The 72,089-nt window shown below is 41.5% G+C and overlaps 8 protein-coding genes across 8 annotated transcripts; 3 read left to right on the forward strand and 5 right to left on the reverse strand.

The window, feature by feature from the left end:
* Positions 1-4,846: 4,846 nt before the first annotated feature.
* On the reverse strand, positions 4,847-5,337 carry LOC135704580 (cuticle protein CP14.6-like). Its single transcript, XM_065226041.1, has 2 exons — positions 5,326-5,337; positions 4,847-5,260 (listed from the first exon to the last, which is right to left on the reverse strand). Exons 1-2 carry the CDS (start codon positions 5,335-5,337, stop codon positions 4,847-4,849), a joined length of 426 nt encoding a protein of 141 aa, XP_065082113.1.
* Positions 5,338-15,000: 9,663 nt separating this feature from the next.
* LOC135704581 (putative nuclease HARBI1) lies at positions 15,001-15,997 on the reverse strand. The gene is made up of 2 exons (XM_065226042.1): positions 15,379-15,997; positions 15,001-15,313 (listed from the first exon to the last, which is right to left on the reverse strand). Exons 1-2 carry the CDS (start codon positions 15,712-15,714, stop codon positions 15,101-15,103), a joined length of 549 nt encoding a protein of 182 aa, XP_065082114.1. The 5' UTR covers positions 15,715-15,997; the 3' UTR covers positions 15,001-15,100.
* A 990-nt stretch (positions 15,998-16,987) lies between these two features.
* Positions 16,988-17,491, reverse strand: LOC135704599 (uncharacterized). The gene has a single exon (XM_065226053.1). The coding sequence runs from the start codon at positions 17,489-17,491 to the stop codon at positions 16,988-16,990; it is 504 nt and encodes a 167-aa protein (XP_065082125.1).
* A 3,554-nt stretch (positions 17,492-21,045) lies between these two features.
* On the reverse strand, positions 21,046-21,559 carry LOC135704583 (cuticle protein CP14.6-like). Its single transcript, XM_065226043.1, has 2 exons — positions 21,515-21,559; positions 21,046-21,447 (listed from the first exon to the last, which is right to left on the reverse strand). Exons 1-2 carry the CDS (start codon positions 21,524-21,526, stop codon positions 21,046-21,048), a joined length of 414 nt encoding a protein of 137 aa, XP_065082115.1. The 5' UTR covers positions 21,527-21,559.
* Positions 21,560-21,984: 425 nt separating this feature from the next.
* Positions 21,985-22,547, forward strand: LOC135704584 (cuticle protein CP14.6-like). The gene is made up of 2 exons (XM_065226044.1): positions 21,985-21,996; positions 22,064-22,547. The coding sequence occupies exons 1-2, from the start codon at positions 21,985-21,987 to the stop codon at positions 22,463-22,465; spliced, it is 414 nt and encodes a 137-aa protein (XP_065082116.1). The 3' UTR covers positions 22,466-22,547.
* Positions 22,548-28,868: 6,321 nt separating this feature from the next.
* LOC135704600 (cuticle protein CP14.6-like) lies at positions 28,869-29,349 on the reverse strand. Its single transcript, XM_065226054.1, has 2 exons — positions 29,338-29,349; positions 28,869-29,270 (listed from the first exon to the last, which is right to left on the reverse strand). The coding sequence occupies exons 1-2, from the start codon at positions 29,347-29,349 to the stop codon at positions 28,869-28,871; spliced, it is 414 nt and encodes a 137-aa protein (XP_065082126.1).
* Positions 29,350-29,764: 415 nt separating this feature from the next.
* Positions 29,765-30,282, forward strand: LOC135704654 (cuticle protein CP14.6-like). The gene is made up of 2 exons (XM_065226139.1): positions 29,765-29,815; positions 29,881-30,282. The coding sequence occupies exons 1-2, from the start codon at positions 29,804-29,806 to the stop codon at positions 30,280-30,282; spliced, it is 414 nt and encodes a 137-aa protein (XP_065082211.1). The 5' UTR covers positions 29,765-29,803.
* A 29,390-nt stretch (positions 30,283-59,672) lies between these two features.
* Positions 59,673-60,294, forward strand: LOC135704656 (cuticle protein CP14.6-like). Its single transcript, XM_065226140.1, has 2 exons — positions 59,673-59,750; positions 59,818-60,294. Exons 1-2 carry the CDS (start codon positions 59,739-59,741, stop codon positions 60,217-60,219), a joined length of 414 nt encoding a protein of 137 aa, XP_065082212.1. The 5' UTR covers positions 59,673-59,738; the 3' UTR covers positions 60,220-60,294.
* The last annotated feature ends 11,795 nt before the right edge of the window (positions 60,295-72,089 follow it).

Here is a 72,089-nt window from a genome sequence, read left to right on the forward strand (position 1 = left end):
GCAGTCTCATGCGCAAGAGATTTGTAGCACTCTGTTTCTCTCTCTTCAGTTTTGTCGCATCTCACATTCTCATAATGTCAGTGTGTCGCACTGTTTTGTAAAGTGGACCCTACACGATTGATTTTATTGACAATAATCGTATTGTCAATACATTCAATATTTACGTCAATACATGGGTATTGACAATATTCCTGCACTCACATCATCAATATTATTGTCAATAATTCCCCTTCGCGTCAATATATTGATACGTGTGGGGTTCGCTTAAGCACAGCACATTTCCGGATGTATGCGTTTCATGAGAACGAGTATCATGCGACGTCATGTGAGCCGAAGCTCATGCGCTTTTCGTAATGAGACGTCGCTAAGCGACGTTTCAATGCGACATCGGAATAACAAACTCAACTGGAAGACCAACTCGTGTTCTTGATGTGGGAAAAGTGTTGTTTTGTTTTGAAAACGATGGAAAGCGACCTAGCTACTACACTCTTATCGAACATGGAGAAGAGGTGTCGGATGGTTATGACCAACAAAGTTTTCCTAGCGGCAATTTTTGTTGATTAAAGGATTAACTTGAAAAATAGCCCATTCATAACGAACGAAGGAAGAGATGTGGCCTTGGTAAGCGAAATGTACAATCAAGTTGTGGTTTATTTGCTCGTTAAAACATATGCTTTTTTTAATTTCACCGAGGGTCCACGGTACTAACACTAGGACTATTTAGAAATCTGTCGTCGCAAATTGATTTCAGATTCACAGCCTCTCTACACGTCATCCCTATTTCGCAGTCTTCAAGGTGCAGCATACCACTGATGTGCATGCAGGCTTTTGCACTTACCTAAGCATTCACTCTATGTTCACGCATGCACACAGGAAAATGATCTTGCTTCAGCGTTTGACAAACATCGTTCGTACTCAAGCGCAGCAACTCAATTGCTATTAAAAAGAATTATTAAGTGTTCAAGTTCAAGTTCAAGTTCGAACCATGAACTTTGAGTGTATCAGACTAGCATGTTCACCGCTCGTCTGTTATTACTCTGAAAGATGTGTATAAGAAGCGTTCATCGATTTCGTCTGCCCTTTATTTATTAGAGAAAATTTTAGAACTTGTTGTTACAGGCCAGCTGTTGGAGTATTTAAATAGTAATAGTTTGTTGATACCAGAACAATCGGGATATCGGGAAGGTCTTTTTTTGTGAAACCGCGTTGAATTTGGTATTAGCGAAGTGGAAAAATAACTTGTAGTGTAAAGATACGATTATTGCTGTTTTTTTTTTGGATCTTAAACGCGCTTTTGAAACAATTTCTAGGCCCTTATTGTTGAGATCAATCAAGCGCTTTGGAATTACGAGTACTGCATATAAATGGTTTGAAAGCTATTTTTCTGACAGAACTCAACGGACTGTTTTTAATGATTATGTTTCCAGTCCCGTGGGGAATAACCTTAGAGTGCCCCAGGGAAGTGTATTAGGGCCCCTGTTATTTATTATGTATATTAATGACTTGCGACGTGTTTTACGATTTTGCGACATTAACCTTTTTGCAGATGATACTGTGTTATTCATTGCAACTAAGGATTTAGATGATGCCGTTTTACACTTGAATGAAGATTTGCGTTCTCTAAGTAGATAGTTGATGTATAAGCAGTTAAAATTGAATACAAGTAAAACTAAATTTATGGTAATTTCGCGGAATCGAGTAAATGAGATCGTCTCTGTTGTAATTGATGATGAGACTATTGATCGCGTTCACGAGATTAAATATCTTGGTGTGATTATTGTTGACACACTTAAGTTCAACTCTCACATTGACAATGTCATCAAGAAAATTGCCAAGAAGTATGGAATTCTATGTCGACTGAAAAACGATTTAACTATTGCCAGTAAAATACAGCTATACAAATCAATCATCTATCCTCATCTAGACTTTTGCCCATCCGTTTTATTTCTGTCCAATGCATCACAAATATCGAGATTACAGCGCTTGCAGAATAAAATAATGCGTTTGATTTTGAGATGTAATAGATTCACTTCCTCAACTTTGATGCTAGACGCCTTATAATGGTTGTCGGTGAAGCAAAGAATTGTATTTTTGACTATGGTGTTCATTTTTAAAGTAGTTAACGGATTGCTGCCTCGATATTTGTGTGATCGAATTGAAAGAGGAAGTGACTTTCATAGATATAATACTAGAAGCGCGACTGAAATAAGAACACCACATTTCTTGACTTGTGCATCACAAAATTCATTATATTATAAAGGAATAAATGGTTTCAATTCGATGCCTAGACATATCAAACGTTCAGCAACACTTACAGAATTTAAAAGACACTGCATTTCACATGTTAAAGCTGTCTTTGGAACAGTTATCCAGTGATTTTTTTTATGAATTGACAAATTATGTATCTTGACGAAGTTATTTTTAACGGATTATTTTATATGGATAGCTGTCATAACGACTTTTTAATAATTATTGTAGCATTGCAAAAACTATTTCTGTTCGCCACGATGGTGATGATGGATTTTTAATATTTGATTTAATAGTAGATTAATTAAAAAAAAAAGTAGTCTACAAAGGTTTCAGCCTCGCGCGCGTATTACGGATATAGAGGACTGAATTTAACATTTGATAAAAAAAAAAATGCAATTTTGAAGCTTATTTGGAAGATACCTAGAATTAGTAGTAAGTTTTCTGGCAAATGCTGAAAATTATGATAACATCAGATTGCGGGGTTACTAGTGTAATAGGATGCTTTGTTGATTGTTAATTAACTCTTAATTGCATGCAATACTTATGAATATTTTAGGTGGACAAAAAGGCGAGCTTAGAGGTGGGCGCCTGAGCTTTTTCACATTCATATCGCTGTGAAGCAACTGTAAACTCTAGAGGGAATTTATATCTGTAACTGAAACCAGTTCGAATTTGTTTTGCAAACCTGGTTAAATTGTCATATTTAATTATCTTAAAGATAAATCGTCCAGCTCAAACCTTTGTAGGGGTAAGAGGTGGGACCATCATCATCATCATCTTTCTGTTGCAACATAGCATGCCTCAATGTTCACACTTGCATGCAGGTACGAAGTATCACGTTCGATATGCAGAGTACACCTGAGTTCGAAAGGTAACACGCGCCTTCAATGAACGTGCACTGAAGAAATTGAAACTCAAGCTCAACGCCGGCTATGTTTCGTGAAGACTGCTATTTCGTCTCGTGTCCTCACAGTAACATCTTATGTGGACAAGCTTTCCAGACATAACAAATTATGAAAGTTCATGTGCACACTACCGCCGCGTAGTGAGGGAGTTCTTAAATAATATGACCACCATCCGAAAGGACTTGGTCACCTGAACAGCTTTGCTGAATACAACAACGTTCTAAATGTCCAGGTTCCCGAGATACAGTTTATATAGGAAGTTCACATGCACACTAGTGCTGCGTAGTGAGAGAGTTTTGAACTAATATGAACACCATACAAAAGTACATGATCACCTGAACAACTTTGCCCAAGACAGTAACCTCCTATATCGCCAAGATTTTGAGATACAGCTTCTATAGCAAGCTCATATGCACCACACTAGCGCTGCGTAGTGAGAGAGTTCTAATATGGCCACCATCCGAAAGAACTTGGTCACTTGAACAACTTCGCTGAAGACAGTTACTTTCTATATGGCCAGGATCACGAAATATTCTATGTATGACCTATGATCCATATATTATAGCGCCCGTCATAAGTAATATAAAAGTGAAGCGCCTCTAGCGGCGTTGTTCCCAACTAAACCTGAATGCAATGACACAGGCTATGCCAGTAGAACAACTTTGTCGAAGACAGTATAGCTCTCTATATTGAAACAAATGAGATAATCCACCACAGCCCCTATTAGTGAAAATCCCATAAGCTGTGGGTATCCTTATTCGCGGATAGCCGGCAATAAAGATTCCTGACTCTATTTTTTTAAACACTATCCACTAACCCCCACACCAAGGAGCATGCACAGAGAGCCCCCTGATAATGCACACTTGCTAAGATCTAATTTTTAATTCTTCTTCATTCCCATCCCCAGATCACCGTCGCCTTGCTGGTAACGGCAGCTGTGGCAGCACCCCAGCGAAGACCCAACAGCTTCGGCCGCAGCAATAACAACAACAACAACCAAGACCAATCAGCCACGATCCAAGTCGACGAGTACGTCCTCAACGCGGATGGTTCCTACGTGTACAAGTACGAAACCAGCAATGGCATCAGTGCGTCGCAAACCGGCGGCGAAAATGGCCTCTTTGCCAATGGGTACTTCAGCTACATGGATCCGGACAACAACCGAGTGGAGGTGACCTACCTGGCCGACGAGTACGGATTCCAACCGCAGGGATCGCATTTGCCAGTGGAGCCACCGGCGCCGGATCACGTGATCAAGTCCCTGGAGGAAATCCGGGCGGCAGCGGGTCCCGATTCGGAGCTGGACATTCCCATGCTGGAGGCGACCATCGCCCGGCTGAAAGCTACTCAGGGTTAGATTGGGTTTCATACAGGGGTGATGCTATGAGAGGCGTGTGTGCGTGTTTAGTAATAAGCTGATGTTCGAATAAAATAGTTAAACTGTTTACACAGATTATGTTTTTTTTTTTATAGAAAAACTTCGGTTTATTACAAACAATTGTCTACTTATCACTAAATTTCGGTGCTATTTACAAAAGGTTTTTTTTTTCAGAACAAACATTCCAGACGGTTAACTGAAACGAGATTCTAGCTAGAATTCTCACCAGTTCGAAAGGTGCTTAAGAACAAGAACATCAGGTCAACAATGTCACGGTGACGAGTAACAATTTAACAATCGAAGCCAGGTCAGCTTAGTGCTTCAGTCGGGCGATGGTGGCATCCAGCGCTGCCAGGCTGAAGTCCTTCTGGTCCTTTGGTGGGTTGGCACGGATCTCCTCCAGAGACTTCAGCACATGGTCTGGGGTTGGTGGAGGAGTTGGCAGATGGGCACCTTCCGGGCGGAATCCATTCTCATCGGCGACGTACACCACACGGTACTGGACACCATCGGGACCAGTGTAGGAGAACGCTCCGTTGGCACCGTGTCCACCGAGGCCTTCCTCATTGGCGGCGATTCCGTTGCTGGTCTGGTAAGCCCAATTGTAGTGGCCATCGTCATGCAGAACATTCTCGTACGACAGGATCTGGGCATGGGCCTCTGGGTGCTGATGGACCTGAGCAACTGGAACGGCCAGACCCATGGCGATCAGCGACGATGCAATCAACTGTAATAAGAACCAATCACATTAAATCACTGTCACTAAATCACTCAACAAGATCGAAAACACACCAATCGGAACATTGTTAGTTTTGATTTATGGCACTGGGAAAGAACGCTAAAAGCTGCAACTATTTGCCTTGCTAGAGCACTACTCGGTAACTGATATCAACCTTTGACGAAATGCTCTAATTTATATCTAATCGGTCGTGTCCAAACCCAACCCGACCTGATCCGAGAGCGTCTCCTTGGGCGTAGGCCCAAGCACGTTTACATTTCTCTCGTTCGTTCTGTCTGTGAATGGGGTTCAAATTTTTGCAGGAGGACATTCGCGGGGGTCACAGAGTGAGGCGTGAAGTGCGTGTGTGTGTGGCACCTGTGTCTATGAATCGATCCTAAAAAAAAAACGAGAGCAAGAGTGCAGTCCAAGAATGACACGCTAGCACAAGACGAACGACCGAACGAACGAACGAAAAAAAAAAAAATACAACGATTTCGGCCCTCCAAAAAAAAACTAGTCCCCCTGGCCTGACCACAAAAGGTGGACACGAATGGAGCACAATTTAGTAGGTGCAGCAGCAGCAGCAGTAGCAGCAAAAGCAGCGTGTGAATGAAAATGATCTAATGGGTCCGGTATTGTTGGTGGGTCCGTGTGATTAGTGCACTCGAAGATATGTGACAATGAATCGGTTTAGGGAGATATATTGATCGCAGCGGGAGTTCCACCATTGCATCGTTTATTGGGGTGTTTGTGGATGTTAAGGGCTGATAAAATGCTGCACTCAACGAGGTAGTATTAGGGTGACAGATAATCAATCAAGAGCACCGGTTTGTTCTTCTGTTGACTTGGGTCAATATTTCTGGTTCGTTGCAGCAGAAAGAAGATTAAGGTTAGTGGACGATTGGAATGATAGTAGAGGTAATCAAAATGCAGGTGATGGTGAGGTCTATGTTTTGATGGGTTATATAAGGAAATCAAAGGCCAACATTGCTGGATATAGTTTCATGTGGCACCGATGTGGTCTTTTAGAAGTTGTTGAAGCAAAGAGATGTAAAACAGTAGCTGAAAAAGCTCATTTCAAGCAGAATTCTAGTTCGAATTATGAAAGTATTTCTGCTTATTCGGTAAGTTTGCACGGATTTTCTTCTTATCGATTAACAACCCCAACCAGCACATAGTCTGAGGTTGGAGGTATAGTTGTCAGAGATCTTCCTCATGGGCGAAACGGTTAAAGATCGATTGGAAAGAAACAGACGATGGAAGACTATTGAAACGGCATATCGCAGTACATTGGAAAAATATTAAAATTATTCTCAGTATGGTTCCATTTTGTTAAGACATGGCATTTCCAGGTTGAAAAGCTTTGCCACACAAAATAAGAATTCAAAAATTTTGTGAAGGCTTAGAAAGTACCCATTTGACAACTGTTGAAATACTGAAAGCACTATTTTAAAAGCAGACATTAAGTAAGTTCCAGTTGAAATGTATTAACCTTAAAATTAGGAAAGTTCCTATTGTAAATATCGAATCATTGAACATCGACTTGAGTTCCATAAGACAGTGATGGTTTAGCTATAAACAAAATGATTTATTACATTCTGTTGTCTGAGGTAGTTGTGGATAAAAAGCAACTATCGGTTTTTTTGTAGTGCCGTATGCGTGATGATGTTTGCACCATTGAGCAATGCCAAAATTAAAAAAAAAATCAAAAATTTCGTTTTCGAGTTTTTTTTATTTATTCAAAGGGGGATGTTTCTCAGAGTCTTAAACTATGTTAATCATCGATCGAGTTTTCACTTGCTACAATTACGGCCTCCACACGCTTCCGGAATGCACGGCTGGTTCTAATAATGAAGTCTGGATCCAATTCTCTCCAGGTACGGGTCAATGTTTATCTGAGGCTTGCTGTACTCGGGTGGCGTTTAGAACAGGCCTTAGCCTTCATGACGCGCCATATTGAGTAATCCAGCGCATTAAGAGGGGCTGGATGGCGGCTACATATCCTTCGCCCAGAACGGAAGATATTCCTGCAACCACTTCGAAGTGTGTTCGAGGTGTGGCACGGAGCCCCATGTTGTTGAAATACAACATTTGGCTTCGGACCGCACTGTTCTCTGATGCACGGAAGAACATACTTACTCAAAATCCCGATGTAGACTTCCGTGTTGACCTTTTCGCCTTCTGGAATGAACACCGGGTTCATTTTTTGCCATCGGAAGCCACCAATACAAACACCATAACGCTAGCAGGATGGTTGGTCAGATACACGTTCTTGTGCTCGTCGGCCACGTCTTTTACAGGAAGAGGACTAATAAACCGGTCGGTTCTGGAATTTGATACGGGATCGACGGTAAACATGCTCTGGTAGGTGAACAGGATTACCGGATTTTTTCGCTTAAGGAAGTTCAGGATTTTCTTGCATCGTTCGACTCGTAGCTCCCGGGTGCGGTTGGTATTCATATGAGTTTTTTTTTCGTGCCCTTGACTTGCCCCGCAATCTTCCTTTACGATCTTCCGTGTCGTAAAGTCACTGATCCCGTGTTCCTTTGCCATTTTCCTTATTGAGCGCACTGGATTCACCAGAATCGTCCTTTTGATAGCAGCGATAACCCTCGGAACCCGAGCTGACCTCGGACGACCTGTGGCCACCTTCGCGGATAGTTGTCCTTTCTTTTCTCGGTCTAAAACCCTTTTGACGGTCCACCGGGACACTCCCACGGCGATTGAAATGTCTTTTTCCGACATTTGCGCGTGGGACAAATCACGAATACGCTGCCACTTCGTCATGGTGCAACTGTCAAACTAAGTAAATCATTTTCATTTATACACAGCCTACTACGGTATGAGCTATAGGCTACGTGCATGCAAAGAAAATCAAGGCATTATATGCACAGGTGAAACGGGAACCTTATTTGTACGATGGTGCAAACATTATCACGCATACGGTAAAATCATTACTTTGACTTGTAATAAAGGTTGACTTGCAATATGGACACACTAGAAACGCTGCCATTAACAAGGGGTAATGAACTCTACACACTGTGCCGAAACACATCACGGCACACTGCTCGGCACGCACAAAGAATGACAAGAATGACACAGAATATGTTATAAAGCGGCATCACTGTTCTTTGCTAACGATTTTCCAATAGTTGTTAAGGTTTCGCACTTTGTTGATAGTCGCTGATCTTCGCTTTAGCATGAATTTAATTAATCCGTCGGACTAACGGGTATTCAATAGCGATGCCGGTGGTGTAGTGGTTAAGCGTGATTACCTCTCACCCCAGCAAGCCTGGGTTCAATCCCAGTCGGTGCCACCGGGATGTTCTGAGGCATATAACATCTCTGATCACGCCTTCCTTCGGATGGGAAGTAAAGATGTTGGTCCCAATTTCATGAGTTTGATGGGTCGATAGGTAGGGTCCAAGTGTCGGAACTGCCTCCCTGGCGTCGGTAGCATTGGTGAACATTTGTGGAAAACAAGATCGCCGGAAAACAAACTAAGGAAAAAAAACGGGTGTTCAATAAAAAATGAAAATGATTTCAGTGCCGTTCAGCACTCTTGTGAGAGCATCGCGACTAAGTAATCATCGCGTCGTACGGCTGACCAGGGCCCTTTCTCCAATATTCATTGACGTTTTTTTTGAAGAATAAACATTATGTTGTTTATAAAAAATACTGAATTCGATGAAAAAAAAAATTTTGCTATATGGCTGAAAAAAATCTTATTTTTTATTGAACACCCGTTCGACGATTTTATCCCGGATTACTAATCCTTCTCTCTCTCATTATACAGGTATTCCACTAAGACGCCCGTATTCCACTAAGACGCCCACATTCATCAGGATTCCGGATTAGAAGTCAACCCTACTGGACTTTTCTCGGATATCTCCTGCAGCCAGTACTTCGTCTAATTTCTTGCAAGAGTTGTTAAAGTGTGCTGATAAATAGCAGCGCTGAGATCATAACCAGCGACAGTAAAAACTAGATCACCCTCAGGGTCATCCACTTTTGAAATCAACTTGATTGCAACAATTGCTTGTCATTTCCGGTAGCTACAATATCGGAAATCACGGTTTACATGGGTCCATTCCACTGGCCCGGTGGCCAAATAAGGCCTGTACTCGAAAAAAAAAATGCACCAGACAAAAGTGTTCGCCAAAAATTTATTTTAAGTCGGATTTTCTTGACACTTTCAGAGAATGAACTAATGCATATGGATTATGTTTCGGCATAATTACTTTATTCAATTTTCTTTCCATCGCTGTAAGCCCGCACATTTCCCTTAAGACCCCTCATTACATTTTGTGCAATGGTTGAGCCGACCTTTTTGGTCACTTTCATCCATTCTTTCTTCAACTCCAGCTCGTTCTTAAACACCTTGGATGATTTTCGAGCTTTGGCCTTCATTATGGCCCAAAATCTTTCCACCGGACAAATCTCTAGTGAATTTGGGGGGTTGGCGGTTTTTGGTACAAAAACAACGTTATTGTCTCTGTACCAATCCAACGTCGATCGCGGGTAATGGCATGATGCCAGGTCCGGCCAAAATAATGTCTCGCCTCCGTGGGACCGCAGGAAGGGCAACAGACGCTTCTGGAGGCACTCGGTGACTGTAAATATCGCTGTTGATATTACCCATTGTGATGTACGGTTTACTCAGTTTACCGCATTGGCATATGGCCTGCCAGAGCAATTATTTTTTGGCGAATTTGTCCACTTTCTTTTTCCGTATGTCTTTCGGAACATCAAACCATGATTTGGCAACGTAGAACTCCAGCTCCGGTATCTGCTTTGCGTCTGCCTTGATGTAGGTTTCGTCATCCATAACCACACACATCAGCTTCGTTAACCACTCTCGATACAGCTTCCTTGCGCGGGATTTGGCCGCCGTGTTTTGTTGATCACGCCGGTTCGGTGCCTTCCGGACCTTGACTTCACGAAGCCCAGCTCGTTTCATGGTTTTCTGAACGAACCAGGCGGAACACTTTGCCTTCAGAGCCGCGTCGCGAATCGAAAGGTTCGGATTACGCTTGAAATAATCCAACACCTTCCGGGCCTTCACAGGGTCAGCTGTCTTCGATTTTCTTCCACTTCCAGCCCGCCGCTCGGTCGTCTGGGACTCCTTAAACGATTTTACCATCCGAGACACAGTTGTATGGGTGTTTCCCAGTTGTCTTCCGATCCATCTAATGGTCGCAGTCGAATTTTCCATGACGGCGCGCAAAATTCTCCGGCGATTTTCTTCTTGTTTCGATGACATCTCAATTACCACTGAACCGATTGTTATGAAATTTTGCACATGTAAACAATTCACTCCAAACTAGTTATACCCAGATTTTCATTAATTTTTACCCACGGTTTAAAAAGTTACACTCGGATAAAAAAGGTGCATTTTTTCGAGTACAAGCCTTACATAGCGTCATACAATTCATCTTCCTCGGATGAGCGATCTTCATAGCCACCTTTAGTTCACCCTGTTTATGATAACCCTATTGTGCAGTCTTCGACATATTAGATAGGCTTTCTTTAAACATAAATGAATGCAAATGATTTCCCATCCCTGAATACAGGTATACCTCAACATAAAGTAACTGTTACTTTTGACTTCCATCGCCGATATCTCACAAATAACAGTTCAATTATTCAAATTGGAATTGTTAGCTAGAAATCAGTGATGAAAGTCAAAAGTGACAGTTACGTTACGTCAAGGTATACCTGAATACATTTCAACAACCTAAACCCGATCCTTAACCCAAAAGCTTCTTCTTGGCAGGAACCACTTGGACAGCTCAAAGTTGTTCACGTCGAGGAAATCGATTTCCTTTTTTTCAAAATCACCGGTAATCTTTATGTAGCCGTCCTCCGCTTGCAACTGATTGAACAGTTTCACCTCCACCTCGCCGTTGTTATTGTTGTTGTTGTACTGTTCTATAGTCAACGCCACGGATGAAGAACATCCAGCTTTCCGGAATCCATGCGACTGAGTATAGCTAACGAACCGGTATGCACCTACAGGGCTACAATCAGTCTTCTTGCACAATCACAAATAAACAATCCCAAAAGCCATCTAATCTTCAGGGTTGTCAAACTCATGGGATACTTGATTGACACGCTTCGGTACAGCGAAAACTAACGGCACAGATTGAGGTGTGCAGAGTTGATTCCCCCTTGGCCATTAAAGCATTTTTCGAGTATATTTTTTTCCAAAATTTCACTAAATCAAGCTAAGACTGTATAGAACCACAGTAGCGGTGCCGGTGGTGTTGTGGTAAGCGTGATCACCTCTCACTTCAGCAGGCCTGAGTTCAATCCCAGTCGGCGCTGCCAGGATGTTCTGAGTCATTACATCTCTGGTCCCCGGTTCAAGAGTTGATGGGTCGATAGGTAGGGTCCAGGTGTGGGAGCTGCCTCCCTGGCGTCGGTAGCATTAGTGCTCAGCACGGAAAACAAGATCGACGTATAATTAATCAAGGAAAAAAAATCACAGTAGGCATTGGTTGTCAGGATAAGTTCATTTGTTTACATCATAGCTTCACCGGAACAAGCTCGTCGCGATTCGATCCTGCACGCTTGGAACGAAAATCCTGGTCGGTCTGCTCCTGGCAGTTTTCGATCAAATTCCTGGGCAGGAATTTTATATCTCGGTTGACCGCAAGAATGTAAAATCAAAAAGAAGTTGAAATCCCCCAAAAAGTTCTTTTTGGCAAGCAATCAGCAGTTGTGGGCTGTAAAGCGAAACTTCCGTCTCTTCTGGGACCATGAACCAGCAAAATTACCAAGAGCAGCATGAGGTGGATTGTCTAGTCTGGCCGGACTTAGCTACTGCCACTACTCAAATTCCCCCAAACAGTGGTACAACAAAAAATAGCGTCAAAGCGGTTCCCAAAGAGATGAATCCGTCCAATACTACTGAAACAGGCCAATTGAGGAATACTGGTCAATTGTGAAGCACATACTGAAGAAAAAGGTTGGTACTGCATTTTACCTGAAGGACTTCAAGCGGAACTGGATTTTGGCAGCCGACCCAGTGGGAACAGGGATCGTGTAAAAGATGATAGCAAGAGCCACATGTGAAAAGAGCATACAAGCTTTTTGTAAACAAACCTTTGTAGGCCCGTTTCTCGCCAACCGATTGTCGCCCACGCAAACCAACAACATCATCGGGAAGGGTAAAGTTTCTCCTACCCGATGATGATGATGGTTTGCGTTGGTGTCATATGGGTGGCGAGAAAATGGCATAAGATGGTTTGTTTACAAAAAGCTTGTATGCCCTTTTCACATGTTGTTCTTGATGGGTCGTTTACGAAGAAAAGTTCGAGCAATGGCGTATGCAAATAAGAAAGACTGAAGCAATGGTCTTAAAATATGCATAATACCTACTAGCTGTTTAATTTAACTATGAAACATAAAACGCATTTTTAAACCCCAACAAGATTTTCGTGTCCGGACATTTTCGTGTTCCCCTTTAATAAATAATCATGCGACACCATAGCATCATCATAGTCTATAGATTTGAATACTATGGCCCTTATTATGGGTGTCACTTCACGGTGAAAACAAAGTGAAGTGAACACAACCCTATTACGGGAGTCACCCTAGTGACAGAATGTGAAAGAGTTCATCCGAAGTGACAACTTGGATGAACTCGGTGTTATTATGGTTGCCACGTCACCGAGATTTCGGTGAAAAAAGTGACGCTTCCCGTGGATTTTTTTCACCATAGTTTTCAAAGGTGAAGAGCAGTCACGCAAGATGGAGTAAGTTCAAGTTTTGAATATGTTTACTTATTTTATTAATGTTTTGAATCTTTCTATACATTTTAGGAAGAAAAAGACAAACACGTGACAATTCGCTTGCATTGTGGCCTTTATGGAGGAAAATCCCGACATTGCGAAAGGAAATAAGGTGACAAGTTCACGGGAATCGGTTACTTCCTTATGGTGGACGCTTACGTATTCACTGAACAGTTTGGGTTCTGTTGCAGCCTGGCAAAAGGTAAGTTGAATCGTGTGTTTTAAACGACAAGAAATATTTTCTATGCAAAACCTCTCTGCTTTCTGCTTCATTTTTGGACCGACAAAAAGCTGCAGATAAAGCACAAGCTGCAGCATAATAAGAAAAAGTTGAGGGCCACAGGAGGTGGGCCAAATACTCTGAAGTCGTTCAACGATCTGGAAGGAACCATCATTCGCCTTTTTTCATTGGAAACAGCGGTCAATCACAATGGTAAAATGGTAATCTACTGGAAAATTTGCTAGCATTATCAACATCCTCCTTTCGTGAATTCAGGTTCTGTTTTTGGAACGCCATCCTCGTCTAGTGCAGCCGCAACTGAAGAACACCAAGCAACAGTCCCCTGCGTCGAGGAACCGAGAGTCACGGAAAACGAACCTATGCATGATGATGCAGCTCGTGCGGATGAAACTGAAGGAGGTCAACCAGCAGTGCGTCTCCGTGGACGAGCGACCAAGCGAAATTACCGTAAAGTCCTCCTCGAGAAGCAGACTGATGATCTCAGTAAGATGAACCAACATGAATCGGATTGTGCCCGATATTCGCGTAAATCATACGCGCTTCACGAAAAGCGGCTGGCGATTGAAACCAAGCTTTTCCATCTGGAAGAGGAGAAATTCCGCTTCAAAGAGGAAATGCTGCTGGAAAAGCAGAAACAACAAAGTCAGCAATTGGAATTTCAATTGCAGCTGCTTCAATACAAGAAGCAGAAGCTAGATTTTGAGATGAGACGGACAACAGCTGGTAGTACTGATGCGCAAGATGATCACGGAGAGACGGACCTGGACGAAAGTGACGAGTAATTCATCACTATTCTTTTTCATTCCTCATCAATAATTTAAATAACGTCATTGTTTTGAAGAGACAGAAGACTAGAATGAAAAGGTTAGCTTTTCATGTAAGTTGGGAAACAATTTCCATTGTTCTGAATAAATTAATTAAAGTTGAAGTTTTATATTTTTATTGCAACGATACATAAAAGAACTTCGCTTTTCAAAAAATATGCGCATGATTTCTTCCCTGATTTTAATTTTATCAGCTTGATTGTCCTCAACACCACGCAACTCTGCATATCCTTCTCCGTCGGGTAATTCCGGTGAACTGTGAACTTTGATGCATTTCAAAATCCAATAAGTTATAAGAATTTTCAGAATGGGCTATCTGGTGATTACGGAACAGGATCTGAAACCTGTTCCAGATGTTTCGGAGAGACCGTATCAGTTTGTACGGTAATCAGTTTATGTGTAATGGCTTGATCTTTCAAAATCATGAAGTTTGATATGTCGCATGGTATATTTTGATGATAAAAAATTGCCCCAAAGAGGCCCTGACGGAATCTGTTCTAGATGTTCCGGAGTGGCCACATAAGTTTGTACGGTGTTCAGTCTATGTCTGCTGGCTTGCTCTTTGAATATCATGTAGTTTGATATATCGCACGGCATATTTTGGCCTGTATTTTGGTGATAAAAATGAATTGTCTTGCAAGAGGCCCTGCCGGAACCTGTTCCGGGTGTTCCGAAATAACCAGCACTACCCGGACTCGGCACGAATCTGATATGAAACTTGCACCAAATTGTGATATTTTGGAAGTTATTTCGAAAAAAAATTAATGTAAGGTGATGAAATGGTAGAAATTTGAATTTGGGGAGTCGAGGGTCGGAAACGTAAAGGTTAATAACCGTACTGAATTCTTGACATTGGTCCCCCAATAACTCAGTCAGGAAATAGGAAGCGACGAATCCATACCATGTTGGAAGTGGAAGTTCAGATTGTCAGATTCAGGCTATTTTCGAGTTGGAAGTTTGCTCGACACGCCATAGAGTATCACTGTTATACTGGTAATGCTTTAAGAAGGAATATTGACTGCATTTCAATACGTCCAATAACTTTATTCTTACCGAGTAACCAGGAGTTCCTCTCCCCGTTGTCGTATCTTTGTGTTAATAATTGATTCAGCGAACTGCCGTTCCACACAAAAGAGTCGTGGGAGGCGCCCGGGTGATTGGCATCAAGATATCGAATCATTAAATCATGATCACAAACCTATAATTGTAATAAATTTGCTTGAGTAAAATAAAAGAGAAGACCTCTTACCTTATCAACTTTACCAACATAACATTTAGGCTGTAAAAGCCTTTACGGTTGTAGTACAAGTGCTTAGCGTGTGCCGGAGGGATGATGCTTATGTGGGTTCCATCTACGCATCCGATTACTCCCGGAAATCCCGTTTTTGCGTAGAAACCCAGTTTGATCGCGTTATTTTCTCCTTCCTCGGTTGGAAACTGGATTACGGCTAGATAGACTTCAGTTTCGATTATGTCCAAAACTATTTGCAGCACTTTTGACATCGTTGGTTGAGCCAATCCGATAAAACGGTCGTTTCCTACGCCCTTCTGGTAGTTACCTTCCGCAAAAAATCTTAAGGATGCTGCTAGCATGATCATGGGAGGAACCGATGTGGAGAGCTGCACTGGGTTGATTTTCGCATTTATTATATCCAGCAGGTACTTGAAGATCTCCTTGGATACCTGGAAGAATCGAATGAAGCTGAAAATTGTGTATGAAGGATATTTGATTTGATCTTAGCATTTACAAATTTTAGCAAGGAATTTATCGCCAAATACTTACGATTTTTCTGTTTGATCCAGTGGATTAGAGGTGTCCCTTATCCGCCTACGTTCTACAGCAAGATTTGCATATTCCTCCTCGTCTTCGCTGTCGGTATCAAACCACAATTCCACACTCATTTTGGAAAAAAAAAATCTTTCAACTCCGTCGATTTTCCTCGCCATTTTCAAAACAAAAACAAAAACAAAACAGCAAAGATGAGAGTGACAGTTCTCGTCACGCAAAATGAACAGGACTATAGAGCTTTTTGACGTTTAATCGGCGCACACTACTGTACCATTTAAAACGAACGAGTGTGAGCAAGAGGGAAACAGATTAGTGGGAAAACAAACCGTCAATTCACCCATGTGTGCTAGATAGAGACAGATGATTAAACGTTAAAAAGGTCTATACTGAACATAACTTCACTGTCACTGTCACTTAACCGAGTTCATTTTGATCACTTCACTGTACGTGACACCGGTAATAGGTAAAAAAAAGTGAAGTGATGTGTAAGTGAGGTGAAAGTGAACGTGAATGTGCGAACCGTAATAAGGGCCTATAAGTTTGTCAGTTTTCTTCAATGTCAGAATTAACTTCCATAATTACGATTTATGTTATCAATTAACCCCCGAATTACGGCATTCAATTTAGAGCTGCATCTATTCTCTTTGTCTTCGATGTTCAGCAAACAAAGAGAACTCAGTCATTCATTAGTTATTGATGTCCTCAATGACCTTAATTTGCAATTAATCAACATCCAACTTCTTAGAGGAGGGAGTTAATACGACCGGTTGGGTTGAAACATGAGACTAAACTAGACTCTATTGATGCAGTACTGACATTTATAGCATACTAGGATTATTATAATTTCACCGAGTTGCTTCGATCTCCTTCACTTCTCCTCAAGCTCGGTGAGTTGCTTCAAGATGAACGTGAAGATCCGGGCTGTAGACAAATTTTCAGGCGCATCTTCTCCATCTTGACGCGAGCCAATGGATTTGTTAGACCATCGGCAACCATTTGTTCACTGGGGCAATAGCGAACGTCCATCACAGTATTGTTGACCAACTCTTTCACAAAATTATAGCGAGTGTTGATGTGCTTTGTTCAGTTGCTACCGTCGGCAGATTTCAGCATCGCAATACAGCTTTGGTTGTCTTCGTGTACAACTACAGGAGCCAGAATTGGTTCTCCGACGTCCTTCAGTAGCTTCATCAGCCACAACAGCTCGCGGCTGGGTTCGGAAAGCGCCACGTACTTCGCTTCGGTAGACGAAAGAGTTACGCATGGTTGTTTTCGGGCTGCCCAACTGATTGGTCCTCCAAGACAGAAGACGAAACCGGTGTTTGATTTCCGGTCTGTCTTGTCACCAGCCCAGTCTGTATCGACGTATGCTTCCAGCGGTCCGGATGAACCTAGACGTAGGCTCCGATCCACTGTTGACTGGAGATACCGGAGCGTCCGTTTTGCTTCGGTCCAGTCTGCTTCCGTTGGTCGACTCACCTTGCGGCCCAGAATTGAGGCGCTTATGGCGATGTCCGGTCTCGTGTTGACCGCGATGTATAGAAGAGCACCCACCAGGCTCTGGAACTCGTCGTTTCTGCTGTACATTCGGGTACCCGGGATCCATCGGTATCGGCGAGCGCTTCGCTTTTGATTGTCCGAAGCGTTCGGCTACCTTCTGGATGTAGGTTTGTTGGTTCAGGAAAAACTGTCCGCCGGATCTTGTCACTCCGGATTCCCAAATAGTGTCGCACGTGCCCAAGGCACGTAATGGTAAAGTGGTCCGCTAAATGCTTCTGGACGGCTTTGTATTCCGCTTCTGTGTTAGTGACAATCAGCATGTCGTCCACATATAGTAATATGAACTTCTTCTTCTTCTTCCAGGTTTTTACGAACAGGCATGGGTCTGCTTCAGATGGCTCGTAGCCCAGCTGCTTCAAGACTTCGGTGATTTTTTTCATTCCACACCCTTCCAGCCTGCTTCAGACCGTAGAGACTTTTTCGTAGATGCAGTACGTTGTTCTTGACCCCGTTATGAAATCCTAACGGCTGCTTCATGAAAATGGTCTCCTCCAGCTCTCCGTGTAGGTACGCCGTCTTCACGTCGACGTGCTTCACCAGCATTCCTCGTCTGGCGACGACACTCAGCAGGGTCCGAAAAGTGGTTTGCTTGGCGACTGGCTCAAAGACCTCAAGGTAGTCGGTTCCGTATTTTTGATTGAATCCTTGCGCTACCTGGCCTTATAGCGGATCAAGTTTCCGCCCTCGTCCATCTTCTTCGTGAATACTCATTTTCTGCCAATAGCCTTCTTGTTTGGCGGCAAACGGACGACATCCCATGTGGAATTCTGTTCATGCGCCTTCATCTCTTCCTCCATGGCTGCCTCCCACATGATGCGCTCGGGGCTAGCCATTGCTTCTTCGAATGTGCGTGGCTCGTCGACATATTGCGCTGCTATGCGCACGGTGTCTTGGTACCGTTCTGGCGGGATGCCCTTTGTGGTACGCTCCGATCGTCGGACTACTGGTACATCAACTTCGCCGACGACGTCAGCGCAGTGGAAGCGTGCTGGGCCCATAACCTCTTAGAGGAGGGAGTTAATACAACCGGTTGGGTTGAGACTAAACTAGACTTTATTGATGCAGTACTGAACACCAAGACCAGCTTCAGCGTCGTCTGAAATCAAATCCAAAGAGCTTTTGGCGCCATGTGAATGCCCAAAGAAACGAAAGCGGACTACCCTCAAGTATGATGAACGGCGTAGTGGAAGTGGACTCTATCGTTGGTATTGCCGACCTGTTTCGCACACAATTCAGCAGTGTTGTCAACATCGAATGGCTCAGCATTTAGGATGTTATTGCTCCCTCAACCTTCTCCAGCCATCCATTTCTATCACCAGCAAAATTGATATTTCAGTTGGGAGGCAGCTAAAAACCTCAACGGGTTCCGGTCCAGATGGCGTTAGTCCTCAAACGCTGGCTGACTGCTCTCGCGACACCTCTAGCCAACGTTTTCAATCTCTCCTTGATGTCTGGGGTTTTCATAGCTTGCTGGAAAGAGTCTTTCGTGTTCCCAATCCACAAGAAAGGCTGCAAAAGGACTGTTTGAAACTACCGTGAAATAGCTTTGTTAAGTGCAACCTCCAAACTTTTTGAGTTGATTATACTCGAAAAATTGGTTCAAAGTTTCGCACACTGTATCTCGACGGATCAGCATGGCTTCATGCCTAAGCGTTCCACGGTGAGCAATTTAGTTACGTTCACTTCGTTCATCATTCGTGAAGTAGAACGTGGCCATCAAGTAGATGTCATCTACACAGACCTCTCAGCAGCATTTGACAAAATAAACCATGACATTGCGTTGGCTAAATACAACAGAATAGGTCTTCACGATGGCCTGCTTACTTGGCTCTACTCTTACCTGACTGGTCGAAATATGTCTGTCAAGATTGGAGAAATTTCTTTGTCCTATCGTATGCGGACGACCTGAAACTCTACTTCGTGATTAAAGAACCTAGTGATGCAATTTTCTAGCAGCATCAATTGGAAGTCTTCACTGAGTGGTGTCGTATTAATCGCATGTAACTGAATGTCTCTAAATGTTCTGTAATTTCCTTTGGCCGCAAGCGCTCGCTTCTTCACCATGACTACACCCTGACGGGCATAACTTTGAAACGTGAACCGACTATCAAGGATCTGGGAATACTGATCGACTCCAAGCTCAGATTCAAGGATCATGTTGCATATGTAGTATCCAAAGCTTCCTCACAACTTGGATATTCGACGGTCGTGTGGTCTCCATACTACCAAAAATCGTATTCGTAATCGTATTGAAGCTATTCAACGGAAGTTCATCCGATATGCTTTAAGGCATTTTCGCTGGAATGACCCTACAATTCTGCCTAGCTACGAAAGCCGCTGTATGCTTATCAACAAGCTTATGGATGCGAGTCGTAAGGTAACAATGGCGAGCTTCGTCGGTGATCTTCTTCAGGGAAACATTGACTGTTATACACTGCTGAGTAGTCATCAATACCCGCCGCCGTAATCTAAGATCGCATGCTTTTCTGAACAACCGCCTCCCACAAACCAACTACGGATGGAATGAGCCCATGCGGAGGATGTGTCGCCTCTTTAACAGATGCTATAATTTATTTGACTTCAATGTTTCCCGTTTTGAAAATAAGTGCAATTTCAATAGTATTTTATGTTAATTTGTTTAGAATAAGTATACTGTCATTGGGGTGAATATTTTACCTGTACACCATAGCATAAATATATAAATAAATACACACTAATTTGCTGAGAGAAACTTTACCTCTACTCAACAATTGGTGACGAACAAGCTCAGCTATATTAGCAGACCAACATGAGCGGAACTGCAATCATTCCTTTTGAAAATCGTGGCGAGGGGAAACACTCCTCACAGCCTATCATCAACGAATGAGATTAGCAAATGGGAAAGCTCGATCCGATTCGTACCTTCCTCAAAATTGTCCCATTCTCGTTTTTTACTTTGTATATGCAATTTTCCCACAGCCGTACTATAAATTCGTACCGGATCTATTATATACTCTACTTTCACATCCTTAGCTGTTGTGTAAAATGTTATTGATGTTAAGCATTTCCAACTATTTATTTCACTGTTTTCGATCGATGCTGGAGATGGCTGGGTTCGATTCCCGGTTCAGTCGAGGAAGTTTTCGGGTTGGAATATTTCTCGACTTCCCTGGGATTTTAGAGTATGATTGTACTTACCACACAATTATACTAATGCAAAAATGGTACAGGCATTAAATGCTCTCAATTTTACAACTGTGCTAATATGCGATAAGCAATAAGCTTGAAATGCCAAGTAAGAACGACGAAAAAAAACCAAAATGACACCAAAACAAGCGTTGCATCAAACTGGGCTATGAATATCGATAACTAGGTTATCAAGGAAATTATGGTTATAAAAATGTAACGGGATGATTTTTTCTCTGTATGGAAAGTAACGGATTCAAGATAGAGAAATTGAAGGAATAGTTCACTCTTAAATTTGAAGGCTTTCAAGTTTATTTTTTTTTATTAATCATTTCCAAACGATCATTTCAACAACTAACAGTAAATAACAATTGCACTAGTTACATATAATTCAACGGTGAAATATGAAAGACGACTTAATGTCTCAGTCGGGCAATGGTGGCATCCAGGGCTTCCATGCTGAAGTCCTTCTGGTCCTTTGGTGGGTTGGCACGGATCTCCTCCAGGGACTTCAGCACATGTTCTGGGGTTGGTGGTGGAGTTGGCAGATGAGCTCCCTCAGGGCGGAATCCATTCTCATCGGCGACGTACACCACACGGTACTGGACGCCATCGGGACCGGTGTAGGAGTATCCACCGTTCGCTTGATGAGCACCGAGTCCTTCTTCATGGAACGCGATCCCATTGCTTGTTTCGTATGCCCAGTTGTAGTGACCATCGTCCTGGAGAACGTTGTTGTAGGACAGAATGCTGACAGTGGCTTCCGATTCCGAGAGGCTGCGAGCGAAGCTCGTGGCGATCAAGGCGGTGATGATCAACTGAAATCAAATTAGAACTAATTATAGAAGAGATCTATTTTTGATAATGTTTCGAGAATTGACATACAAGTCGGAACATCCTTCTAGATTTGTTTGGTGCTTGAAGTGAACTACACAAATGTTGTGTTTCAAATGATATCCTACAGTCCCATTTTGCATGTTTATATAATCCAATTGAATAACTTTCAGAACGCGCAATAGCGATTAATATTTAACAGAGTAAAGGCAATTTCAAAAAAACCTTCAATCCTTTCCGCGTGGTAACGAATCGATTTGTCAAAAAAAAAAAAAAAATACTGCCGAAGCTTTTCTCCTTCCCACTCCATATCGCAACAGGTATGCATGCGTGTCTCCAAGCGAGAGAATGTGAAATATTTTTGAGCAGGGTGTCGAACCACCTTGACTAATAGAGTCATTAGCTGGATTGAAAGGATATATCCGTTTCGATTATATAAACTAGTGAAATGGGGCAGTAGGTCATCAATTCAAGCAAAGCATTTGAATAGTTCACTTCAAGCCTCAACCAAAACCAGCGCAATGTTCCGACTTGTACGTTGATTCTTTAGACGTTATCGTCAATATAACTCATCTAAAATGTGTTCTAATCTACTTTCAGTTGATCGTCTCCGCCTTGATCGCCACGAGCATCGCTCGCAGCCTCTCGGAATCTGAAGCCACTGCCAGCATTCTGTCCTACAACAACGTTCTCCAGGACGATGGTCACTACAACTGGGCATACGAAACCAGCAACGGAATCGCGTTCCATGAAGAAGGGCTCGGTGCTCATCAAGCTAACGGTGGATACTCCTACACCGGTCCCGATGGAGTCCAATACCGTGTAGTGTACGTCGCCGATGAGAATGGATTCCGCCCTGAGGGAGCTCATCTGCCAACTCCACCACCAACCCCAGAACATGTGCTGAAGTCCCTGGAGGAGATCCGTGCCAACCCACCAAAGGACCAGAAGGACTTCAGCATGGAAGCCCTGGATGCCACCATTGCCCGACTGAGACATTAAGTCGTCTTTCATATTTCACTGTTGAATTAACTGTTACTAGTGCAATTGTTATTTACTGTTAGTCGTAGAAATAATCGTTTGGAAATGATTTATGACAAAAAATTAAACAATTTGAGTCTTAAAATATCAGCCCAAGAATGTATTTTTTTTCACCACATTTGCCGTCCTGAAACTACTATCATAAATTTTAATGCGAATTTTCCAAATCGGGAACTTCAACTAAATGTGGATGGTTCGCTTCAAACTTTGACCCATATAAGAACATCATTAGTGTGCAATTAGTACCGCAAATTAGTACGAAAACAAAAAATCCTTTAGACTGATTCTTTCTTTTTTCAAGGAGATCAAATGGTCAAAACCAAAGTCCGATTGCTTTTTGTTCTGCATAAGGCCTTCGATAATTAAGTCCTAATTGACTTGCTCCTTTTTGAGACATAAACTTATTTTAAATAGCTTATTTTACAACATAAAACAGTGGTATAGTGGTGATTACCTCTCACCACAGCAGGCCTGGGTTCAATCCCAGTCAGCGCCATCGGGATGTTCTGAGGCATAACATCTCTTATCACGCCTTCCTTCGGAAGGGAAGTAAAGCCGTTGGTCCCGGGTTCATGAGTTGATGGGTCGATAGGTAGGGTCCAGGTGTGGGAGCTGCCTTCCTGGCACGTCGGTAGCATTGGTGCTCAGCACGGAAAACAAATCAAAGAAGAAAAAAAACAGTTGTAACTCTCCAGTTAAAAGAGATTAAATATTTCAGCAAAATCATGTGCCATAAATAGTTCTAAAAATGTGTGGGACAATCCATTTGCGAAAATTCAATATATAAAAACTAATGTTTCAAGGGTCACTTTAAGATACCTCTTAAAAATAAGTATACAACAAGAACCATCAGAGACAGAAATGGTTTGTTCTACAACTTTGAAATGAATTGTTCTTAAAGTTTGTAGAACATTGCGCAGGTCTCTCTTAAAAAAAAACAAATAAAAATAGATTTTTAATATTAACTTATAACGTACCGGGTCATTTCGGCAAGCTTAATCAATTTTACCTAGTTGAACGCGTCATTGGGACAGTACTTATGGATATTTTTGGTCGCTATTGAAAATTTAGTCTATTGCTGAATTTATGTATGGGCCCAAATTAGGGGCATTTATGCCTAAATTACATCCATTTTCCCTATTTCTTGTATGAATAGGGAAGTGGCACGTTGCTCAAACAACAGGTAATCTAACATAAGGTAATACCTTGCACCAGCTCAGTAAGCAAAAACGGTCTCCCTAAGGCCGCCGAGCTCCTCATATCGCATCACACCACTTATGGTCGAGTTGTTGTAGCCATTCAATTCTGGCATCGACGAAAACGATGACAATTTTCACAAAACATGGTGAGCAAGCAATGTGTCTATGCAACTCTTTAATATTATGGGTCCTGGGATAGATCACACGATTTTCTGATTTGTTAGAAAAAAAAAACGGATGTCTGAGGCAGCCGAGCCCTTCATATCACAACGGAGGGAGTTAATGCTATAACCGTTCAAACCCGACGGCGGTGTCTCTTCCCGAGCAGGAACGAATATCTCGATAACTTAAATTGGTATGGATGAGCCTGACAAAAGAGGTAAAATACCAAAAAATTATACCAAAAAAATATTCCCACAATACCATTCCAATACCAAATTATGATAATGCAATACCAAAAGAATTCCACCCAGATATTCTTCTGGTGTCCAAATATCAATTTTTGGTATTTATAAAGTATTTTCCATGTAATTTTTTGGTATTATTCTTTGGTATTTTACCTCTTATGTCATGCTGATCAATACCAAATTTTGGTATCAGATCAGAATTGGGTATTCATTAGTTATTTTCTCCTGCTCGGGTTACCACGGCGATCGACGATCTTTCAAACCGGGAACGTGAAGCTACGAAAAAGCACTTATGCCTTTACTTATTTCTGCTTTTATGCTATGTTCATTATTTCGGTTAGGCTTGCATTCACTCATAGTGAGCGCTCAAGAATCATAAAATCGCAGATTGTGATACTCTGAAAGTTAAATTGAACGTTATTATATGCAGTTTATAACTGATGTAAGATCTCAGCACTCACCAACTACCTACTCGGAGATCAAACATACAGCACCCGGTCGACTCAGGCGACAAGAGCAAGATCCGGAACACCCAGGGTCGGCTAGCTACCGGGTAATCAGAGGGTTTCGCGATACAAAAACGAAGAACTTTCACTTTTCTTTAAACGCATTTATTTGTCATATTCTGTATTATGTGCGTGTTGTTCTGTGTTCAAAATTTCGTGTAATATGTGTCGTGTAGCTTAATCGCGTTGTTTACTGTACCAGTACATACCGCTGCTGCCGTTGATGGTGAATCGGGATGGCCGACACAGTGACTCCTGTCCTACTGTGCGGCCGGAACTCTCGCCACATTGGCGAAGCGAGCGGATGACAGGCCAGTGGGCGTTGCTGGACGGTGGGGTGGCAGGCGTCGTCCTTCGTTGAGACGATCGACCGACCGTGGCAAGGCCACCTTGGTCAAGCCGAGAAGGGAAAACTCCTTTGTGATTATGGCCTACGTTTGGCCAGATAATAGTGTTTGGCCCATGACAATTGGGCTCGGAAACTGTTTCCAATTTCACGAGCCGGCCGTGTGCTGACGGATGACCTTTTTAAGGTCCAACATAAAAGAGGTCCTGAACGTTGAATTTCCCTAGCGCACACTAGCTGCTGCTAGGGAGGGGGTTCTGGTTCGCGTTAAATAAACAGCAACCACTACACTTAGGTAATTAAAATGCGTCTTAGCACACGGACGCCTGATATTAAAAGAGGCCGGTTTTGGACAATGGCCGTTCTTTTCCCCAATTTTCTTTCATTCCGTCATCCTAGTTTTGTATGGTTGTTTGTAGTTCTATTGTGGACATAGCGTAACGGCGCAACATTTTCACAGCGGTACAGAACCCTATCACTTCTGTGGTATATTGCCCGAGTAGCACCCTTTCATCACAATGAGTTACAGCTACTTGTTTATGACTGAAATAAGTCGTATATAAGTTTCTACAACTGATTTGTGACAAGCGTGCTGCTAGGGTGCTGTTCTTGCACAAGAAACGTGAAGGTTCTGAATATATAACATAAATGACAAAAACCTATGAATTTGTGACCAAACGGTTACAAGTTTATTTAAATTATCTGAGAGGTTTGGGCCGAAGGGTGTCAGAGCTTAATACAAATGTTCCTCAGGGATAGAGTTTATGATTATATGAACGAAAACAAAATTTAAAAAAAATCGGAGTGGTTACTACTTTCGGGCAAACTCCACTTGAGTGGGCTTTCACAAATTTTGAACAACTTTTTAAGCAATCTGTAGTCTGAGAAATAAATTTGTTTCTCTCGTGGAAACAGGACAACTGCATGAATTAATTACATGGACCTCCCCCAGTGCTTACGTTTAAGCCCCATTCCACAATGATCCCATAGCCGAATTGAAAAAAAATAATTAAGGTGAAGTTAACCGTTTCGAAAAAATAACTACGTTTTGATTTCTCTAGATATATTGAAAAAAAAAATATCAAAAATCTAAAAAAACACATTATTTCTAATTTAAAAAAAAAATCACGTGCAAAAATATGGCACAGAGATGGACTCAAAAAACCACAAATCATCGAACTTTCGGTTTTGCTGAGAATCCAATTTTTTTTTTCATTATGAGAAAGAAGAAATGTTTTTACATATAAATTTTCTCAGGAATCTAAGAAAAAAACTGATTTTCTGGGTTTTTTGATATAATTTCCCAAATTTTTTAGAAAAATTAGCCCGCCTAGATTTTTTTTAATTTAAGGGACGGTAAACTTCTTCTTAAGTTTAAGCTTAAGCCGTTAGTTTTAAGTGTATGGTGTCTTCGGAAAAAAATCTAAATATTGTTTAGCCATTTTTTTATTCAAAAGTGAATTTGGATGGTCCCTATGGTTTAAGAGCTCAAAATATAAACTTTTCAGTTTGTTTTTTCAATAGGCCTCCGCATTAATTTTTAGTAAAATAATGTTTCCAATGAACATCTTTGCTGAATATACTAATTGTATAGCTCTTATGGTTCACGTTTTATACTGATTTAAAAATGGTACTTAGAGGGACCTCTGAAACATCAGATTTTAAATCAGTTTTTGAAATATAATTCTCAAAATTTCGTTGTTACTATCCTCCGATTTCAATTTTCTTTGAATTTTCTTGGGAATTTTCTTGAAACTCTCCTCAGTAGGAAACCGTTTGGAAAGGTTGACAGAATTTTCAGTGAATTTATTTCAGATTTCAATTTCACCTTTGGCCTACTCTCTTGGAAATCTTTTCAGAATTCCTTTGCAGATCTCCTGAAGCTATTCTCAGATTTAATTGAAACCCTCTGTTCACGCTGAACGTGAACTGCTTAAGATTATACTTATTTTGACCACCATGGGCACCCACCATAGCCCATAGTGCAGAAAGGCAGATTCTCTCCTTGCTACCTTACTTGAGATTCCACTGTTATCGTATCATCTCTATCTAAACAGCTGATAGCAGTCGATGCTGAAAAACAATAGTTTTTTTTTTTGACTATTTTGAGCTTCTCCACTATTCTTCACAGATCTCATATGATCATACGGGGCAGACTGGAGGCTATTGTCCTATCTATAATCACAGGATCGATGGAAATATATACAGCTGGTCAATCGTATACAAGGACTTCAGGAGATAGTGTAAACTTCCAACCGCTCTCCACAACCCCTCCCCCCCTTCCTGAACAGCAACAGAAGCAGGTCAGTAGTAGTAAAATCAAACCAGCAGTTAGTTTGTTGACCGCCGAAGCAAACGGTCCTCTTCTGCACGGACAAACTACGTGCATCGCGCGCACTCGCTCGACCTGTCGCATCTCTCGCTCACATACTGGGAAAGGGTGTAGTAAGAATTTTATACACGTTTAAATAAAGTGGACAATTTTACTTTAAAGTGTTTTCATGCGTAAGATTACTGCACCCCCGGCCCTGAGTATCGGCCAGTTTATCCCGGCGTCAACACCCTCCTTGGGGATGCTATCCCATGTATTCTCCAAAAAGGTCCGTTTTCTCCCACAAACTTCATGAAATTATTCTCAAAATACCCTTGGAATTTCCTTTCAGGGTTGAAATTCCACTCATATGAAATCTAAAAAAAAATTCAGAACTACCTTGAATGCAGATTGCACTTGATGTTTTTATCAAAGATTTTTTCCCAGACCTCCCTTGGAATGATGTTCTTTTGCTTCTTCTTCTTCCTCATATTTCAAGCTTATTGCTTATCGTGTATTTGCTTATTGCGTGCTCGCAGCTTTGTGTTCTAGATGAACTTCCACAGTTATTAATTAGAGCTTTTGATGCCTGTACTACTTTTCCATTAACCTTGCCACACATGTACAATCATATTCTTATGCCCAGGGAAGTCGCGGAATGTTCCAACCCGGAAAATTCCTAGACCGCGCCGATAATCGAACCCTGCCTCCTCCAGCAAGGTCTTGCAGTGCAGCTGCGTCTTTACCGACTGAGCTATGGAAATGAGTTCATAAGAAATTATATTCAAAATTCATGAGCCTTTAAAACTGTGCATTTTATCTTTTAAGGGGAAGCTCACCGGCCCAAAAATAAAAAAAATATTTTCGGTACGTTTTTATTTTTCTAAAAATATTGGGAAAAATTATCAAAAATCCAAGAAAATCAGTTTCTTCCTTAGATTTTTGTCAAAAATTACATGCAAAAAAATTTTTTCTATCCCATCATGAAAAAAAATTGGACTCTCAGAAAAATCGAAAAGTTGATGTTTTGTGGTTTTTTGAGTCCAACTTTATGCCATAATGACTTATAAAAAATGTTTTTGCACGTGAATTTTCTTTGAAAAATTAAAAAATATGTGATTTTCTTAGAATTTTGATATCTTTTTCCAATATTTTTAGAAAAATCATAACGTAATTATTTTTTTCGGAGCGGTGAGCTTCCCCTTAAGTCAAGAATTTCAAAAACTTGTTCAAATTTAAATTTGTGGTAAGCGGTTAACGGTTTGACGATCAATCTAAAGGATTTTTTGTTTTCGTAGGAGTGTAATGCGGTGCTAATTGCACAATCATGTTGTCCTGATATGGGTCAAAGTTTGAAGCGAACCATCCACAGTTAGTTGAAGTTCCCGATATGGAAAGTTCTCATTGAAATTTATGATAGTAGTTTCGGGACGGTGAAAGTGGTGACAAAAATACATTCTTGGGCTGATATTTTAAGACTCAAATGGTTTAATTTTTCATTTTAGATCATTTCCAAACGATCATTTCAAACGACTAACAGTATATAACAATTGCACTAGTAACAGATAATTCAACGATTAAATAAGAAGAACGACTCAATGTCTCAGTCGGGCAATGGTGGCATCCAGGGCTTCCATGCTGAAGTCCTTCTGGTCCTTTGGTGGGTTGGCACGGATCTCCTCCAGGGACTTCAGCACATGCTCAGGGGTTGGTGGCGGAGTTGGCAGATGAGCTCCCTCAGGGCGGAATCCATTCTCATCGGCGACGTACACCACACGGTACTGGACACCATCGGGACCGGTGTAGGAGTATCCACCGTTTGCTTGATGAGCACCGAGTCCTTCTTCATGGAACGCGATTCCGTTGCTGGTTTCGTATGCCCAGTTGTAGTGACCATCGTCCTGGAGAACGTTGTTGTAGGACAGAATGCTGGCAGTGGCTTCCGATTCCGGGAGGCTGCGAGCGAAGCTCGTGGCGATCAAGGCGGAGACGATCAACTGAAAGTAGATTAGAACACATTTTAGGGGAGTTCTATTGACGATAACGTCTAAAGAATCAACGTACAAGTCGGAACATTGCGCTGGATTTGGTTGAGGCTTGAAGTGAACTATTCAAATGCTTTGCTTGAATTGATGACCTACTGCCCCATTTCACTAGTTTATATAATCGAAACGGATATATCCTTTCAATCCAGCTAATGACTCTATTAGTCAAGGTGGTTCGACACCCTACTCAAAAATATTTCACATTCTCTCGCTTGGAGACACGCATGCATACCTGTTGCTATATGGAGTGGGAAGGAGAAAAGCTTCGGCAGGTTTTTTTTTTTTTTACAAATCGATTCGTTACCACGCGGAAAGGATTGAAGGTTTTTTTGAAATTGCCTTTACTCTGTTAAATATTAATCGCTATTGCGCGTTCTGAAAGTTATTCAATTGGATTATATAAACATGCAAAATGGGACTGTAGGATATCATTTGAAACACAACATTTGCGTAGTTCACTTCAAGCACCAAACAAATCTAGAAGGATGTTCCGACTTGTATGTCAATTCTCAAAACATTTTCTTAAATAGAACTCTTTTATAATAAGTTCTAATTTTTTCAGTTGATCGTCACCGCCTTGATCGCCACGAGCTTCGCTCGCAGCCTCTCGGAATCGGAAGCCACTGCCAGCATTCTGTCCTACAACAACGTTCTCCAGGACGATGGTCACTACAACTGGGCATACGAAACCAGCAACGGAATCGCGTTCCATGAAGAAGGACTCGGTGCTCATCAAGCCAACGGTGGATACTCCTACACCGGTCCCGATGGCGTCCAGTACCGTGTGGTGTACGTCGCCGATGAGAATGGATTCCGCCCTGAGGGAGCTCATCTGCCAACTCCGCCACCAACCCCAGAACATGTGCTGAAGTCTCTGGAGGAGATCCGTGCCAACCCACCAAAGGACCAGAAGGACTTCAGCATGGAAGCCCTGGATGCCACCATTGCCCGACTGAGACATTAAGTCGTCCTTCATAGTTCATCGTTGAATTATCTGTTACTAGTGCAATTGTTATTTACTGTTAGCCGTTGAATAAATCGTTTAGAAATTATTTATGACAAATACAGAGTGAAACCAAATACTCTACAACTTGAACTACAACTTTTGTTATGCAAAGTATATTGTATTTTAATTTAATTTTTTAGGTTAATCGCGTCTAATTAAATACCTCATATGGTAAGTACTACTATGGTACCGTTTCAGTGAAGGAAAGAATAACTTTCTAACTCCAACACGAATGGTGGCAACCATGCGCATCAGAACTGACAATCAATCAATAAGTCTGTTCCCGTACTTGCTTTTCTGCAAGATTCTGTACAGCAAAATGCAAAAGTATGTGCCTGTACTTTCTGTACCATATTATTTTCTTAAGCAATTACAGCAAGCGCAAAAAAGGGGAACAATTATTCATAAAATGTATAAGTCAACCAATAAGCAGACGCCTTGCAAAAAGTTAATGAAAATCATGTGTCCAATGAAATGTGTAAATGGTCACACAAACCGTTTATGCATTCTTATAGGACCTATGCAGTTTGTCTCATGGAATGTATAAAGCTTATGTTTTGGCGAAAATGCATAAAATAAAAATAATTAATTTTCGTTTCATGTAGAGTAAATGACGGCTTCGGCAATACCTTAGGGGGTAAACAACGTCCTTGAGAGCTTAATTTTGACATGTAAATACATTGTGTTTCAGAACATCTATTGTTCAAATTTGAGTGCTCTAGGTTTTTGTCTACCCCCTGACGATAATACGTTGAGGCATTGCCGAAGCCAACATTTCCCCTACTTTGCAAAGAGTGTGTCCCGTTGTCTCACCGTCAACCTGTCAGAACACATTAGGAAGAGAATGTTAAGAGATAAATTCAGAGTGGAGGAAGGTGGGACAATACGTGCCACGAGGTAATATAGCCTAAAGCGTTTATAATGCGTTTGCCGTCTATAATTACAAAATAAACTTAAATCAATTTGTCTAAGTATTGCACAAGAAAACATGTCGTCGAGAATATTACCCTGAATCGCGTATTGCTTCCAGTTCCCCTGAAAACTCTCACAGTCAATGGGCGGTGTGTTGACCGCTTCACGGTTCCGTAGTTATTAAATTACTAATCGAGCAGTATGACAAGAGCTCGAAATTTTACTCGAATTTACAAATTCGAGTAAATTGCAGATAGTCCACTGCTAAGGAGAAGACACATTTGGGTGAACACGTGTTTCGTACCAAATTGGACAAATAAGTGCAAATTGAGGTTCATTTTGACTTAGGGTAGAGAACTATTTCGGTCTAATCGCCCATTTTGGGCCTATCGAACAGAAAACTTCAAATAAATCCATGATTTCTGAGTTAACAAGTCAATTATGCGTTTGGTACGATACTTAAATTAATAAGCTACGAAACGAAGTCAATGAGAACGCATGATATGAAGATTTGCACCCATTATTCCCAAAAACAAAAGAAGCGCTCCGACCGAATCATGTTTTATCATCATCCGATAGGCCGAAGTGAATTCAGTGGCGTTTCAATGGCGTTTCAATGCGTTAGGCTGAGTTTAGAATCCGTAGGCCGAGTTTGGCGTCAAGAAGCAGTGTTAGACTTTTGACAATATCTCAACGATTGGTTTTTCTTTATCAAATCTTACGGTACGTACGGAAAGGTAAATAAATTTGGAAGTCATCAGTGATAATAACATTCCGTTTGATGCTAAACTGCACTAGATTAGGAAAGACTAAGTGCGGGTTGTGCTTAATAGGCCGTAAATGGGGTAGTTAAACCTATACATGTTTCAATCTGAAACGGAAAAGCTGGGTGATTTCTGAAAGAAATTAAATTAAGATTCAATTTTCAAAATAAGAAAAGTAGCATATCAAATTCCCAATCGAATCGATCAAACTCCATATAGGGGAAAGTAAGGCAGTTTGGTCAGCTTAAGAAAATCATCACTAATCATACAAAGTTCAGTGGAAAATTCGAATGATTTTAACCAAACGGATAGTTTTAAGCCCTATTTACATCATAAATCCATATTGAATATTAAAAGTAAACTTTTGAATCTTATTTATTTATTTATTTATTTATTTATTTATTTTTATTTAATACATCCATCTGACAATAAGTCTTAATGAACCAGAAGCCATAACAAATACTAAATGTATCTGGAGTTAATAATACGTCTCTGGAATTGAGCAGCAGGTTCCCCAAACTCGAACAACTCTTCAACTGTAGAAAACGTGCGAATCATACTCGTAACAGGTTCATGTTGTCCAAAAGAAGAGCGGTGTGAGTCTTGACGCAATAGGAACGTTGAGCGTAGAAATCTGCTTGGCGCACGAAAGTTCAAGCAAGAGAGTAAGTGGGTAGAGTCAATTTCACCACTTAATAACTTCGCGACGAATGTAGCCTGTTGAATTTGTCGCCGTCGTTGTAACGTGTCCATGCTAAGCAAGCGACATCTCTCAGCATACGGTGGATCTCTCCAAGGAAGTTGTCTTAATGCTCGACGAATGAATGTTTTTTGGATACGTTCTATTCTGATGTTCCAGGAAAGTTGGTAGGGAGTCCAAACAACAGATGCAGTCTCGATAATCGGACGAACGAGTGAACAGTACAGTGCTTTTAAACAGTACGGATCCGAAAAATCTCTTGAGATTCTTGATATAAAACCAAGCTGACGATTAGCCTTAGTGATTACCATTGAACGGTGTAAGTCAAACGTAAGTTTAGGATCCAGCATTACACCTAGGTCGCTTACTTGTTCTACTCTTTCTAGTACAAATCCATCAATTGAGTAATCGAATACGATTGGCGTTCTTGTGCGATTAAATGTCATGACCACACATTTTGATATACTGACGGAAAGCTTGTTTAAGCGGCACCAATCAACAAATTGGTCTAACATTGCTTGGAGCTGACGGCAATCCTCGACGTTCTTGACAACAATGTATAGTTTGAGATCATCGGCGTATATGAGCACACAACCACTCGGCAAGAGGAGCGTCACATCGTTGAAGAAGATTGTGAACAGCAATGGTCCTAAATTGCTGCCCTGGGGAACACCGGAGGTTGCAGCAAATGGTGATGAAGTGCACGAACCCAGCTTGACACGAAGTGTTCTGTTGGAAAGATATGATTTCAGCCAATCAACCAAACCATCCAAAATTCCCAGGCGAGACATTTTCCGAAGAATAATACCATGATCTATGCAATCGAATGCCGCTTTCAGATCGGTATAAACGGTATCTACTTGAGCCCTATTTTCCAAGTGATTTATACATGTTGAGGTGAACTCCAGCAAATTTGATGTAACTGAGCGTCCTGACATAAATCCGTGTTGCGTTGCTGAAATGTAGCTCTTGACATGAAAGAAGATAGCATCGTTCACAATGATCTCGAATAATTTTGAAGCTGCAGATAGACTTGTTATGCCACGATAATTTGTCACGTCACGTTTGTCGCCCTTCTTATGGACAGGGAACATAAAGGAATGTCTCCATATTTCGGGGAGAACTCCTTGGTGCAACGAAGCGGTAAAGATGCGAGCTAGGGGATCAGCTAAAACAGCAACACAGCGGCAAAAAATGATTGCAGGTACACCATCAGGACCCGGTGAAACAGATTTCTTCAACTTCCTAACAGCTTTAACGACATACATATTGCTAACCACAAATGTACGCAAATCGATGAGACCCTCAGGAACATTGCAAGCCGCTCTTTCTACTTCATCTGCGTTGGCGGCTGAATCCGAAAAAACAGAACTGAAGTGGCGGGAAAATAGATCACACGATTCGAGCATAGAAGTAGACTCCAAATCGCCAAAAAATACGGATGAAGGAATATTCGATGATTTTCGCTTGGAGTTCACAAACTTCCAGAAGCTCTTGGGATTTCTACGTAAATTGGTCTGGACACGCAAGACATATGACTTGTATAGGGTTGAATTAAGCTTACGATAGGCGTTGCAAGCGCGATGAAAGTTGCGTTTCATTTCAGAAGTACGATGTCGGCGAAGTTTACGCTGCCAGGAATTTTTATCGCGTTTCAAAAGCCGCAGGAGAGGAGAACTCCAAGCAGGAGCTATAGGAGGTTTTCGTCTTGGAGTGTTATCGGTGAGCCAATTGCAAATTATGTTGCAAAATTGTGCTGCCATATCGTTGACGTCATTTGTTGCCAGAATACTGCTCCAATCACAGCTCATCAGGAACTCGTTGAGCATGACGAAGTCGATTTTTGAGTAGTCGAGCGTATGTTCACCAGCATCAAGGGATTCCACACGGTCAACACAATCGGATTGAGTTGGTAAGGAGAATAAAATCGGTGGATGAGGCAAATCAATAGCCAGCAATGGGGACACCGCCTCGTTAACTACAATGTTGCAATCGGAATCACAGAAAACCAAATCTAGGATGCGCCCCAGGTGATTGCGAATAGAGTTGTATTGCCGGATATGCAGGAAGCTCGTTCCATCCATCAGAGCAGCACTGGCAGCAGACGTCGTGGAAGGATCAAGGTTTAAGATTCCATCATCAAGACAATCCCATGCTATGTGTGGTTGATTGTAGTCACCACAAGCAAGCAAAAGGTCACCATCTGGAGTTGCATCACCTAATTCACGAAGAGTAGCTAAATGGGCATCGATAACACCTACGTCCCGACTACGATCTGGAGGAATATATACAGCGCAAAGCACGAACCGCTTTCCGCGAATACAGGCAGACACACTTACTTGTTCCAGGTTACTACCATTAATAGTCTTTATCTCAACAGACTTGTAAACGCTGGCCACGGCAATAAGCACTCCTCCAAACTTCGCTTTTCGCTTATGAAAGAAGGTTAAAACAATGTTCGTTGTGTAACCGAAATTAAACCGTTGGGGTAAAATGAGCACCCTCTCGGGGTGGTATGAGCAACCTTGTAAACAACGAGTCAACAATAAACAGTTTAAGCATAAAAAAATAACAGGATCAATTATGTTCTGTATAATAAATCAAATTTCAGAAGTAAAGCCTATTTAGGACTATATGTATATATATATATATTTTTTTTTCAATATAAATAGTGAATGATTTTTACTAATGCAGCTGCTTCGAAACGTGATTTCATATGATACAGTCATATTTACGAAAGGAATAATTCAAAATTGAAGAATTTAGTTGAAATATCAGTGGTGCTCATATTGCTCCGAATGGACTTATGGACATGCTTCAACTTGAAAAAAAAAATCATAATGGATTATTCGTAGAAACCTAACCGTAAAAACTCAAGGAACATGCTTCATGCGATCTAGGTCATCCCTCTGACAAATGGGAACGATGAAAATAAATCTCTATTACTCCCCCGAAGAGACGCATCCGCTCCCTCAAACAATGCATCCGATCCCCAATCTGGCGAAACCGGCATCCCGCCCACGCATGTCAACACCACCATGAGATAGGGGGAATTTTCCCCTACCTGATAGCGGCGCAGCACCCTTGGGCAAGCTACCAGCCACACCAGACCGACCATCAAACGCACCGTCCTCAAAAGCAGACACGTCCCCTCGAAAATGCAATCGAGAAATGTATAAGGACAATCTTCAACTGGAACGTACTCACCAAATCAATATATCCGGGAGCGCATTCTCGATGCTTATTTTTGTCTAATCATTTTTAAACAATTCCTCCTCCAGCAATTCCAAACGCACAATAACCAAATAGGGGAATTTACGTATTCTCGGCAACCTAAGCAGCGACCTTCTTTCTATAGCCTTTTTCTCTAAGGAACGCACACATATGCAGTATTGGTTTGTTTACAATCTTTTGCTGCCAGCTGCTCTAACAATTTCAGTCGAAAGAATCGTCAAAAACTGTTTTGAAACGCATTTACAAAGCTCCAATCTTCTCTAGTGAGAGCGAGTATTGTCGGCAACCAGTTTTTCTTCGGCAACCGTTCCATTTGAACTGCATGTAAATCTGCTGTTCTATTATCGGCAACTCGAAATCAGCTACAGTTTGTAGTGCGTGTGTTGCATTTCAAGAAAACCTTGCTAGATTGCTTTTTCTCAGTGGTAAAAATATAGTCAAATTGAAGCTGAAAGCATAAAGAATCGTTTGCATGCATTCAGCGAAGTGTTTTCGTAAGAAAATCCAGTGAAAATAGTGTTTCAATTTGGATTGCCGAAAATAGTCTGTCATGCCGAAGCCGTCATTTCCCCTACCTATGACTTTTCTTTTTCAAGTCACTCTGTGCACAAAAGCAATGCACATCGCAAAAACCCAATCCAGAACCGACCATTAGGAGCGCTGTATAGAATCAAATGACACTAGCGCTGCATGGTTTGTGAATTCTGAACTGAGAGGCAAATCATGCGATAGGTCTTGTCCATCCGAATATCTTCACTGAAGGCAGAAACCTAATTTCTGGTCGTGCTGTCAAGTTAAAAGATGGAATTTGATTGCAAATTGCACACTGAGCTTGTCCATCCAATATGCCTTGAATCAATTATCTCTAGCCGAGATGTCAAGTAAGGCAAACTATGAAGAGCTTTGAGTGTGTTGGTTTACTTCCTTTTAATTCCGTTGTAATTGCCTATCTTTTGACAGATACACGTATTTCGTCTACTACTTGCAGACTTCAGCGGTGCCAAGTACTCAATACCACCATTTTGTTGTGCCTAAATGTTCCTAATGGAAATACAAAACTTTTGTCAAAATGAATTCCCGATCCTTTTTCTCCAAGAACTAAAAACTTTGAGAAAAAGATCTAAAGTCACTGAAATGTGGTGCCAGAAATGGTGACAGTATTTTTTTTTTAATTTGGAAACATCCAGGGCTTGGACCATTTCACAGAATATTCTATGGCATAATTAGAAAACTTTGCATGTTGGATTTTTCGAACATTTATACCATATTCGAGATAATTGTTACACAAGTTTTTCAATGAATTATCAAAAACTGTCGGACACTTAACCTCAGACCTTAAAAAGAATTTCCTTTACTATTTAGGAAAGTTACCTTGCGTATACACTTATAAAACTACGGTATTTCCTTAAATACTTTTGGTGTCTCCTTCTCCATCTTTTTCTTCGCATTCCAAGATGATTGCTTATCGCATAAAAGCTTATTGCGTGCTCTCAACTTAGTGTTCTAAGAGCACCCGCACCAATGCGTTGCTAGACCTATTTTAGCAACCTCCACCATAACGCAGTAACCGCACTGGGGGTTGCTATTCAAGTGCGGGAAATAACAATCTGCCTCTCGGTGAACAGCGGGTTGACAAATATAGCAGCGCGATAGCAACCGGCCCAAGCGTTGCTATATAGGAAATGTTTGTTTTGTTTTTCATTTGAACATTGTGATATATGAATAAATTTGGATTCGGGACAAAAATGTGGACCCAAGTGGCAGCAAAGCAAGACCCGGAACATCCATAGATGTGGTAAATTGGTAAAAAAGGATCTAGATTTTTTTAATCAACTTGTTGTTATGCTGCATGCATGAATTTGGATTTGAAACCAGTATGTGCACTCTGGTGGCCATGGAATGGTTCTTCAAAAGATCCGGAACATCCGTAACGGGGGCTAGCATATGCAATCAGGTAGCGGTGTGGTTCTCTGGAAGATTTAAAACATCCACAAAAGTAGTCAAATCCTAGTTTTATTTGGGCTTCCCTGAGGTTTTTGAATCTTTTCTGAAGTTGATTAATTTTTCTATTGTTCCGGAAATTTTAATAATATATATAAAATTTTCTGAAGACCTCGCATTGTTTCTGACGCATCGCAAATTTATGAAATATTTTAAATATCCCCTTTGAATTCCTTGACATATCCTGCAATTTTTTTTAAATAAATTAAACTGATATGAAGATCTCTAATCATCTAGGAAGTTCCGGGAACTTCCCAAAAAATAATGAAACTACCAAAAAATCTATATACTTCTCTGAAGGTCACTAGTCGTTCTTGAAGATTGAAACTCTTTTATTGGTGGACCCCGGGAGATTCTGCGCCGTCCCAGAAGGGGACGTGCCTAGACCCCTAGCTGCTGGTCTAAGCCTGTCGGCAGCCACTGAGCTGGGCACCAAAGGCCTCTTTTGTTCCCGGGTCCCAGGATTTGTCGGCGAGGGGGAATTTTCGGTGTAAGCTGTCCTAAATATCGCAATGAATTAATTTACCTTGTTGATGTTTATTGTGCGAGTCGGCGTAGGCTGTCCCGACGGCGGAATGGAATAGCCAGAGAGCAGGGGCCGGATTACGGTTGCCGGATTGTGGTGACCGGATTGCGACGGCCAGATTGCGACAGCCGCATTGCGAGGGCCAGATTGCGGCGGCCGTATTGCGGTTGCCGGATGGCGGTTGCCGGATTGTAGTGACAGTATTTCGGCGGCCGGATTTTGGCGGCCGGATTTTGGCGGCTGGATTGCGGTGGCTGGATTGCAGCGGCCGGATTGCAGCGGCCGGATTGCAGCGGCCGGATTGTAGCGGCCGGATTGCCGCGGCCGGATTGCAGCGGCCGGATTGCAGCGGCCGGATTGCCGCGGCCGGATTGCAGCGGCCGGATTGCCGCGGCCGGATTGCCGCGGCCGGATTGCAGCGGCCGGATTGCAGCGGCCGGATTGCAGCGGCCGGATTGCAGCGGCCGGATTGCAGCGGCCGGATTGCAGCGGCCGGATTGCTGCGGCCAGATTGCAGCGGCCGGATTGCCGCGACCGGATTGCAGCGGCCGGATTGCAGCGGCCGGATTGCAGCGGCCGGATTGCAGCGGCCGGATTGCAGCGGCCGGATTGCAGCGGCCGGATTGCAGCGGCCGGATTGCAGCGGCCGGATTGCAGCAGCCGGATTGCAGCGGCCGGATTGCAGCGGCCGGATTGCAGTGGCTGGGCGGATTGTGGTGGCCGGATTGCGGTTGCCGGATTGTAGTGACAGGATTTCGGCGGCCAGATTTCGGCGGCCAGATTTTGGCGGCCACATTGCAGCGGCCGGATTGCGGTTTCCAGAAGGCGGTGGCTGGATTGCAGCGGCCGGATTGCAGCGGCCGGATTGCAGCGGCCAGATTGCAGCGGCCAGATTGCAGCGGCCGGATTGCTGCGGCCGGATTGCTGCAGCCGGATTGCTGCGGCCGGATTGCTGCGGCCGGATTGCAGCGGCTGGGCGGATTGTGGAGGCCGGATTGCGGTTGCCGGATTGTAGTGACAGGATTTCGGCGGCCGGGTTTCGGCGGCCGGGTTTCGGTGGCTGGATTTCGACGGCCAGATTGCAGCGGCCGGATTGCGGTTTCCGGATGGTGGTGGCCGGATTGCAGCGGCTGGATTGCAGCGGCCGGATTGTAGTGGCCTGCAGCGGCCGGATTGCAGCGGCCAGATTGCAGCGGCCAGATTGCAGCGGCCGGATTGCTGCGGCCGGATTGCTGCAGCCGGATTGCTGCAGCCGGATTGCTGCAGCCGGATTGCTGCGGCCGGATTGCAGCGGTGAGATTGCGACGGCGTGATTTCGACACGAGGCCAACAATGGAGCACCGTGATCGACGTACTATCGACGCGATGGCCGAATGGTGATAGCCGAAGCGCGATGGCCGAATCTCGATGGCCGGATAGGGTTAGCTGGATGGCGTCGGCCAGATGATGACGGCCGGATCCTGATCGGTTGAGTCATCTACAGTGGACAGTGGTCGCTTCGTCCATGCAGCAAAACACCTCCATCATCGCCCTACCTTATCGGTCACTTTAGAAGTGACGTTATGGAGCTATCTTTCTTAACAACACTGACCCTACTCTTACACCAATTGAATCAAATGGTACCAACCGGTAACAAGATTGCTGAACATTTTAAAAGATCTAGCGATTTTCTTGAACATAATCTGATCGTCGCTGAAGTTCCTGCATTTTTTTGCAGTTCTTTAAACTGCATTGAATACCACGGAACTTCCTTAAAATAATCTTGCATTTTCCTGATGCTCATGTAAGATCTCTTACGTTTCTTAAATTTAAATAAAGGTCTTGGTACTTTGATGAAGTTTCGGAAATTCCCTGAGTTTCTTGGAACTTCTTAAACATTCTTCAATTTCCACGAAATTAGTTTATTTATTTATTTAATTTTCCATTCCTGAAGCACTCTCAATTCTATTAAAGTTCTTGGGACTACCCTGAACTAAATAGAACTGTCAAAACAATTCTCGAAGTTTATTGAATTGACCGGAATTTATCGGAGCTTACGCATATAAATCTTCGAACTTCCCTGAAAGTCTGGAATATCTTGAATTTCTCGAAGTTATGAAGTTATTGGAAGCGCCGTTAATACCTCCGAAATTCCCTAAAGCTCTCTAGTTTAACTTCTTTGAGGTACTTGGAAGTTCTTTAACATGTCAATTTCCCTCAAGTTATCTCCACATCTCTAAAATTATTTTGACTTCCCTAAAGTTCTCTGGATATCTCTGAATCTCTCAAATTTTCATAAAAGTTCCTACAGTTTCCTGAAGCTTGCATATTTTTTTACGAATTGACCACTTTTATGGATGTTCCGGATCTCCCAGAGGACAGTTTCGTGACCACCAGTGTGCGCATTCTGGTCCCAGGTTCAAATTAATTCATGTAGCATCACAACATGAGATTAAAAAAAAATCACTTGCCTATTCGGAAATTCCGGTGGACCGTTTCTTGAGTACCTGGGTCAGTAGTTGGATTTTAACCTTCAATCTTTAGTCTTCGTAGTTAGGTATTGTCGAAAAAAAAACAATCGCGAAACTCTGTGATCAATTTCAGTTCGAAGTTCGACCATAACTTTAGCAACTATCGATGCGAAAGCCGAAAACGTAAATTCACAATCGTGATAGCAACGACCGGTGCGTGAACAAGTTGCTAACTAAAATAGCAATGGGTAAAGATGTCAAACTAGCAGCCCGAATAGCAACGCATTGGTGCGGGTGCTCTAAGATGCACTTCCACAGTTATTAATTGAGAACTTCTGCTGCATGTACCATTTTTGCATTAGTATAATTGTGTGACAAGTACAATCATACTATATGCCCAGGAAAGTCGAGAAATTTACCAACACAAAAAATGCCTAGACCGGACCGGGATTCTAACCCAGCCACCTCCAGCATGGTCTTGCTTTGTAGCTGCTCCTTTACTGACTGAGCTAAGGGAGGCAACTGGTGTCTTCCGGTCTTTTATTCTTTGGCTCATAAGAAATAAGCGCAATGTAGAATGTAGAACCGTAGGTTTATAAGCGTTTGCACACAACTAATACATACAAAAGTTCTTGCAATGCGCAAAGCAACAACTGTCAAAAACAGACAAACAATGATGCAAAGAATCATGCAAATCAGAGAAGGTCGTATCAGATCTATTCGTCATTTGGCGTGGAACTGCTGAAATGGTGCAGACTTAGAATGCTCTTAATTAGCAAATGAGGAAGTGCTCTGAGGGACTGTTTATAAACTACATAAACAGCTAAGCGTGTGTCTTCGTTTAAAAAAAAATGTGTCTGCGTAGAAGAAGAGAGGAGTAAAAATCGCTGATAAACTGTCTACGTAGCTTATGGACAGCCCCTAAGAACATAAAGTTGAGAAAAGGCACTATTTGTTATTGTCATGGTCTGTTTTACACTCTTGGGTCATTCGGGACTTTTCCGGGGATGAGGCGCTAAATTAGGTTGGGGCCTAATGACCATGAAGTATTATTCAAATGCACTTTGATTCGCTATATGTCTTTCAATATCTTGGGGTGATCATAAGTTTTATTAACATGATTTTATTTCAACCTGATATCTTCAAACGTTTGCTAACTGTGCCACGAACGATCTTGCACGCCGTCGTTACGATACACATCTTCATTTGAGAGGGTCTAGTATAAGAGAGAAACGGATTCAAAACAAACTGCCTTGGCAACCTATGCCTACATGGTTTCTAGCAACACTGCTAATTAAATCAAGATAGGCGTTGTTCGATTGCCTCAAAAGCAGCCAGTCCGCTCTTCTCTAAAACTAGACCCTCTGTAATCTGCATCGTTGCGAAATTTGAGTCCGAACCAACTTTCCTCGATACAAGTTTCGTGGCATTTTTAAATCACGAATTTATCTAAATCAAACCCTCGAAAGGACGGATGATGACCAGAACGAACAAGTTTGCATTGACAGCAGGTTTTTGGGCAATTACTGCTAAACTGGTTTTCGGATAGTCTTCGTTTAAATCAACGAGATGTGATATCATGGTTATCTAACAAGCAACAGGGCAAGTTCTGACACACGTGTGCTTTTTCGATGCGTGACTTTATTACATTCCGACAATTTTATTTACAACCAAGAAAAGCAGCTCCTTCTCGATTTCACCACCAGACCCGTTGATTTTGCTGATCTGATTTCGCGAAGAAGCCAGTCGCATTTTCTGTACACCTAACAACACATCAGTGATAGAAGAAAAATGCGAATTACTTCATCAAAAAATCAGTCCTCTTGTGGGGGGTAATGGATGTGGACTTCTCCAGCAACGAAAAACCGGAAATGCATCCAGCAAGAACAGACGCACGCACGCACACACACACACAGCCCGCACAAATACAGCCACTCTGGGAAAGCACGTGCTTTCCCAACGAAGCAATCACCGAAACTGTCCAAATCATCTTCACAAAATTTTGCGTTCCAACAACTTAGGAAACATGCACACGCTCCCCATCTTCGACTTCAAAGCCAAACCTAATGAATTCCGATTGGATATCAAAATCTTAAATGGCATCACGCCTGCTAGCGAGAGATATTCAGAGAGCCGATCCGGCTTTCGTAATGGTGACCATCAAAAACTGGTTCATCCTCAGAAGCAGCAAAATAAAAAAAAAAAGTCAAACTCTCGTGGATTCCATCGGAAAGGATTCGAGAAATATGTTGAAAAACAACGAAATGAAATCCCCTCAAAGTGTGGTGACAGGGGATTTACGCAAAACTTTGCTAGTCACATCTGGCACACACACATATACACACACACACGATTTCGGCTAGAGTTCAAAGATGCAAATTGCGAGATTTTTCTTACCTGTTGGAAATGGTCGTGATTCGAAGTCGCAGCTTTGGCCTGCAGTAGATTGCGTCATGTCAGTAGACATATGAATAATTTGATGTTAGATACAATCTCGAGAAAAGAGAGTGATTGATTGAGCATTGGACCACGATTGTCATGCAAAAGATTGACTGCAATGTGCAACTAGAAAGCTAGGAATCTGATTAATTGATTCTGGAAAGTGAGTAAGTCAAAGGAAGGTGTTTGCGTGCTTGCTTCTTACATTTATGTGTGCAAACAAAAATGTTAATGTTACTAAGGACGCTATGAGCTCAGCAATAATTTGTATTACAGTAGTGACCCGAACGAGTTCCGGATGTATGGCTTGGGCCCTAACAGCCTCGCGGAAAGCAGTAGTTGATAGTTGATCTAGAATGGCGTTTTTGAATTGCCCCGAGGCCGTTTTGGCATCCACAATAGAATTTGTTTAGACTGTCTGAAAATGACGTTTTCCTTCCTCCCTCAGAGACAGAAACCCGCACCGTCTAGGTCAAGTGCACCCTTTCACGATCGAGGCGGCCTTCGTTCTTTTACAGTTGGTAGTCATATTATGACTACCAAATTAGAAATCAATCAACCTTCTCCGCTGTCCAAGCAAAATCTTGCTTCCACGCCCAATACTATATCGGCTTCCTTCGTGCTCTCAGTATAATACGTCGACACGGATAAACATGTTTTCGTCACTCTTTAATATTTCAATCGAATGTACAATCAATAGGCATGTTATAAAAAAAAGCTTCACATAATTTCAATAAACGCAGCCCAATAGCGTTCGAAGTTGTCTTGTGGACTCCGCAGACGCCAGCTCCCGAAGAGAGACCTACTGAACTCGAACCGAACAAGATGAGGAAAGAGCTTAATGAATGTGGTTTTTGCTGCTCACCTCACTGCCATCCAGCAGGCCAAGTCGCGCAGCAGGAGATCGAAAACTGCTTTCGTATTAATCAGGATTAACCACGACCTACACCGGCGACCATCGTCGTCTGAAGCAATGCACTTTGCGTTTGGATTTTGGGGTAGGTACTAGTACTAGAACCAGGGGAGCTTTAAACCGGCCGCCGAATTGCTGCTAATTTTCATGGGCCCGAAAGAGCAGTGCGTGATGTTCTTGACACATCGTCGCCACCGCCTTCAGCTTGTCAATAAAGTGGTAGCGGAGCAGTTTTGAGTGGCCAGGAATGTAATCAGACTTGCGTGGTAAATAGTTGATCCCCTGATGTGCTGTGGGTTGCGATCTGAAGTGAAATTGGCGAATCGGTTTCACTGAATGGAAGCAATGAGCTGATTGTGCTTAATCTGAGGAGGGGAAACACGAAAAACACACGTCGATCGTTTTCAATTTTATTTAATTACTTTTATTTATTTATTGATTTATTCATCTGACTTTTTGTCGCCTTAATGAATGTGATGGGAAAAGCCAATCTAACTGGCGTAAAAACCCCATATCTGCTCACAATACAGTTCAAACATTACAAAACAATCACATCCGTGAACATAACATAAAGTAATCATAGCTTCAAATATAAACTGTAGAGAAAACATAAAACTTATAATTCATTCAGCATTCAGCATCATCCTCGTCGGCAGTGGTGAATCGAGAAATAAAAGATACAGCTAGCATAATCGTTACAATTTCACAGTAACGAATCTCACTCGATCAATTAATGCAATTCAGTCAGTCTACTCTTAAATGTTGCCACAGTAAAATTGAAGTCGAAGAGGATGTAGACCTCGTTGAACCTAGCCGATATAAAGCGGGCAGGATCATGAAGACCGTGCAAGGAGTTCCGGGGCTCAAGAGGCAAAAAGTTTCGTTGGCGAAGCAATCGTTCTGGAACGTAGTATCTCCGGTGCGTCCGTTTCTCCTGTGAGAATTTTAGCAACCTAGTATCTCCGGTGCGTCCGTTTCTCCTGTGAGAATTTTAGCAACAAACGCCTCTTGGGCATAATTCCGTCTCTGCTCAAGCGTCTGCAGTCCCAATAATCTGCATCTCCATATTGTGGTAAGTTCAACGGATCTCGCCACGGAAGACGTCGTAGGGCATATCTCACAAATTGTCTCTGAATTGCTTCGATCCTACCAGTTCAGGTTGATTGGTACGGGCACCATACTACAGAGTTGGATTCCAGAATCGATCGCACCAGAGCGCAGTATAGAGATCGGAGACAGAGAGGATCGGTAAATTCACAGGATATTTTAAACATAAATCCCAGCTGGCGGTTGGCTCTAGAAATAATATCGTTGTAGTGCGATCGGAAGGTCGGCGCTGAATCTAGGATGACGTCAAGATCACAAACTTGAAGAACACGCTCAAGGGACTGACCCTGAATAATCGTACTAATCGGGTTGAGCTTGCGATGAAACGATATAATGTTACATTTGTGGATGCTCAACGTCAGCGGGTGCACCAATCAGCAAAACTATTCAGCAGCGGTTGAAGAGCACAGCAGTCCTCGATACCTTTAATGATCAAGTATATTTTGACGTCATCAGCGTAAAACACACGCCAGCCAGATGGTAGTACGAGGGAAAGCTCGTTGATGAAGAGCGAGAATGACAAAGGACCCAGGTTGCTACCTTGTGGAGCGCCAGATAAGTTTGAAAATTGTTCCGAAGATTCAAATCCAATATTAACTGTGAGGTTCCGATCCGTAAGCTATGATCCAAACCTGCTAACAAGATCCACAGAGACTCCAGTTCTTCCTAGACGTTTCAGTAATATTCCGTGGTCAACTATATCGAAAGCGGATTTCAAATAAGTGTATGCCGTATCGTTCTGAGAACCAGCATCAATGTTGCGTAACGAAGCAAACTGGACGAGATTTGTAGATGCACAGCAAAAAAAATATTTTGATATCACATCAAAGTGGATGCACTTCAATCGTGTCGAAAATATGGTGTAATATTACTTGCCAAAAAGGACAAAATTATCCATAGTACAGTGCATGAACTGACATTACGCTACTTTTACTGCATTTGTTTATTTTTGTGACCAGTAAAATTACATTATATTTTCGACATGATTGAAGTGCACCCTCTTGGATGTAATATTAAAATTTATTTTTTGCAGTGTGTTGATCTTTTGAAGTGCCGATTTGAAGAAATGTAATTCTTGCAGGAGTTGAAAAGTGCATCATTTATTACGATTTCGAAAACCTTTGAACAAGCACACTACGAAGTTATTCCTCTGCAATTCTCGATGCTCTGGCGATCCCCTTTTTTAAACACGGGGAACATGACTGACGTTTTCCAGCTTGTGGGAAAACTACGCTTTCGTAATGAGATGTTAAAAAGTTTCATAAGATAGAAAATAAACTCTTCGACGCATTTTTTTCAGGATGCAGGACGGTATGGCATCCGAACTGGACACAGAGTTTATTGTTTATTGCAGAGTCCACCTGATTCGACGTGATCAGAAAGCTTCTCAAAGAACAGTCACCACTGGGTGTATCTCTACAAGCTTCTGTGATTTGACGTGCAGATGACGTAGAATCATTGAATGCCATTCTAAAGTGAGTGGCAAACAAACGGCACTTTTCCGAAGCGGAAATGGTGACTTAATTGCCCAAAAACAACTCAACGGGTAACCCACTCTTCTTCCGCTTAGAGTTGACAAATTTCCAAAAATATCGTCGATGTTGTAGCACGACAAAAATCGTCCAGTGACGATTGGCGTACTACTTCCAAAATGAACAGATTAATCCACAAAGAAACCATCAGGGACGTGTTTTGATTCGCTATGAAAGTTTGACAGATAAAATGAGGGGATCGTCGATTTTTCTTTGTTTCGAGGGGTGCATCGATTAACTTGGGACCGAAGAGAGTACCAGAGCTGAGTCAAAAAGCACGTTTATTCGGGACCTTCTAGTCTTAGAGTTACCTCTATGGTAGTACTAGAATTTCGACTAGAATGGGATACGTTAATCGTTTGCTTGGGACCAATAGGCTAGTCAAGTAGTGAGCCAATTTAAAATCGTTAGTTTCATATTGATTGTTGGTGCTACCGTTTCGCATCCGATTTTGTTAAACGGACGGCTTATACGCCACCTCTAATAAGGACCGATCGTCAATGTTTAGTTTATATGAGATCTACTACAGGTAGGCTCAGTTTGTTCCTTGAAAATGGTCAGAAAATGGTCCGGCTGTCCCCAACTTCACCCGCTCTAGTCTCATAGATCTCATCACACCCGAACGAACAACATCTCAAACTCTACCCTAAGCATACGGCAAGAAAAGTTCTCCTTCAAAGCTTTCAGCTATCATCATTGGAAGTTTCCGCTATTCATGCTAGAAAGCGACACCGTCACGAAAGGGGACTTTGCCCACCGACGAACTTTGCCTTCATACAGAAATGCACAAGACTGCATCGAAGCTAATTTTAAAACAGCGCGCGCAAAGGGAAATCTTTCAGGGAACTAATTACCATGAATCATTATCTGTGAATAGGGAAACTAATCAGGGATATAGGGGGAATGCCGGCTTCGGCAATACCTTAACCTATTATCGTCATTACCCCCTGATCCTAGAGCACTCCAATTTGGCTAATAGATGCTATGAAACATAATGTATTCACATGCCAAAATTGTTCTCTCAAGTACGTTAATAGGTTAGGGTATTGCCGAAGCCGTCATTTACCCAATTCAAATTTCAAAAAGGGTTTCCTTTATACAACTTCATTTTAATTATTCTAAATTCTATTTGGTTTTTCATATCTACTGTGCGTGTCTAACTCTGTTCGGTCCGGACCATTCTCAGCGAAAAACAAAAGCGCTTGCAAATAGCCCGCAGGCAAGTCGATGACACCAACTTTAATACACGGCGAATGAGAACGACTCAAATTTGAGTTTAGTTCACTCATAATCGCCAAAAGTGCAGGAACTCAGCGATGAGTAAAATTTGTTTCATGGTTTCCTGTGGAAAACCTAAAAAATCCGCCGGAAAATGAGGAAATTGACGAAAATTTTATTCAGTCTCGGAGTAGTACCAATAGACCGAGTGAATCCAATCTTTACTTTTCTCAAATTCGAGAATTTTTCCCTGGAAAATCCTGGAAAAACCTGGGAAAACATGAGGCAAATTTACTCATCGCTGAGTTCCTGCACTTATGGCGATTATGAGTGAACTAAACTCAAATTTGAGTCGTTCTCATTCGCCGTGTAGGGGCGATCATCGAGGACGACAATTCGACAGTGAGCATGCATAAGGGCGTAAACGCGATGATCGATTCTCTTCGTCGTTTTTCTCTTTTGTTAATAACTCGCTTAGATTAACGTTTCTTGGTGCGTTTGCTGTTGCATTTGGTCCACCGTTGTATAATTGGCAATGCACCCGTGTACTGAATGGGAATTGTGGGTTCGAATCCCACCGGTGCCCTTAGATTTTTTTCGCAAATTTTCTCACACACACGTCTCTTACCGATGATATGTGCTTACCTTTCAGTATGTTCAAACTTTCCTATAAACAATTAAATTGACTGCAAAGTCGCTAAACCGTAAATCAAAAAGTTGCATTTGATAGCCAATACAACCTGTTACTACTCTGCATTGAACAAATTCAAGAAAATTGTTTCGCTTAGCTGTAGCAATGCAAAGATAAAATTGATGAAGAAAATCGACAATCGCGTATACACTCTTATGCATGCTCACTGTCGAATTATCGGCCGACGATCACAGTACATAACGCACCCCCGGGGTAAGACGCACTTTTTCATTTTATTTTGAGTTTTTCTTGGAATTTTTAATACAATTCAAGCATTTATCATGCAAGATTTTGAGTTCAGATGCTCTGCTAGAAGTGCTGCTTGATAAGACAATAAAAAAGTTACGTAAAAGCCATGAAAAACACAAATGAAAGTCAGCTGGTACGTTCTGCCCAGGGGGTGCGTTGTATACCATCCTCCCCTACGAAAGGACAAAAGGAAAATAGCTCTTTGGTATTTACAGCGCAGACAAACAGACGTAACTCTTTGAAAACATAGTATCTCAAAACATAGGACCTCAGTAACGACATCCCTCGGGCTTCTCGCGGAAAACAAGCTTGTTCGCTAACTCGCAAACAATATTGCATCAAAGTTCTATAGAATGTATAGAAACGTCAAAGTGATCCGATGCCAGCGCTGCGGCGAGTAGTTCGCGGAACTCATAATATTCAAATCAACCGTTAAATGCGTGAACGAAGCTACACAATGAAGATTTACGTCTGTTTGTCTGTGCTTACAGGCCTGGTTTTTGCTTACGGTGACTCAACGTGATAAACTTCGGTAATCCGAGGTGGTGAGGTGATGAGGTGGTGAAGTGGTGAAGTGGTGAAGTGATGATGTCGAGTTTGCTACTCACTACTGCGCGCGTTGCCACTGCTAGTGCTGTACTAAGTCACCTAGCACGGCAAAGACCATCCTGGGGACGGTGAAATTACTTGCTGCACCTTCTATTTCGACTAATTCGACTAATGGTTTCTTTTGGCCGCGATGTTGGCGGTGCGCTCTCTGATGGCCGGTTTGACGGTTGGCCAACGAATTTGCCAAACGGATAACCCAAAGGAAAAATGCGGCGACGGCTGATCGAATGGCTGTGGCGAAAAACCGGGAATAGAAAGCCGTCGAACGGCTGTTCGACTACGGACAGTTAGACAACACACCTCACGTGCAATCTAATCTTTTACCTTTCATTTATGCCTTTCTCACTCACTACCGCAACAACACTAGCCCTGAATGTACTGTTTTCAGATCACTGCAATTAAACACAACTAATTAGCACATGAAAGATTTTTGATGATTCAACTTCGTACTTCGATTACCGCGAAGAGAGGCAAAGCCACACTTCCTACACTTTATCGAGTTTCCAGGCAAATGGACGAGAAAAACTCGAGTCCTCAGATGAATACCTTAAGCTGGGTTTAGATTAGGCAAGTCAAATGATCAACTCAGTTGAATTCAATTGGCTTGAAAAGTTGAGCCTGGTTCAACTTTTTTCAATTCAAGTGAGTTGATCAAGTCAGTTGAATGGCATGGTTTAGACGTTCAATTCGCGTTCAAGTGAGTTGAATTCAACTGACTTGATCAATTGACTTGCCCTGTGTAAACCCAGCATTAAGTAATCTGGACTACAGGAAATACGTCACACCCGAATGCCTTGACAAAGTCGTTTGTTTGAGTGTCATGCATCTTGCTTTTACAGGCTGCATTAGATCTTGCCTTCCCACTTTCCCACGATTTTCACGGACGCGAAGTGAATCGATTTTTGATCCGAAATTATTGCGTGGGAGCATTTCTCTTCATGACCTCGTGAAACGTAGTGCGTAACGTCCTGTCCTGTGATGTTCCTTTGCAGTAGCGTTTGTACAGGTAACGGTTATGCGTGCGATCAGTGTTGGGAAAATATAAAAAAAAATCAAATCCCACCGCTGCCCAAGCTCACTCTTGATTTTCGTTGACAAAAATCAACTAGCAAACGACTGCAGTTGATTTTGCAAGCTGTGATATCGCACCTCGGAACATCAAGCTAACAAAACTCACCAGCTGCAAATCTCAACAAACTGTGGTGAGATTGAGTTTCATGATTTTTGCTTTACACCCGAACGCAACCGAAACTTCCATAACGGCTGGCAGCAGTTACTTCGGGTCTGCCATCGGTGAAGAGTAAAAAGAGGTAGCAAACTATATTTTCTCTTTCTAAGAAAACGGTGTGCAACGGAATCATTTTTGTGCCGCGTCAACTCTCAACTTGATTTGGCACGTTGTGAATAGTCTCGCAATATCAAAGGAGCTTATAAAATCAATATCAAGCATGATATTTTGTTCCAATATCACGCGTGATATTGAGAGCGTATGAGCGCGGAAAAATATCATTTGAATGATGATTTTTCCAACACTGCGTGCGATAATTGTTACTAGCACGCGAAATGTTGCTTGGCAAAAGGACAACGAGACTGGCAGTAGGTTCGAAGTGCTTTGGATCTTAGACGTTTGATTCGTCGTAAATGTGTATTTCACCAAGGTGGTTTCGAAGCTGGCCTGCGCAGTGGAACCAAATCAAACAAGTGACTCTTCAACACACTGGTGAAGCACTCTACAGCAATGTCAATATTTTCAGCGGATTCAAGGATGTGCCAGTCAGTATGCCGAAGAGCTTCAAGTAATCCTTCAAAATCAGCGCAGTACAGGTTCACCCGGGAAACTCTCAAATTCAGTGATGATGGAAATTTATATATCCTCATCAAAAAAACTCCCAAGGAGTACCTTGTCTTTTTTGGTTAAATTATTTAACAGATGATTCCATTTGGCATACTTTCCTGATAAATGGAAAAATGCAAAAGTTGTTTCAATTTTGAAGCCGGATGAAAATCCAGCTGGAGCTTCTAGCTACCGTCCAATAAGTTTGCATTCTTCAATAAGTAAAATATTTGAAAAAAATATTTTGAATAAAATGATGCTTCACATCAATACGAGATTAATTTTTGCAGATGAGCAGTTTGCATTATGCCATGGGCATTCGTTCGAACAAATCTGAAGGCTGCTCAACTGGAGTCAACATCAACATTCGCCCTCAGGGTAGCATTCTAGCAACCGGTGGAAACCAACGATTTTAAATTGGCTCACTACTTGACTAGCCTATTGATCCCAAGCAAACGATTAACGTACCCTATTCTAGTCAACATTCTAATATTCCATTATGTTTGTTTTGATTCAATATGAAAATTTGACAGACAAAATGAGGTGTTCGTGGATTTTTTTCTGTTTCGAAGGGTGCATCGATTAGCTTGGTACCGAAGATAGTACCAGAGCTGAGCCAAAAAGTTGACCACGTTTCTTCGGGACCTACTAGTCTATGAGTTACCTCTATGATTCTAGGGCCTATGTTGTATTTTTTGTCGAATCTCGGTTGTTTATTGCCAAAGTTTGCACAGCCGAGTACTCAGCAATGATCTTGGCAAATAAACGATTACTTATTGTGTTGGAGTGTTCGACTGTGAGGTTTTACAATAAACAGTTTCGGCTTGGCACTCTGGCAATCACTCAATCAGAACAAATTAATTTTGTAATTTGTCAGTACGTTTCGGCTCTGATTAGGGCCTTCTTCAGCGGAAACTGAGGGAAATTTTATTTTTAGAATTAATTGTTTCACATTTAATAAATATTTTACACTCACAATTGTTGGATTTGTTCTTTGTCTAAATACTGCTTGAAGTCTAACGTCTGTTTTTCTGGTGGTAAGTTTTTATACATAGCGGTTTTTAGTTGAATATTCAAAGTTTATATTTTTTTTTTTTTATATAATTTGTGTCGGGTATAAATTTTTTTGCGGTTGTGCACTCTTCGAGGGTTATGGTGGCTATGGTGAAATGGTGGGAACGGGTTTTATAGTTGAGATTTTTAGTTGGATTCAGGTGGGCATAATTGGTATTGCTGTTGGGCATTGATTGATTTGGCTTTTAGTGAGTGTAAGATTGCTGCGTAAGCTGTGTTCAAATTGTCTACGTCTGTTCTTCTATTGACTGTATGGCACATTTCAAGGAATGCAAGTGTATATGTATTGTTGCTTCGATCAACTATTGCTGTTTTCTCCAAATTGAATCTGTGTTCGTGGGTTATACAGTGTTCGATCATAGCTGTTTTGTTTGTTAGATCAGCTAATTGTGTTTCATCAGCGCCGGATGATAGTATTGATTGGTGTCCCGATAATCGTTGACCTAGTTTGTCTTGGGTCATGCCTATGTAACAGGAATTACAATTATTACATGGCATGTTGTCTATAATATTATTAATATCTTTTTTGTTTTTAGGATCCTTGACTTTGGTGTGAAATTTCTCTACCGTGTTGTGTTGACTAGCAGCTATTATTACCTGTGGGTAATCTTTTTTGAGTAGTTTGGTGATGCGTTCGGTGAGACTAGATACATACGGGAAAGATCTGTAGATGAATTCCAGTTGTGGTGTTGTTGGTGTTTGCAGGTTTGGTGCTGGCTCAGTCACAGATGGATCATTCGACGGTTGGTTATCGATGTTGCATATTGGGTTGTTCATGGATGATGCATTGGCCGATGATGAAGTGGAGGGTTGTGTGCTGGCAGATGGTTGGCTGGGGGGTGGTAAGCTGGCAGATGGTCAGCTGGATATTGATGGATGCGTTGCGTTTATGTTTATACATATTTATGAGTCTGTTGACTAATGCTTTTGGGTAGCTGTTTGCTTACAGTTGATTGTGTATGATGTGGTTGACATCCTGTTGCGCTTTTTCGTCTGTTGTGAGTGATGATACTCGGTGAATCATATTTGTGGCTGCATTTATCTTCTGCTTGTACTGGTGGAACGATTGGTAGTTGAGTATTCTGCCTGATGCGATTGGTTTGATGTACCAGGTTGTGCGAAGAGAACAATCTTCATTTCTTATCACGGTGGTGTCCATATAGGGAAGTTTGCGTTGACTTCTGTTTCGGTGGTGAATTGTAGTCTGGTCTCTTGTCTGTTGAACGTTTCCAGTACGGTGTCCAATGCATCTTTTGGTATGATAGCGAATAAGTCGTCTACATACTTTCGAAAAAAGGGGATTTTGAACGGTAGATCGTTCAAAGCCCTTTTGATGACTGACTCGAGGACTATGTCTGCTAATATAGGCGATAGAGGACTTCCCATGGGAGTTCCGTATGTTTGGCGGTAGAATTTGTTTTTGCAGCGGAAAAAACTTGCTTCCATACAAAAATCGACGATCTCTAGGAACAGATCAAGGGAGATATCGGTGTCTATTTCATCCCATCGGTCGATGATGGTTCTGCTTACAAGGATCCTCGGAACATTGGTGAAAAGGGAGACCAAAATTAATTTGTTCTGATTGAGAGACTGCCAGACTGCCAAGCCGAAACTGTTTATTGTAAACGATTACTGATAACGGTTTAGAGTGAAAATGACAGCTGGTGCGTTTTGCTTAAACTTTCGGTGTGACCAAAGTAGTAAAATTTATGTTTATTTGCTGGTTTTTTTATGTTTTAACTTTTGGTTTAAATATTTCAATTGGTTAGTCTTTGGCTCTTCATATTTGTTCTAGTTAATTGGTTATTCTAATGTGATCATTGCGATTAGCGCTTATTTACAGGATACCTATGAGATTGTTTTCTTTTGAATTTAAACAAAATTATAACCTACCTACTTACTTGAGCATAGGAATCTACCTAACTATCAATCGTGGTTGCCAAATCACGAATTATCTGGTGGTTTGATCGCAGACAGGCAACTCTGAACCTTTCCAGCGTGGAAGTCTTTCGCTCTTCGAGTGTTTGAATACCGACCAGGCGATGAATCTCAGAATTACGAGTTCACGGTGAACTGTTAAGGATCATTCTGAGGATCTTGTTTTGGATCCTCTGAAGCTTTAGGTGGTGGCACTTAGCACAACTTTCCCAGATTGGTATACCATACTCAATAGCCGGCAGAATGATCTGCTTGTGGACAGCAAACTTGACAGACAAGGTGGACTTCCTGTTTATCAAAGGGTAGAGTGACCTGATCAAGATGTTACACTTGGTGGATGTCTTGTCCACATGGGATCGGAATAGCAATTTGCTATCGAGGGTGAGACCAAGGTCGACCATTCAATGGGAGTGCTATCAAGATGGACCTTGACGTTAGCAGGCGGAACAAGCCAAGGTGAATTCGAGTGTGGAAACAGAATGGTTTGTGTTTTAGCTGCATTGATACAAATCGTCCAGCTCTTGAAATAGTCGGACAGAACATCCAGGCCTGATGATAGTTTGCTCGCCAGAGCACGGATCACTCGACCCTTAAAGATGATGGAGGTGTCATCTGTGAACATTGACAGGATACCACCACCCGGCAGGGGGGGAACGTCTGACGTTAAAATGAATTAGAATAGGATAGGCCCAAGCAGGCTATGAGGGACCCCTGCATCAACGTTGAACGTATCAGATGGAACGTTGTTCGCTGGTACACCTGGAATGTAGTTTTTGGTGATCTTCACGAGGTAGATCGGAAAGTTGTAGTATCGATGCAGCTTGTACACTAAACCATCATGCCAGACATTGTCGAACGCCTTCTCAACGTACAACAATGCCATAGCAGATGTTTTTCAAACGGACTTGTTACGCCTGATGATGTTAGTAACTCTACTAAGTTGGTGGATCGTTGAATCACCTTTCCTAAGCCCGAATTGCTACTTGAGTTAAATGTTATTTTCATAGGAGAACTCCAGCAACCGTCTGAGTATCAATTTTTCGAGCTTCGAGATGGAGGGGCAATAGCTTTTGGCACTGGTAGGATCTTTGCCAGGCTTGCGTATTAGAATCACTTTGGCTAACTTCCAGCATGCAGGGAAGTAGCCAAGCTCCAAACATTTGTTGAAGATAACGGTAAGATGGTTGAAGAAGTCAATATTCAAGTTTTTTTAACTCGAGGTTGACTACACCATCCATACCCGCAGCCTTCATGTTTTTAGTGCTTCTAATAGCTGCTATCACCTCATCAGCCGATATTCTACTATCATCATGCATTACTCCGGGGGTGTCAGCGACTCTAGTCATTGCCTCCAGTACGGCAGGCCCATGGGGGCTCACCACGGTTTGGCCAAAATTATGTGAAATCACAAAATGTTGGCCAAGAGCATTGGCCTTTTCAACTGGGGTTATGAGTAGGGATGGGTCCGAGTTCTGATCAACAGAGGAAAGCAGAGGGATCGGTCTCGACTTATTTTTCAAAATTTTGGTCATTTTCCAAAATGGTTCTGCACAAACAAGAGAGCGAATCTTGTTGGCAAAATCGTTATTTCTGAGTTCCACCATCCTGGCCTGTATAATTTTGGTTCGCCTATTGATATTGGTCTTCAAGTGGGGCAGTCCAGAACGCTGGAACTGCCTACGAATGGTGTTACGGAGCCTGATAAGATCTTTGGTTGGGCTGTCAAGGTTCAGACCAGTGTTGGAAAAATCGGAAATCAATTGATATTTTTCCGCTCTCATGCGCTCGCAATATCACGTGTGATATTGGAACAAAATGTCATGCTTGATATTGATTTTACAATCTCCTTTGATATTGCGAGACTATTTGCAACGTGCAAACATCAAGCTGAGAGTTGACTCGGTACAAAAATGATTCCGTTGCACATCGGTTTCTTAGAAACAGAAAGTATAGTTTGCTATCTCTTTTTACTCTTCACCGATGGCAGACACGAAGTGACTGCTGCCAGCCGTTATGGAAGTTTCGGTTGCATTCGGGTGTAAAGCAAAAATCATGAAACTCAATCTCACCACAGTTTGTTGAGATTTGCAGCTGGTGAGTTTTGTTAGCTTGATATTCCGAGCTGCGATATTACAGCTTGCAAAATCAACTTGTTGATTTTCGTCTACGAAAATCAATCGTGATCTTGGGCGTTGGTAAGATTTGATTTTTTGATATTTTCCCAACACTGGTTCAGACTATGACTCACCTGTCTGGATGCTGGTATGTGTTGCTCCCTGGCACGGGATATCGCCTCTTCGATGGTTTCCAGACACTGATCGACCTCTTCGAACAATTCCGGTAGGACGTCGTAATCGATTGCTGTGTCCACACAGCGCTGGTACTTCTGCCAGTTGACACGATTTTATATAATTTCGCCGGGAAACAGAATTCTCGGCTTAAAATGAAAACTATCAAAATTAATTTAACCGAGGTTTCAGATAAATTTTATGCAACAAATAAATTAAATAAAATATTCGGCTGGCATCAACAAGCAATTTCAATTTAATTAAAATAAGCTGGCTCAAAAATATGTCCTTACTCGAACGCGTACAACTTCCAGAGAATAGAAACTTTGCGATGTGTCATTCCATTTCCTGTTGAAAATCATCAATAGACATGTATCAGGACTAGATGTGTATGTATATCATTTATGCTTGCGAAATTAAAGTGAAATCTTGCTGTTCTTCAAGTATTCCTAGAAATTGATCCCGACTTAATTGGACAGTTAAACTGATTTCATCGCAAGTGTCGACGGTCCCGAACCCACGAATATTCTTTCGTTCGTTATGGATATAGTTATGAATGACAGCTGAATTGCTGAATCTTGGTTAACTACCAGTGCTGAAACGAAATCCCGGCCAAATAGATTAGCGAACAAATTGTTATCGTTGGTGCTCGGCATCCAGTGTTGCCAAATTTCGAATAAATGCATGAATTTGCTGAAATTTCAGCTAGAATTGGTACTGACTCTCAGTTGAAGTTGTTTATTTGCTGAATTTTCAGTAAATTAGGTAGATGCCGTGTTAGTTCGGTAATATGCATTGCCGAGCTCGATAATTATTTTTAAGTGTGTATAACATTTTCACTTCGAACCCTCCCTGATGAAACATTGCAATGAACCATACTCAATTATTTTCTTCTAGATTTTAGCTGTCAGCAATTTTGTGTAATAGTGCTTTTTACTACCCTATGTTTTACAAGGACTGACGTGTGAATGTTTGCTGCGTGTTTTTCTTCCGCTGATTTATCAATTTTTAATTTAATGCTGCAATGCTTGTAAAGTGCCGCGAAGCTTTTGAATTAATGTTGGAAAGTGCATAACAGAAACGCGTGTGAATTGTGTGCAAGATGAGTGAGATTCAAAGCTCTTGCCGGGTAGCATGAGCAGCTGGCTTGTGGGGCACAGAGCAGAGGGTTGCCAATATGAATGTTTCGTTCTATTCTGCTAAGTTTCCCGAAATGTTCAGCCCCTGGGGATCGTCAAAAGCCTGGAATATGGGGGTTTGAAAGGTTCATCCATTCAACATGACGGAAAAGGCAAACATTTCAGGTTCATTTCGAGGAATCTATCATTTGATGTTCACCCAAGCAACCATAGGCACGTTATTTCGCCTTTTTGGCTATATGCGAGCCTCATCAGAACATACAAACACTGTTATAGTCGTTGTTCAGCTGTGCTTATGGTTACTTGGGCAGTGCGTACAAAGAATAATTACCAACAAAGGAGAAAATTCGGTAAGATCCTTCCATTGCATCATTTTATGATTCTTCAATATTGTACAAATATTTACACATTACACACAACTACACATAGTAACTCGGAGCGTTTGGTACGGTATGTCCACACATCCTTCCACCCCTGTAGATTCAAGAAATGTTCCCATTCATTTCCAAGAATCATCTTTGCGGCAAATACAACGCAGTAGGCCTGGCCGTATTGATGTTTATATCATATCTCAGATATGCTGTAAACATCAATTAGACAAGAAAAATGATTAGACCTCATCTAACCTAATCATTTTCCAGGATGCTTTCTCGTACTGGCTGCGTTTGTTTTAGATTAGATTAGATTAGATACTACCCTATTTTTTACAAGAAAAAAAAATTTCCCGTTTGAGTAATGTCGGGCATATGATGGAAAGAATAATCAGCCTAATATAAAAAACCAGTAAAAGTGAGCTGTAGCACCAGTAATTAAAAATTATAATTCAACTTTCCATGTTAGCGATTGATTCTAACCGTTTCCACATAACCATGTTCCAATCCGAAAGGCACCCCAACCTACGTCAAAATCTCCCACAAGCCAGCTAATTAATCACATAATTGTCCACCGATCAACATCATCATCATCGTCATGATATCAATCCAACTGAATCGGGCCCGTCGAGTTTGGCGCCGACTTGTCTTTGTCGGAACGGCGGCACCCTCACCGTACTTGCGCTCGTTAATTGCCGCCCAAAAACCTGTTGTGTACCTAATAAACGACCGGACACGTCACGACGTCGAAAACGAGAAGGTGATAATGAGCGCACCCGTTTTGGCCAAACTCGTAAAACCTACCGTCCGTGCGGAGTACCTACCTATAGTACTGTCAGTTGACGGCAATCTACTGAACTAACTTTTTTTTATGGCGATTTTTGCACGCACCAACTACGGTACCTCCTCCTATGGCATGCATGTTTCCCCTACGACCCGAAAAAGTGAAAGATTACTATCTAGTGCTTTTCGACACCTTCACGTCCCGGCGGGGCTGAGGAGTTTTTGCTCGATTGGAACCGACCCAGTAATGCAGGCGGTTTCGAATGGATGTTGGCTTAGTTTTTTTTTTTTTCAGCCGGACATCTAAGGTCAGCTTTCGTTGGACCTTGGATGCTTTATGGTACCCCGAACACTTGTACGCGCACTAGCTGATTGACACCCGATTCATTTATGTTTTTCCGCGTGGTAACGATTTGATTCGTAAATGAACTCGTTCTCGATCCCTATTGTTTGGCGGGTGCATGTGTGTCTCCGAGCGAGAGAATGTCCAGTAGGGTGTCAAATCGTTTGGACTGCAAGTGTCATTGGGCTAACTGCTGAATGGACATTCGATTATATAAATGCGGGATATGGGACAGTAGGTTATCAGTTCAAGCACAGCATTTGAGTAGTTCACTTCAAGCCTCAACCAAATTTAGCACAATGTTCCGACTTGTATGTCAATTATCTAAATATTATCATATAAAGAACTCTTTTATAATTAGCTCTAATTTTATTTCAGTTGATCGTCTCCGCCTTGATCGCCACGAGCTTCGCTCGCAGCCTCTCGGAATCGGAAGCCACAGCCAGCATTCTGTCCTACAATAACGTTCTCCAGGACGATGGTCACTACAACTGGGCATACGAAACCAGCAACGGAATCGCGTTCCATGAAGAAGGACTCGGTGCTCATCAAGCCAACGGTGGATACTCCTACACCGGTCCCGATGGCGTCCAGTACCGTGTGGTGTACGTCGCCGATGAGAATGGATTCCGCCCGGAGGGAGCTCATCTGCCAACTCCACCACCAACCCCAGAACATGTGCTGAAGTCCCTGGAGGAGATCCGTGCCAACCCACCAAAGGACCAGAAGGACTTCAGCATGGAAGCCCTGGATGCCACCATTGCCCGACTGAGACATTAGGCCCTACCAATTTAATCGTCGAATGAACTGTTACTAGTGCAATTGTTATTTACTGTAAGTAGTTGAAATGATCGTTTGGAATTGATTTAAAACAAAAAAGACTCTTCAAATTCAAACCAGAACGTTTCCTTCATTCTCACCACCGACCGCCTTCAAAACCAAACTCGTGCAAACACAATAATTGATTGTGCTAGCAATTATGAGTCTGCATGTCGCCCGTCAAGTTCCGTGATCGGTACATCATTAGGTCGTTCTTGTTCTCACAGCAGTCAATAAACCGCAACGAACCGAACGCACACCCAGCTTACCCTCAACCAACTGCACTACATCATAAAAGTATACCTGTCCCATATGAATACCACATCAAGTAGAGATGGGACAGTTATGCTTTTATGGGCATTGCAGCTCATAGCTCAACTCGTGATGATGCACACTCCTTGCTTTGCACGTCTTTTGAATTGACGCTCCATGTTCGAACTAATTAAGCACAGCACAGTTCCGGCATAAGAGTTGCATATTTTGGCATCCCTCACTCAGCTCGCCCACGCATCACGGTTTTCCCAATGTGTTAAAGAGGTTTTAGAGAAAGAATATTGACAGCTTTCAACTCAACAACATACGTCTGCCCGGGAGTAGTAGGAGTTATTATGTAAGTGGTTTAATGGGTTAAGATTGGCTTGGGCGTGGGATCTACGGGAGTGGATCGATCTGTGGTAACTGACGTGTTTCGTTTCTAAGCATGACGGTGACGATAGACCAGCGAGGCAAAGGAGTAGTGCGAGCGGAGGACCGTTGGTTGCTTGGCAGACCTCTGGTGGAATTATGTTCAAGCTCTAGTTACTTGATCGTGCCACACGACTGATGAGATCGACTCAAAATTGAGTGGTTTTTAACTCAAATCGTAAAAACGTAGGTACTTCATAGACTGGGGAACATTTTCAACGCTTTTTCTTAAAAATCTGCTCGACTATATGGAAAATAGATACACAAAATTACTCAGTCTAGGACAGGGGTGCTCAGCTGAAGGCATATGGCGGGCCGCAAGTTCTACGTAAAGTGCGGGCCACACTCAGAACCGTAGTAAGGGATGGCGAAAACAGCTCCCTTGACTAAAGCAATTCAAACATCTTGACTCAGGACTACGTCTTAAAATTCTAGTTACATGAAAAAAAAAAATCAAAATTCAGACATGTAACGAAAAATCCCAAACACGAACGCAACGATAGAGCGCAAATCGAACAAACGACACATTGCGCATGCTCACATGAGCGAGCTCAATGCTCGGTTGACCGCTCACCATTTCACCAATGAAAAGAAGGGAGGAGAAAAGCAGCGATAATAAAAACGCTTGCCAAATCGTTTTCTTCGTCATAGGTAGGTTATCCATTTATTTAAACTCGATCTCAACAAACCCTTTAAAGGGTATTCTGTAAATTAGTGCTAAACGCAATCGTCATACTAGAATAATCACATTGACTATATGTTTAGTATTACTTCTGCGTGAAGTCAACGATTTACATAGTTGAAGATGCTAATTTCAAATAATAGACAAAGTGGTAATTTTTATACGATAGATGGAGGAGAGAAAGTCTAGAGTTGATAGTTCCGTTAGAGTACGGCAGTGTGAAAATTGCATATAGATAGTAGATAACGAGCTAAGACAACTTTTTAAGGAAGGTACAAATCGGGTTTTTCATCTCACTTTACCAAACCCCCCCTTTGGAGAGGGATGGCCACCACTGGCAAAAAGAGATGAACGCCGAACCGCTCAAGTACCAACGATGTGTTTGAAACAGTTCTACCGATTTTTACCGCACTTCAGTTGTTATTTGAAGGAAGGCATCCAGTCGTAGGTTTGGAAATTGCAGGTATTGTTTACCCCTACCATGACAGGAGCACATACCGCACACACGACGTATGAGTGGAACAGCACGCATCGAACCAATGCGAAGACGATGGACGACGACGGAAGCATATCGACGAAAGCACATCGACCGGAGGAAAGGCTTCCCGCAATAGGAAACATGACTAGGCCACCGTCATCCGGTCGGCATCAACTTGCACTGGTGTCACAACCATTTGAAAAACAACCGGCCCTTTTCAGGGCCACCAATTCAAAAACGGAAAGAGTTAAGAACTAAATGATCAACACTAGCGGCCCTGCGTCAAGCTTCCGTTCATGCTCCTAGGCACAGATCCAGCTACTTTTTTTTTTACGTAGGACTACGCCCTTCGGGAAGGGATCCAGTTCAGGGAAATGTAACGATAATTGGTCAGACTTTAAATGCTAATAACTTGGCCAATAATCAATGGATTTTGATTATATGTACGTCGGTCGATTCACCGGTGTTATAAGATTTGGGTGGTATATCACACATTATAATTGTTAAATATTAAAATAGTAAACCATGAAGGAATATGGCAATATTAAAATTTCCCAGAAATTCATATGAAAATAAACTGCCAGCTCTGCCAGTTACCTCTATGGTTCTACTGTGATCCGTCAAAAGTTCTTGGTAATCAAAAAAGTCAGCTGATTGCAACTGTCTCGTGGTCAGCCTTAAAACTTTAGTGTGCAAGTTGGCAACAGGTTTGCTTTGTTTCAATTCAACGTGTTTGTTTTTGTTTGTAATTTTGACAAAATCATTCGCGATCGCCTTGTCAAATCCAGTTCGCTTTTCAGATACACATGTAGTTGGTTATAAAATCAGGACGTACACACTAATCGAGTCAGTACGGTTTTACCGAGTTTTTGAATTGCGGAACTGTTCGGTAAAAGTTTAAAAATCTGTGGAAAATTTATTAGTATGAAAATTTGTTCTGAACTTTTACATACTTAGTTCTGTTAACCCCATTTAATGATAGAAAATAAATTTGGTCGATTTCATTGATTTCTTACGGATAACGGTCATTTGAATTTTTACCGACTTTTTCAGCAATTCATAAACCCAGTAAAAAAATACTGACACCTGTAAAAAATCTTAGTGTGTAGTTTGTGTTTTATGCATGCCTTAAGAAGACTAATTTTCGAAAACTAACCGAAAAATCAATTTGCCTAATTAAGGCTGTGAACCATTTGCCGAGTTAAATTTAACTCATGGTTAAAAGTGAGATTTCGAAAGTTATTTTCTATGTTCGAAAATCCTTCTGCTGTCGATCGACCGGTTTTCGAGAAGAACTTAGCCAAGGTTGTCAAAATTTAACTTCTTGTTTGTCAGAAATAACCACGCTCGGATAGCAGGGTTAATCGATAACTTTCCATCTGTCAAATTTTAACCAAAAGTTAAATGGTTCAGAGCCTAAACAACGTTATCTATCAGACATCGACGCAAAAGATGGTACTAGTCAGAAAAAAATTGTAGTCACTTCTCTCTAAGTGATCAAAATCAGCTCATAGAAGTGCATCAGTATGAACATAGTCAACGTGTTTCAACGAGGAGTGGAATTAATTGTCAAGTGACGTATGTATTGCTGCTCGTGTAGCATTGCCAAATCTATGCGGCTTACAGAATAAGGCGAAGAAGCGTGGGAGGCCTTCAGCGAAGGAGGTCTCCAAAAAAATGCGCACTTTAAAATTCTGTACGGTTTTTTGTTTGGAAATTTTCAAAGGCAAACGGCATTCGTGTACCCTCCTTGAACGACTCAATAACCTTCTACAGCTTGTACAAGGCGATTCAGTTGTTGCATCTTATCTGATGAAGATGGCTTCGTAACCCTTGCTAACATAAGAGGACGTCCTTCCCGTTGGGTCACAGGTTCATCAACTTCGCATAGTAATAACATTCAATCTGTTGATGACTTGCTCCTAATAACAACCAAATGCAATTTGAGCGCAAGGAAAACATTGCAATGGATCAATGAAAATGCTTAGGTTTTGACAGAAGTATGCTGTGGCTAACACAGTATTCTTACATTTGATCGTCCATATACAGTAGCGTCAAAAGCATGCTGAGGTGGATTCAATACTTGACCATTTAAAATGATCAATTAAGCAGTGCGCTCCAAGGAATGGATATAAAAGTCCCCTCTTATCTTCCCCAAAAGTTTAAAGATATGAACCAGAAGCTCAAGGAGTTCTTTTCAGTTTCACATCTTCCATTCGAATTTGAGCAGACCAGTAAGGAGTCTTCTCCAAGAGTCTTGATGAAATCAGTCATAATATGTTGAACATGAAAGATTTCTATCAAATACCGATCTATTCTATAAGATAGGAGGAGATGGGGGAGAATGGAGGCTACGAAATCTACACAGAAAAAAAATCTGAATTTTAACTATCGCGTAAAATCTCCCTGTGTTTGATTTTGAGCAATACTTTGTAACCATACAGTTACAATGTCCTAGGTTTTAATTTGTGCATGTTGTTTTAGGAAACTGTAGTGTTTGTTTAGTGTCAGTGTTGGGTTAGTAGGATTAGTAGGATTTTAGGTAAAATTGCTGTTATTGAAAAATGTATAAATTTGTCTTAGTAGGTAGTTTGAAAATGATATTTGTTTATAAGCTTAATTGGATGTGACAAAATCGAAAGGGTGTTATAATCAACTATTAAAAAAAAAAAAAACATGAATAGCTAGTAGAGGAAATCGAAGAAGATACCGTGAGAAATAGGCATTTGACGGATAGCAGGAAGTCCAGTACTCCTATTCGCCAAAATCCAAAGGTCGTTAACGCGGATGAGCTGTTTGACCGAATCATACAGCATATGGATATGGTAATTACATCCAAACTCCAGAGCTTGAACATAGTAGCTAGCTCACATAAGAATCATGCGTCGGGAAAGGTGGACAGGTTCAAAAAGAAGGCTGTAGGGAAACCAGAAGTAATAACGGAAAGCAAATCGAAACCGAAAGTAGAAGCAAGAGAACAATCAAAGAAACAGGGTGAAAGTAGGGATGGAAAAGTTAGAACGAAGAAAAAGAGGAAATTGAGTTTAGATTCGTCGGCTGAAGTTAGTGATTGTGACGTAGATAGGGAGTTGGATTGCGAGCGAGTTTCTAGCGAGAGCGCTGAAGACAGCGATGCTGGAAAAACAGTGAAGCGAAGACCAAGACCAGTTTGTGACTGGAAATTGAAGTACGACGGGAGAGATGAGGGGAAGAATTTGAATAATTATGGCAGAAGCTGAGAACATCAGTAAGTGGAGTCTGTTCGGAGTCTGACGGAACTGAAGTTGGAGTACCAACCTCCGGACATGGACTTTCACTATGGACAACAGGCCGCATCACGAAGACAGAAGAGGGGTGAGAAGTTCCAGGATTACTACCATGCAGTTAAGGAGATTTTCGACCAAATGGCAATTCCACCAACAGATCAGCGAAAGTTTGACATAGTTTTCAGAAATCTCCGTTCGGACTATAAAAACTCTTTGTTGGTGAAGGGTGTCCGAACGTTGAGGACGCTGAAGGTTTGGGGTCAAAAGTTAGATTCCGCGAACTGGTTTTTGTACCGCAAAGAAGGTGAGCAGAGCTACCGAACATCGCAGGTGCACGAGATCAATTCGCGGCCTTTTCAGAGGGAACAGAAGCCACCTCCAAAGGATTGGGTGGACAGGAAAACATGGAGCAGACCAGAATGGAAACAGCAAAACTCGGGTGGGTTTAAGGGTCCTAGTAACGAGTGCAGAGGTCCTCGGAATCCGGCAGCAGAAAACTGGAAAGCTGATCAGTCGAAGCCGAAACAAAATCCACCAAGGCAAGAACCTCAACAAGGCAACAGCAAAAACATACTGGAGAAGAGGGTAGCAACCTATCGTGTTCCAGAGAGAACAGTGTGCTTTAATTGTCGTGGAAATTTCCACCATTATAACACCTGTTTGAAGGAGAATGAGGTCTTTTGTACGATCTGTGGTTTTCACGATTTTACGACCGAGAAATGCCCGCATTGTGCAAAAAACGAGAAGTAAACCGGCGTTTGTGCCTAGAAGACGTGAGTGGCGTGCAAAAGTGAACCAAAGTGCAGAGAACGACCTTTTTATGTTCCTGGTGTTCATTCAGGACCTTTTTTTTTTGGTATTCCACGGATATCCTCACGATCGGCACTTTTCGACCAAGTCAGTCTCGACTGTCTTGGTCTAAATGTCAAGGACCTGCAACACTCCGGCTTAATAGTTGCCACAAAGGAGAGCATCCTCGGACTCGGTAGTCCTAAATGTTAAGGAGGAAGACCCTTCTCGGCTCGACCAAGGTGGCCTTGTCACGGTCAGCTGATGTTCGCCAACGAAGGGAGACGCCGTTGACACCGAAAAGGCTAATTCAGTAGCTGCACAGGGAGTGCTATATTCCCTGGTTGCGAACCGCCATTGCAACGCGCAAACCCAAGCCTCAAACTCGCCATTGTAGTGACCACAGCTCCAGTCACCAGGCGCCATCTTCCAGACCAGTTTAAGGCACCGATCCGCCATTGTCGACGGAGTGATCAAGCCACGGACCGCCATAGCGGTCAAACAACAGCTGCCCAATATAATCACAACCAGCGAGCGCTCGCTATCGTCCAGCAAACACCCCCGGTACGTACCAAGGAAGCAGAAACCCACAGAACACACCCCATAATAGCCCAATAAAACCATCCGCACCACAGTTCCATTTTAATAAACTTTTAGACTTTCTCCACCCACACTTTAGCTTCCAATTAATTTCACAATCACATAAGAAATCCCACAGTTTCTGCACAGTTTGTTCCGCGTACCCCTCCAAATTACCAAGTAGCATGCCGGCCCTGTGACACAGTTCAGGGGTCTCATGCTACTGAGCTAGATATCCGGGAGTCTTGGTTGAGCCACATAAGGTGAGTCTCATCTAGCCTCAACTTAGCATAAACAGCGAAATCGTTTACAACCTTTCATACAATATTGCTAATTTATGCGATATTGTGCTTAAATTTACACGAAATATCGCGTAAATTTATGTCAAATCAAGCGTTATTTTTATGTGCGCAACAACTGATGAACAGTGGGTGAAGCTAAGTTCATGTCAACGTCATAGCAAGTATGGCTTTACAGGTAGAAAATGCCACAAATTACTGGAGAAGAGGACTTTGTTGAAATCTGATGGACCGCTCAGTATTTTCAGAACTGTAAGAATTCAATTTAACTCTTCTCTTATTATCATTCACTTAAATAAGCGACTATTTGTAGGTACTTGACCGTTCTCCTGAGGTGTTCAAAGCTTGCCTTCAAGAAAACTTAATTTCTGGATATCTTCAGAGAATTGCAGAATTTGCAGAGAGCTGGATTCAGGCAGGACTACCAAATAGCTCCAAGTTCCATATCTTGCAGTTCTGCAACTTCGTAGGATCAGGGTTGGGGCTATATGGCGAACAGGGGTGCGAAACTGTTCATTTTGATTTTGGACTAATATGGCAGAAGATGAAAGTTCCAGATACGTCAGGACATTACGACGATCATTTACTCCGTTACGTGATTTTATACAACAGTGCTCATTTGTAAAAACTATAGCATATCCGAACAACAGATCATTCATCTATATTTGTTTTTTAAATACACCTTTAAATGCTAATAAACATCAGCGTTGTTACTTGAATATAATCTTTTAATTATATTTAATCGAAAAGCCTGCTTATCCTCCGACTTCTCTACTTACCTCGGTTGCTTACTCTTCTGTTTTACATGTTTTCCACCGCTCTGCTGTTCCTTTTTCCTTCTAACCAATGTCTTGGTTATTCAAAAACTACCATTTGTAAAAATAGTCTGAATGCATAAAAAAAATCAGGAAAATAAGTCGAGGTCGCAAATTACAGGTAAAAACCTATTCTTACATATGTACAAATATCAGACACACCGTGCAGAGGATGAAAAAGAAAAATATCCAAAAAGAGCTTCGCTAAGAACTCTGATATGAAATCCAAGGGAATCTTAATTTGGTAAAAGTTTCATACATGCACTTAATGCATTCAGAGAGGTCACACATTCTCATATGGCGGGTCGCATGTGGCTGTGGGTCATTGGATGAACACCACTGGTCTACGAGGATACTAATTGACTGAATTCAACCTCCATCGATTTTCCTCATATTCAAAAAGTGTTTCCTGAAAAATTGGGGAACAATTTTCTTAGTCAAAGTGAACGAAACTCAAATATGAGTTCGATTCAACGGCCGTGCACATCGCAGTCGGTCAAAGCTCATAACTGGGAAAACTTGATCGTTTCATCGATTTCGTTGTGCGCCTATAGCTATACTCGTCGGAATGGGAACCGGATCAGTATTCAAGGGGTGATCAACGTGAAACAGCGGAATGCGAAGCTTTATTTTTTGCCTTCACTTGCTGGCAGTACTGAATTGGGTTTTTAGTAGAACACTCATAAGAGGCAAAACGCGAGAATATTAAATAATCCTAACCGTCGACCGTAATCAATTAATCATAGAATACATAATGAATTATGAATTCACAATATTCTGGGGCGACCCCTAATTGTCGGAGGCAACACGCTAAGATCAGCTAAGCCATATATAGATTATGTTTACCCAGATGTGGTATAAAGCGGACAAACCCAAACACCAAATGACGAATCGATCAGACTCGACCTTCTCCGATTTGCATAAAACTTTGCATAATTGTTTGTTATGGGCAATCATTCAAATTTCTGCTAATATTCGGCCATGAATTTTGCATTTTTTTTTTTTAAATGGTGCATTTAACATTGTTCAATAAATCATAGCACGAAATCTTCACTTCTAAGCAAAATGACGTCCGACATAAAGTTGTAGGAAAAAATTAAGTCTTTCTAGCAAAAATATACTCGGTATCCTGATGAATGTGAGCGCAGGGCTGGTAGCGATCAATCCTGTCAAAAATAGTGTTTTTAGTTACCATGTTGAAAAAATAAGTGACCAAATAGTGACTTATGGTCAGTGATGGAAAAGTTCGCGAAAACTCACTATGACTCACGCACTTTTCCCTTGGTGAACTTCATGAAATATCGCGAACTTTTCCAACACACAATAAATGTTTGATGTTTTAGACTAATTCAATTAGATTCTCATAAACACTTATACATGTACGATAGGAACCTTTAAAGCGAAAGATTCAATAGAAAGTTTATGACTAGACCTCCAAGCTTCTACTACCTTTAAAACCTGAAAACCGGGAATTAGCAGGGAATTTTATTTTTCCTGAAAATACTTGAAAGTATCAGAGAATTTTAAAATAATAACATTTCATATTCTTAGTTATTTTCATTCACACATTGAACTTCATAGATCCAAAATGGATTAGTCTCCAATTGATTATTTTTTTGGTTCAAGAATATGCATATTTCCCACAAATTTTATAAATTCTGAACTGAAATGTTATAATACTTACTTCAAGACATTTTGAAGAATCTGGAGTCAAATTCTTTGAACAGTTAAATCATGCAATTTTATTATAATTTCTAAAAGACCTCATTCCACGGGAATTCTGAGGAAAAAAATCTATGAGAAAAACATCAACTGCAATCTACTTTCATGGTAGTTCTGAGGAATTTTAGACTTCATATGAAGCCTAAGCCTAAGATAGTAAACTCCAAGCGAATTTTCATGAGAAATCTCCGTTGAATATGGAATGGACTATTCTGAGGTCTTCATAACTACTTGAAAGCTCCCAAAATATTCCTGAATTTAATTAAACTGCCTTGAAGTTCTTTTGTAGTTTAAGAAACTTTCCTGATGCTCGCAATACTTTTCATCATTTTTTTTTAACTTCTTTAAACTTTTTCAAACTTCTTTAAGTTTCCACAATTTTCCTAACGATCATGTATCTTCTTTTAAGTGTTAACAATTCACTGAATTTCTTAAAACTTTTTCAAAATTTATGTAATTTCCCTACTCTAGAATATCTCTGCTCTGAGAATATCTGTTTCTTCTTGAAGCTTTTTTTTTCTTAGAGCTTTATTAGCGAGATCAATATCTTTCTCGAAGTTCTCGAAACTTCTCTAAAGTGTTTCCAGTTATCATGAAGCTCGTTGTACTACCATGAATTTAATTGAACTGTTCTAAACATGTTTAAGATTGCGTGAACTTCTGGACTTACGTGAAAATCTCAATAATTTTCTTAAAATCTCTTGAGTTCTCTGAAACTCTGGGAACTTCTTGAAATTTCCCGCTTATTTAGTGAAACTAATAGAACTGAACTCCCTTGAAATTCCTTTTGTTTTTGGAGCTTTACTAAACTACGAAAATGTCCATAAAAGTTGAAGTTCCTCGGACCTTCCCTTAAGTTCCATTTACTTTTTATGAAGTTCTCCAAATTGTATCTGTACTTCTGTGAAGTTTTCGAAGTTATTCTGAAACTTCAGGAACCTCTTTAGGCTTCCGTAGCGAAATAATTATAGTTCTATGATTTTAACTGAAGTTCTCAAGATTTGTCTGAAGTTCAAATTATCGAAACTAATTCATTACGTCTTCAATAGTCTAGTGTTTTCTGATGTTTTTAAAACTGTCCAACATATTTATTTATTTCCTTAAAAATCTCTAGACTGTCCTGGTTTAGTATTTTTTTAAAGAACCCACTGGAATTGATTTAATTGCCTTTAAGCTCTACCATTTTCCTTAAGTTTTATAAAGTTTATAAACGATCACGGAACTTTACCTTAAATCACTAATTTTCCCTGCTAGAAGTTTTCTATGCTTACCTTAATTTCTCTAAATTGATCAAATGTTCTGGTAAATTTTCAGATATATATATATATATATTTATAATTCCCTGAAGCGTTCGAAGTTTACGGATCAATCATAGAATTCTCGGAACATCCATAATTCTTAGGAACTCCTTGTAAGTCGCTGCAAATGTTGATGTTATTTTTCTGATGTTATCTGATCGTCCTCGAAGTATTCGGAACTTCACTGTATATCATGAAACAATTTTAAAATATCTAAATTTCTAAGAAGTTCTCTGGAATTTCTTGAAAATATCGGTGCTTGCTAAAAACTCTCGGCTATTTTTTATAAATTAATGGAACTTCGTTGATTTTCTCTAATGAATATAGATAAATTTTCGAATTTTCTTTAGGTCTCGAAATTTTCATGCTATAACACCCTTGAAATAAATTTTTATTGCGTTCCAGAAATTTTCTCTTAGCAAATCGAAGTTTCCAAAAATTCTGGTTTCTGAAATTTCCTTGAAATTTTTTGAACTGCCCTTTAATTCTCTGATCTGGCTCGATGTTCTCGGAGCTTCCCTAAAACTCTCAACCCTAATGAAGATCTCGGTTCAGCTTTAAAATTAATGGAATTATCGTAAACACCTTTTAACTTCCCTGGAATTCTCTGGATTTCTGTGTAGTTCCTGAATGTCTCTGTTCAAAATCTATCGGAACATCTTATGGGTTCTCGATTTTATTTCAGCACCTCATGGAACTATCCTGAATTTTTTCTAAACTCACGCTTATAGATTTTTAAACCAACTCAATAGTCTGGACCAAAGTTTCGGGGTATTCCCCTTAAGATCTCTGGAATTCCTCAAAGATCTCTAGATCTAGCTTTTCTGAGATCAATAGAACTTCATTAAAGTATTCTCATTTTTGTTAGTACGAAATGTCAGGACATTAAAAATGTTGTGATCTATGACTTATGAAGTAAGTGTTCAACATTTAATGGGTTTGATAGTAAAGCTGTTTCTTTAAAACTGATTGTTAATTCTTAAAAACGTTTGCATATTTTTATCGATTTCATGAATAAGGGAAATGGATGTGATGTCGGCCTAAATGCCCCTAATTTGGGCCCATACGTAAACTCAGCAATCGACAAAATTTTCAATAGCGACCAAAAATATCCATTAGTACCGTCACAATGACGCGTTCATTTAGATAAAATTGATAAATAGCAGATTTTTAGCGATGGGCCCAATATTAGATCCATAGGCCAACATTAGAGCTATTA

This window comes from Ochlerotatus camptorhynchus, unplaced genomic scaffold (genome assembly GCF_037179485.1).
Source record: "Ochlerotatus camptorhynchus isolate MF236.1 unplaced genomic scaffold, CSIRO-AGI_Acam_v1.1 ptg000244l, whole genome shotgun sequence".
Lineage (NCBI taxonomy): Eukaryota > Metazoa > Arthropoda > Insecta > Diptera > Culicidae > Ochlerotatus > Ochlerotatus camptorhynchus.

What these genes read in the sequence shown, in the direction of transcription:
- LOC135704581 (XM_065226042.1), bottom strand. Translation starts at nt 15,714, where the DNA reads ATGATCATGCTAGCAGCATCCTTAAGATTTTTTGCGGAAGGTAACTAC. An exon ending in ACAGCCTAAATGTTATGTTG is followed by an intron (nt 15,314 to 15,378) that starts GTAAAGTTGATA and finishes TTACAATTATAG; the next exon opens with GTTTGTGATCATGATTTAAT.
- LOC135704599 (XM_065226053.1), bottom strand. Translation starts at nt 17,491, where the DNA reads ATGTACAGCAGAAACGACGAGTTCCAGAGCCTGGTGGGTGCTCTTCTA.